Here is a 72,089-nt window from a genome sequence, read left to right as displayed (position 1 = left end):
AATTTTCAAATCTAATTCTTTCATATTCAAACGCTTGATTTTGTTTATTTCTCTTCATAAATAAAAATAATAAATATTCTTACATCTGTAAATTTAATAATCTTATCACTTACATTCTTACATTGTAATAAATCGTCTCTACAGATTTTCATACAAAAAGTCATTGAAGCACTAAATTCATCCATTGTACTTGATAAATAGTCGTTATCTGATATAAAAAAGTTAACAAAAAAATACATTTTCATGTACACATTTGCATGCAATTTTAAAAACGCATCCAAAAAAATAAGCGAGTCACCTTATATTTACATCGATTCTCTGATTTTGAATTTTTGTATATAATCAAATGCTTATCATCGCGTCGCATCCCCAACAAAGTATTTACAGTTGCAAATTAATACGCAAAGGAGCATGTCCCCGTTTTACAAAATATATCAAATACATCATTATGTCTTAGTCGTCGCTAAAAGCGACTTTCAAATCTCCGTTACAGGAGGAAAACAATTCATCATCATTTATCACCACGGAGGATAGGTTTGCGCCCGCGCGGCCATCGGCCGTTTCTCTCTCGCCCTTCCGCCGGAGCCTAACTTCCAATTACTCGATCCTACAATGAGCATAATTCCACGTAAAAGTATTGCCTCCCACTCTGGCGACAGCGACCAATGGCAGTACAGCGATTGCAATCGGACGCGGCAGTGCAAACGCGTGATGAAAGCGAGGCACAGATCTGCACGGGCTCGCAGATCCGAGTGCACGCGACAATTGCCGGTCGGCCGATGGAAAAGCAATGAAGTGAAATGCGAGTGATTGTAGGTCGACGGGCAGAAAAGTGCACGAAGGGAAGAAAGAACAGCTGAGCGGGGCGTACTGACATTGTCGCCCGTCAGTAACGTCGAGCGATATTTTCTTGATGGACGATCGCGCGCTCCGGTAAGTGGGAATCGATTAGAGGGGAGAGGCCAAGCGATGATCGAATGATTTTCCTTTTTCCAGATACCTACCAATCTGACATACAATGCTCTCTCCATCTCTCTCCATCTCCTTCGTTCTCTAATTTTCTAAAGTTATTAATTACGTAGGTCAGAATGAGTGCGCGAGACTGATTGCAGCTCGCTCGTAAAACACAAGGCTTCGCCAATTTTATTCTTGTCTTACAAGATATTGAAACTATGACGGATTCGTTGGATTTTTATAACTCCTCGAGAGAAGGTTAAGTCAAGGCTTTTCCTTATTGAGATACGTTAGAGAGGTTTGATAGACACTGTGTGCATGCTGCGCAATAGGCATCTGCTGAGAAAGATACAATGAAAATCTAAATAATAATCCTTATTTATTGTACATATAGTTGTATTTTAATGTTGTAATTATAGTCTCTAAGCGAGTCTATGATTATAATATGAAATAATATTTCAGACGCATTATAAATAATTCTAAAATGTGAATATAAAGTTTTAAAGCACACAACTCGATCAAATATCTCACAATTAAATTTAAGTAGCTCTACCGTAAATGAGATTACGGGTGGAACTACTGTTATATACGGTGTAAATGCACTTTCAATGTAATTACACAAATTCACCTCTAATGGTGAATTCGAACCACTCTTCCTGCGAACATTTATAACAAAGAATACAAAAAATATGCTCATGTTTCACTCCTGAAAATAAATCTATTAAAATGCATTATACGCCTCTAGATATTACAATACTATATTAAACAGTGAAAATTTTATTTATTTGTTTTATGATTTAAGTTTTATTCGTTCGTCTAATCATTCAGAGTTTAAAAAACAAAAACCAATGAAACAATGCACTTTGATTCTTAAATGAATGTCTCGTTATTATTAAATTGACTGGGTTATGAATTTTAGATATGCATAAGTTGTTCACTTCATCATTAAGCTATTTCGTTGAAATTTCATATTACAAAGCGATGCCAAAAATCACTGTTCGCCATTGTTAAATTGGATATTTTTAATGGTGTATGAAAAAAAGTTCCAAATAGAGAGGTAAAATTATAGTTCTAGATTTTCAAAATTCGTATATGAAAATAAAAAACATTTGCATGGGATCAACAATATGGTTCATTGTGTTTAAAATGTTTTTTATTTTTAAAATTCAAAAAGAAAATTTTTCGTAAATAAACAATGCGAACTAGAAAAATGACTTCATAAATGGATCGCTATTGTAGAAAGATTATTATTATTCTTGTTATTGTTTTTATTACCATCGTTGTTGTTGCTGTTGTAGTAGTTGTTGTTGCTATTACTATTATTTTAGTTCATAACAAATGAATGAAACATATTATTTGATTAGATATTAAAGAAATTATTAAATTTGATCAAATAATATTTGAAGAACATTCTATATAAATGTAAATGCTTGGTAGTAGCATTAATTTGTTCCTTTGAATTAATATCTTTCTTTGTTAATTACTAAAATATTGCTGTGAAATATTTAAAATAATACAAGATTTTTTATAAATTCTTACATATCAATATTTGCAATTCAATTAATATTGTTGAAAATTGAATAAAGATGCTCCTTTGAGGTATAAAATTATGCTGTATCCGCTTAGACATTAAAGGTTAGGTATTAAAATAACCAAATCTACTTTTATACACCAGCGAATATAAATTATGAATTGATATAAAATTAATTAAATCAATTTTGTCGATAAATATTATTATTTTTTTTTCCAATACCTATCATCATTCAATATATAAATATGCATAAATAAGTTTATATAAATTGAAATATAGTTTTAAAATGTAGTTTTAATACCTTTACGGACAATTCAGATGGGCAAATTTTTTTGTTTAATCTGTCAAAGATAAAATCTCAATATCCTAAGTACTAGGAAGAAGACGAAGGAAATAAATGCATTAAATTTCATTATCAAGAACAAAAATTTGCTCCCTTTAGATTCAAGTAATTTTCAATCTGGCTTATACAAAGATAACCTCCGTTCTTACTACAGAAGAACAAAATCCCGTGCTTCAGTTGGTAAAAGAAAAAGAGAAAGAGGCAGCCCGACCTTCGAGATATACAAGAATTATAAAAAGTAATTAGCGAGCGCAAGCGTGGATAAGATGTCTCGATAAGCTTCCTTAACCCGAGTCGAGCGCTCGAGCAAACCGCAAAATTCAAAGTAGCTTCATTCATTTCTAAGAGTGAGAGAGCTGCTCCTTCTCGCGCTCGGAACGAATAGCCTTTTAGTCTAATGCGTCGCATAAAATTGCAATTAAAAGAGCCCAGGAGCCGCCGTATAATGCGAGTCTCGGACGGAGAAACGAAGGAATATATACGGGCACGGGATCTCCGGCGATCTTCTCAGAACATCCCACAATGCAATTTAAAATCCATGTCGTCGTATAAACTCTTCAAGCGATGAGCGACCAAGAGGGGGAGAGGGAGAGAGAGAGAGAGGCTTTACTCCAGTCAAAAGATTTATTCGCTGTTGGGGAGTGGAATCTCCCTGCTCTGACGTCATCGACAGCGTAGATGTGGAATCACATACCAACGCTGTTCGATCTTTATCAACGCGATTTTTTGTTTATTTTCCACGTGTCTATAGTGCTTTTCACAGCTACCTGTCGCTCATCTATTTTTTTTTCTCTATTCAGCTCCCTTTAGTATCATTTTTTCCATATACACGAAAGTGGATGGCTTATAACTGATGACCCGTACTTTACCTAAATATTCTAATGTATTTTTTTTTATCGAAGATTTGAGTCTTTATTATATTTTATCAGAAATTTGCTGAATCTTGTTACTTTTTTTTTATTAGTTTATTATTTTTTTAGCAACTACTGAACTATTAGTTACCATTAGTCGAATAACTATTAGTCGAATCACTGTTTGGTAAAATGTCCTCATTATTAACTGCAATCTAAGCCAGTAACTTTTCATTTAAAAAGAATTTCATCCTAATTTCTTTTTAATTTTAATATCTGCAGCGACACTTATACCAATATGATTAATATTTTCTACATTACTGGGATATCGCACAATTATTCATTCATAGTAAAACTAATCGTCGTTTTGAAATGAAGAATCATTTGGAAATTATGCATTACGCTCACAAAAGTATTAGTGTGGAATGTATGTTGCATTTTACAATATTGTGATGAAATTTATGATAAAAATATCAATAATAATTACAATATATTCATAATGAAATTACCCTTAACAATTCATCTAAATGAAGATCTTATTGAACCAAAAAATATCCATTTAATTGATGATATGACTTTTTACTTCAAATTTATTTACTTTAATCTACGGATTTATAAGCTTCGGAAAATTTATGCAAAATTTTTTAAACTAATATAAATAATTAAAATACTAAATAAGTAGATTTTTAAAGATATATTTAAAATTTTTTAATACAATTTTCATACTCCACTCCTCGAAGTAGCATGTACTTTTAAAAGAAAATATTAAATAATATTGAAAACTAAAAATCTCTTTGCTAGCGAAGCTATAACCTCTAACTTAGCCACACTTATTTGTGTTTTTAGAGCTGTTTTTAACAATACACGAGCAAGCAGAATTAAACTAACTTTGACTATAAGCCAACGAATTTCCATACATTGTTATGAATTTAAAAATGACAATTGGTTCATTAAAATTAAAATTAGTAAATTGCTTACTGCCATTTATTTTTTCTTTTTTGTTCATAATTCATTTCATAAACTATCATAAGTCTACAAAATTATGCTATAAAATCTATTAAAAAAGTTAGTTTACTATCAAGTAAAAACAATGAAAATATTTTTAATTTAATTTTTACTATTAAATGATAAATAAATATAAAAAATATATGTATAAAAATGTATAAAAATAAATGTATATAATGAATGTCTAATATTTTCCTTTAATACTTAGTAATGGCACAATTTAAATAGCTAAGTATGATAATTATAATTTTTCTGTATTTTTATGAAATTTTATGCTACCCGTTTATTTATGTTAATACGTGTTAAATATATATATATACTACTCGAAATATTGAAAATAGTATTCATATTTTTGCTTATTAACTAATCCTTCCAAATTACAGAGCGCTATGTAAATCACACTATAATTATTTCTTGATAATTATTTTATTCATAAGTTAAAATGGCCTTTTAAAAATTCAATATTACAATTGTTTTAAGTAACGATACAAATATATTTTCTAGAAAATTATTTGAAAAGTATAATGAAAAATGTAATGCAAGAAAAAATCATATAACTATGCTTGTTAGCCCAAAATAAATAATTAAGTTTAAGAAACATAAATTTATTGAAATGTTCAAATAAAATCCTTGTACAAATAGAAGCCATTTATATTGTTGTGTTTTCTATACTTGTGTACCAATGCATGTAACAATTAAATATAGGCGATTTTTTTCATACATACATTTAAGCAAATTAAAATTTATTTTAAAAGTCCTATCGTGTATTTATGCAAATACTTATAAAAAATAATCATAATCATTATTAACGAAAGTGGGAGAATTTTGAAGTAACGTAATTATAGATGCACTTAAAAATTCTCATGCAATAAAAATAGGGTAATTTTGGGTAGATCTTGTCACTTCATAAACTTCTGATAAATCGACCAAAAACCAATTATGCGTGAAGAAGCTGATTTCAACTATACTTTTATCCCTTAAGACTCCCTCCACATAGTTTAATAACTTTTTTCGCATTTTCCTTTTATTTTTCCGCTCAGCAACTTCCCATTCTCCCATCTTCTCCTCTCAGTGTCATTCTCTCGGCATCTCTCTTCACCATCAAAGGCGTGTCGCGTCGTCCTTCTCAACACTACGTCAGCACGCAAATTTTTTGAATAAAGCCTTGATTTACTGGCCTTTACCCCAACGCTCGTAATTCGGCCGAGTAAACTTTGAAAATTACCGCGACCACGCTCTTGCATTTTCCCCCTTTCCATCGCCTCCAACCCTCTTGCTCTCTCATGCGCGCACGCATGCGCGCGTACTCGCACATAACCCACTCTCGCTCCATCGCTATTACTTTTCCCCTTCTCTTTTTCGTCCTCTTCCTGCTTCGAGTTCACGCGGACCGCGATAATTTCCTCTTCCCGTCGCGGGATTTAGGAAAGGATCTTGAAGATAGCCGAGACGAAAGAGATGACGATAGGAGGAAAAGACAATGTTCGTGTCATCGTCGCTACCTGCCTCTCGAAGACAGGCTTATTGATGGATCGTTTCTTTTATATGCGACTATAACGAGACCGTAACGACGAATGAGATACGCGCGGCTGTTCAACGACAGTGGCGGGGGCAGAAGCGGCATTGAAGACCCAGCAAAAGAGGGAAGCTTATGAGACTCGATAAAGGAACGGGAATGTCGTGAGACCGTCACAATTACTCTGTCAACGACGTCGAATAAAACGTAGAGGCAAGCGCGAGCTTTGGAAAAGAAAGAGGGAAAGATGCATGTGGAAAAACTGCCTGCGTTTGATGGCCATCCTACTACGGATTTTTGTAGTGTAGAAAATCTCTTGAATGCTCAATAAACGTTTACGCTTATAAAGTAAGGAATTGACAATCGAGCATGTTCGTGGATTTCCACTGCCTTCTGATTTCATTTGCAATAAGAATCAATAATTTTTTTTAAGACATATGTTTTTTAGTTATATGCATAAAATTATTATGTACGAATCTAAGCACATCAATAATAATATACATTAACTATTATATATTTAAGTATTCATACTATTTTTATATCATAAATATAATCAGACTGGTGCAAGATTTATTAACTAGACATAGTAAAATGAATTAAAAAATTTATTCAGAATGTAAAAGCATCCGATTTCTCAAACAATAAATAAGAGATTTAGATGAATGTATCCATTTAGAAATAAATAATTAATTAACATCACCATATGATTCAGAAGAAATAAAGAAGCTGAAATATATATTTGTAATAAAATTGATACTTTATACATGAGTACCACATTACAATAATATACTGTAAAAATTAAATAAAAGAGAAAACAATTCTACATTATAGATATGTCTATTTATATGACTTTCAAGTTATATCAATTTTATTCAAAATATAATTATTATAATTCAGAAGAACGAAAACCAGTATTCATACTAATGAAAAAACAAATAGAAAATAACAAAATCTAAAAAATAATCAATTTCAATTGAAAATAAATGTTTTCTTATCGATTGACTTTACGTATTAAATAGATCCATATTTAATATACAAATCATCGGGAAATATATAAGATGTCAGTCAAAAACTACGGCAAGTAGTCAAATTTTAGGTTTTTAACATGTCATAGCCTTGATGAAAACTTTAAGAATACGTGCTCACACCTTTCATTCTATCGGACAAATGAGACAGATTACTGCATGTGGACCTTCACTCACAAAAAGGGGTGAAATTCTATGAAATTGCTCGAAGCGAAAGTAGCACGAATAGTAATTTCCCAGACTAATTGTCATGTACGGGAAAACGTGCTTTCACATAGAGAAACCGAAAGAGAAGGAAAGCGGGTGACATTGAGAAAGAGAATGAAGCCTGGAAAATAAAAGGAAATGAAAGAAAGTGGGCTCAGAAACACGTGTCGGAACATAAAGAACATTATTACTCCTCTTACGATGGTTGGAATAATAAAGAGGTTCATACGCGATTTCGTGACGAACATCGTAAAATCATAATGCTCATTTTTATTACGAATATTAAAGACGCGAGATAATCTCCACCCTTTTTCTATTTCATTTCCATCATCTCTTTAGAGTTCTGCATTCCTTTACAGTTTTGCATTTCTGATAAAGACATGGAAATGCGAAACAGTAAGTGAGAGGGATTGAAGGATCGCATGAAAGAAGACCGCGAAAGAATTACAAACGCTAAATTCACTCGGGAGCAAGCAAATTTACTCTCTTACATTCCAACCGGGGAGTCTAGCGAGTTCGCCGTCATAATTATCTCGCAAACAGTAGTGAAACGCGGAAAAGGCTGGCGGAAGTTTCGAGGAGCTTGAAAAAAAAGAAATTGACACCGCATGAAAATGAAATCATATCGAGCGACAAAGGGTCTGGACGCACTTGGCAAAGACTTTGTAGTCGGCGATATCAAAGGAGTGGCACAACATGGACGCGAAAAAGAGCATCGGAAGAAAATTACGAATGTCAAGGAGAAAACAGGACTAACACCTGGATTGGATTCGCATAGTGATGAGCGGATCCATTACAGATAGTTTTACATTCACATACTAGGCTTTAAATAATATACTACTGATATAAGAATTTAAGAAAGCTCTTCGTTTGTTAATTTCAGACGACAATTGCATAATAATCACTATATTACATATAAATTTTTGTCACTCATATGTCACTATTGTTGTATAATAAAGGGAGTAATCAAAGCTCGAGTAGAAAGATAATGCCATTTACCATAATTAAGTGTACGCAATAAACAAGAACAATGGCAGAAATTTCGTGGTATGGCCACAACTGTAATTGAGTTATCATGTATGTAACTTTTATTAAACTATATGGACTGAAATTATTTATGAAACAATTAACACGAATAGCAAATTTTTTTTTCAATTGAGCACAGCATTTAAATGATAATAATGTTATTTCTCTTACTTCTGTTAATTATAATAATTTTATTATAATAATTATTAGCACAATTAAATTTAAATATATAAAAAAATTAAATAAACAATTATAATTATTTGAGTAATTAATTTTTCATTAAACGATTTATAATAATCACTTTGTTAAATATATTTAACGTAAATAATATAAATAATAGGGAGACTATTGTAAACTCTTGGGTAAACTCTAGGATATTAGCCCCTTTTTGTAGCTTCAGCACAATACTATCCCATACATATATATTATATATCCCATACATATATATATCACATAGATATATATATATATATATGTGAGTAAAATTGATAAAGGAAGTGACCTTCCTTTCTTTAGTTTTAATTAATTGCAAACATAGTATGCATCCAATAATACATATTCTACTCATAATTTGTCTCGACCGCTGTTCACAATAGCGGTCTCTCAATTATTTAGTAATAATTTAGTAATAATTTAGACTAATAATTTAGTCTAAAATAATCTATTAATTTAACTAAATTGTCCGCGCTCTCGACTAAAACACTTTTTAATATATATTATAATAAAGTATAAATAATAAAATAATAGTTGGTGTATTATTAAAAAATGAGAGATAAATTTTCTACCTTAAAAGGAACAAAAGGTAAAGAAGAAAGTCAAATATTAAATTAATAAGTTACGGTTCTGGCTCACCCGACGATCACATCTTTTTAATCAGTCGTTATATTTATTATGATAATAGGAAAATATTATCTGACATCGTTAAAATTGACTCATCGACTTTGCTGTGAGGAATAACAAATTATAAAAATCTACGTTTCAATAATGAAAATGTATGTTGGGTTATTGATTTAAAAAAGAAGAAAAAATTGTGCCATTAATTACCTTGGATGAGAGTGGCCCGCTGTATACTTTTATTCGAAAAACATTTCTACAATGCTAGACCAAGTTTTAAATCCTTAAATTAAATGTTAACTAATATAATTATAGCAGTGATTTAATTTAATATTAAAACAAAAGCACTAATAATTCATTCTTTCACAAATTTTTTATTTTATATAGAAAATAAATTTTGTTTTTCATGTAAGCTACGAAAATACAATATGTTTCTAAAACTATTAACGCAAAATTATGATAATTAAAAATTATTAAGAATTATAATTTTTAACAATAACAAAGTAATAAATTACAGTATTTTTTAAAAGTTTTAATTAACCACAACCAATATTAATATAAATATTAAATTCATCAATTCTATGCAAAAGAGTTGGTTGACATTGTATATTATTAAACATATTCTATTACAATAAGAATTAAAATAAGTTTTCAAATAGCTATTGACATTAAAATGAATGTAAAAATATGACTTATTTATACATTTTGTTAGAATTACTATAAAATTTTCTATAGAAACTTCAATAAAGTTAGATGCTAATGCATTTGTAATTTAAAAAATTTTATAACTTACTTTTTAAAAGCTAATGCATTATAAATGCACGTAAAATTATTATAATGAATATAATTTAAATTAATAGACAATGATGTTGTTAGTTAATATAATTATTATGCTTATCATAAGATATGTAAATATCTGCTTGGATTTATTAATCTATTCAGATTTTACAAGCTAACGATATTTCAAATACAAAGTCCAAGTGCTTTAAACATTTTTTCAAGAATGCCGTAAGCTTTTGATTAATAAATTAAAATTGTATTTAAATGCCCAAAGTCGCACGACTCAATACACATATTAGTTACTCGCATAAGTACTCCTTAATTTAAGGGTACAATGGCTCAGATAATGACATTACTGCAAAAAATACATATCAATTTGGCGATCAAATGACTTGTGTCAAACCTGCACCCGAAAATAAAATCAAATATAACTCCTCGCCAGGAAAAAATAGGATTGGGTAGTCTGCGATTGAAATCGCAAACAATTTGAAAGCCATAATTAATCCCGGCAATCTGCCAGCTCTCTTTCTGCTCCCGTGCAGTCATGAATTGCAATGCGCTAATAATCCACATCGTTGTAAGTTGGCGCGAACGTGCCGGAATTGTGAAAAGCGTGAGTAAATAAGAAAGGGAGAGAGAGAGAGAGAGAGAGAGAGAGAGAGAGAGAGAGAGGAGTCCTTGTTACAGGTGTTAGTTGAAAGCCACATTGCTGAAATCCGAACTCTCCGAATCGAACTAAAAAGCTGTTAAGGGACTACAATCTACTTCAATACTTAATTTTTTAAGTTTCTTTCTTAATTCAATTTACATCAACGTAATATTATTCTATTAATAGTCTATTAATTCAATAATAATCAAGAAAGAAACAATTTTTTATGAAAAGTATTTGATATTCTTTTGTTATTTCAAAATAAGTCGTATATTAAAAGTCTTTAATAAGTACTAAATTATAATAAAATTATGGTAAATTATAAACAATACGCGTTGATAGATCACATAATGTATACACTTTAAACCTTAAAATTTTTATTACGTAACATATAAAGTCTAAAAATTGCAACTGATATAATAACGTATATAATCAGTAAAAAATTTTATAAGGTAACTACTATATACTGATGTATGTAATTAAATTACATATTTTATACTTAATTAGCAGCATAGCTACTATTATGCTAGTATATTGTTATTATACAAATTTATTCTGATAAAAATTTATGCCCATTTACATTTTGTCCTAAGATTAATACTTTTTCATTGGACTAAGATTTAAAAAATTATTAATTATTTATTGCTTAAATTTATTGTATTTATAAATTGAACAATACACTTACAACGTGCTATTACTATCATTCTTATTTTCATTATTAAGTATGTACAAAATAATTCAAGCTAGATATTATTGAGATATTATTATCTAGATATTATTGATTTAAAAGTAATTAAATTGTTTTATTCGAAAGAATACATTGTGAAATTTATAATTTCTTATATTTTCTTTTATTCTATGTTATTTGAGAATCCGTTATTAATCCATTATGAAATAATGATCAAATGAAACGTGTTTAAGTATTTATTAATTATTTTTTTAGCATTTAAGTATTTTCCTTCTGTATCTCATGTTTAATATGAATCTACATAATTTATGGAGAATGGCTAATAATAGTAATTATCAATTTTATGGACTTTTTCAATCAAGATTTATGGAATTGAAAATGTTAATTAAAAAAATTAGTAAAAAAAAATTCGACAATCCTTAAAATAAAATGATATAGTACTATAATAAGACTAGCATAGTTAAGTTCTCGTATCACGGCTATATTAATACTCATTATTTATTTTTTATTTCATCTGATTTGAACATGCTTATTTTTTAAATCATAATTTCAAATATTTATTTAGTACTATTAAAATCTATTAAATTCATAATAAGCTATCGCTTCACAGAATATGATTTTTACAATTAAAAATTTTTTTTTTATCATTTTTACCATTGTTACCATTTTAAATGTTCAAATACATAATCAATATCAAATAAACGGCCTAATTTGTATTTGATGAGTCGTTGATAGAGTTCAATTGAAAATACCATACAGAATAATAAACAGTTTTTATTACTTTACTTCATTATTATTCAATGTAAAATTCGTCATTTTATACTATGCGACTTATTGTTAACTGTTAAAATTGAAAATTTAATTCTTTCATCCACAACAGAATATTTTTTAGTTACATTTTAGATAATTAGGCGCGTATGAAAATCTATTACCTCAATTTAATATATATGAGTAGTCCACGCAAATATTCAAATACGTATCAAATTTATTTAGATTATGTATTACCAGGTTATATGTTAATAACGATTAATTCATTCTATGAATAATGCATAATGAATGTTATTAAAACACTAAAATTTATAATTCATATAATACAGTTTACAATAACTACATTATCTATATATATATATCTTTTTTAAACAGTAAATTAAGTAGAAAATAAACATTACATGCTCATTTACATATGTGTATTTTCACTAATTATAAATAATCGGATGAAATGTTAATCATAGAAAACATATCATTGTAAGGAAAATTATCATTGAAATATTGATATTTATAAATTAAATATTATATATTTTGTTTATAATTCATTATTTTGAAATAAATATAAAAATAATAATATAATAGAAAAGCTAAATGTAGCAATATGAGAGTACATTTCCAATAAAAAATTAATTGTTACATATTAATTTATTATACCAATTACAGCTGAAAAGTGAAAGAGATATGAATGATTACTCTAGTTTCAACAATTAATAATAGTTCCTCGTCCATAATAGATCATACTATTCAAATGCAATAATAAGTTAGTCCAGCGATTGTCTTTGTCTTAAAGCCATAACCGTAACAATCGTGTTGCCATGATGCTAGGTTTAAATCACTGAGAGACAAAGGTACGTAAGTTTCCGAAGGAGGAAACGGAAAGATAAAAATGAAAAAGAAAATTGGGACGAGAAGGCAAGAGTTCAAGGATTAAGGTTGAAAGAAAATAAGATTCGGCGACGAGAATAATGTCGAATTTAATATGATGCCTCGGGACTCGTTTAATCATTTAATCGAGTCGTTTCGTCGATGCGTCTCACCTCTATGAAAGCTTTCCAGTGGAAAGGGTCACAGCAATTACTTAAAAAACCAGTTCTATGGACCATCTACTCGCTATCCTCTTTTTCCACTCCTCGTCCCCCCTTAATCTGCCTCTTTCGCTTCTTTTCTCTGCTCCAGTGCCAAGCGTTTACTCTACTTCACTTCTATTTTCCTCATACAATTCCTTTTTTTGTTTGCAAACTTATACCTTTAGCGTCGAAGTGGAGAAGATAGGCGGAGCATAAAAGCAGTTAAGTACCTTGAATCTGTGGTCCTGAAGGAATTGGATTGTAATTTGGAGTCTCAGTTTATTATTGTAATTTAAGAAAAAAGGATTCTTTATATTCCTTTTTTCAGCCATTCAAATAAATTCGAGTCTAAGTAATCTATGTATGTGTATAATTTTGTATGGTATGATTTTATTATTACGATTATATTTTTTAACGATTATTACGATTACGATTATATGGATAAAGAAACAACTTTTCTCGAAAAACAAAGCAGAAACAATTCTCAGTCCTCTTCACACTTTAAAATATCGAATAATATTAATTTTAAAATTGACTATGATAAAATTTCAATTCATTATACTGAACTATCGTTCTTATGCTTAATTAAATGCATACATTTAATCATAAGAAAGAAACGCGTCGTTCTTGTGTACACAACATATGAAATGCTGAAATTCATGAAAATTCTTTCTCAATGACAGTTCCCACATCTTCCTTCGCTCGCCCGTCGATCATTCTAATTTCCATATAACCTCGTTAAGAAATATTAATAAATCCGTATTATGCGCAGACAAAACTACGACGCTCATTCATTGTGGAAGCGATATGCGGAAAAGAGAGCTGCACATTATACAGTAATATTCAAATAGAAGACCGAGTCGTTGGATGATTTGAGAGCATCGCAAATACAGGCTTCGTAGCTTACGGATCAATGAGAGGGGAGGAGATGCTGCTATTTCTATTGCTACTACTACTGCCCTTTTCCCTCGATAATGAAAGAGCCTAAGTCTATAAACATTCATTTCAACATAGGCGCATTTTATCGTGACTGTTTGGTGAGAAGGACCGGGAATTCGCTTTGTCGGCTTTTCGGGAAACTTTTCCTTCTTCAAATCTTCTTCGTATTATCGTTATCCATTCTAATGTTTGTACTTTTATAATTAGAGCGCGTCAACAAATTGCTGATATTCATTTCAATGTCAGAGCCGTGTAATTAAATGAAAAATTAGTGATTTCAATGTCGTCACTAATGTATTTATGCCATGTTAATCGACATTTGACTTGTTTACTGTTATTGATATAAAAGATTAAAATATCTATTAAAAAGCCAATGAATATTATCGTATCGGTAAAATATGGTATATGTTCTTAGATTCGAAAGATATCTGTTTTTGGCAAATAACTTTTCTAAGTATGACATCAAACTTCTTAATAATGAATAAAATTCCTTTTTAAAAAATAGCTTATTCATAATTTAGAATCCTCTTTTTCTTGTATTTTTCAAAAATATTGTGCATTAACATATGATTTAAAAATACATTATACTTCATTTTATAAAAATATGAAATGTAATAGTATCAAAATATAATAAAAGAGTTTATTTGAAATGTATCCAGTACATTGTGCAGGTAAGAGTTACTTTATATCTTTTTATTTTATTATTACATTAATATAATGATACGGATATATTTATCTTTTGAATATTTAAATATCTTTTGTAAAGATAATAATCTGAGATAAAAATTTTTTTATATTTAAATTTTATTTAAATTAATTTATAGTTATATATATTTATATTATATCATCACTTTTAATGAACAATAATCTTTTTAAGCAATATCAATGTCTATCTACGCATGCATAAATATAAGAAATATATATAATTTAAATACTAGAAAGTAAATAATCTGGCAGATTTTTGCATAAAATTTGAAGAAGAAAAAATAAATAGTTTTTTTTATTAAATAATACAGCTACAAAGTATTATTAAACAAAACTTACACAAATTAAGTATTATTTATAGTTTCGAATATTTCATAAAAAATAAATTTTTAGTAAATATGAAAACTTTTAGATATACAATGATTTAAAACATCCATATATATATATACAGACAAAGTGTTCAACAAAGAAATATATGAGATATATTATTTATTTTACTTTTTCTTATTTTATATTATCATTTTATTTCATACCTAAATCATTTTTATTTAAAATATTTGTTTTGGTAATTATTGATTTTCTTTATTTAAAAGAAAAATATTGTAATGGTACAACATGTTGATAAAAAAATATTTTTCGAATCCGTAGGTAGAAAAAATTTTTCGTGATCCATTTTTATTGATCATGGGCAAGCATTCTCTTGTCAATATTAATTTATAGTCCATATCAAATTCAAAAAACTATATTTCAAAATATTATGGTTATATGTTGACTTTAAGATTAGTAATAAATAGATACAGACTTCATAGCTTATGTGTAATAGTTAAATTTATTACAGTAAAAAATCAAGGACATAAACATACTAAACCATTACACTTAAACTAAAAACTTAACATAAACATATATATATATATATATATATTTATTTATTTGGCTTTTTAACGATGAAAAGATTTTCATACTTAGAAATTGTTGTTCGTATAATCAAAATTCAATATTCGTAATATCGAAAACTCAAAATACTACATATTATTGTTTAACCAAATTTATATATAAATAATTATTAATATTTATAGTTTTCTTCAGCCAATCAATATAATAATTATATTTAAAATAAAATAACTACTGCCTTTGCTGAAATAAATATATGAAAACAAATTTAGACTTTGTTAGTTTCCTTTAATGAAATGCAACCTTTACTCTAATGATTAAAACAGTGATGGATTAATTTTAGTATCCTTCTTTTCATACTTCAAGTCGATAGCTCGCTCACACATAACTGGATGTTGAGGTATTTAGAGTAGGTAGCGAGAATCTCGGGATAATGATTCACGAGTTGAATAGTTTATGTAAGTTTTGTTTATTATTCGGCTACTCGCGTAGCCGTGATACGTAAAGTTAAAAGTTGCCGCTCGCGTCGAGGGTCGCAGACTCGACGTTACCTCCCCCAAACTTCCCCGTAACAGTCGATCCTCCCACCACATTCGATTACCAACTTTCATCCACTTCGTCATCCTTTCCCTCTCTCATCATCCTCCGATATTAGACTTATTTCAAATGCTCCCGCGCCTTTGCTATTTGACACGTTCTTAAAGTTTTTTCTGGGACAGTAGGAGGCTGAATTTTTTTTCTTTTTAAATAAATAATTTAAGATACATTTTCATTATTGAAACGTAGATTTTTATAATTTGTTATTCCTCACAGCAAAGTCGATGAGTCAATTTTAACGATGTCAGATAATATTTTCCTATTATCATAATAAATATAACGACTGATTAAAAAGATGTGATCGTCGGGTGAGCCAGAACCGTAACTTATTAATTTAATATTTGACTTTCTTCTTTACCTTTTGTTCCTTTTAAGGTAGAAAATTTATCTCTCATTTATTAATGATACGCCAACTACTACTTAACCTTTGTATATATAATATATGTGCATATATGCTGAATTTGATGTGTATACAGTAGCGAAGGAAAGTGGGTAATTTATGCAACCAAATGAAAAGAGTTCCTGAAACTAACCCAAGCAGGTGTCTACCACTTCGCTCAATGTATTATATTTTCTTTGAGTATTGGTAAGAAGGGTAAGAGTCAGCCTATATGAGTATATTCTCGGATTATCTCAGCAAAATATAAGGTAGGGTGGACTACGAGCGCTTTGTTGACAAGGCGAACAGGCCAATTTAGGACGTAATCGCTTCTATCCAATAACCTCTCTAATCTATCCTTTGCCACTCTGTTTATTTTCGCATATGTATATAAGTAAAGGAAAAAACTTATTGGTTAAATAACGAAAGTGATATTTTAGAAAAATTAGTAATTTATATTTAGAAGATTACTGTAATGGTAATTCACAAATATAGATATTTTTATTCAGAGAGAAAAATAATAAAATCAAAGTATATGGAAACAAATTACCGTTAAATGAAATTAGAATATGTATGTGAATGTAAATTTAAAAATTAAAAAATCTAAATAAATTGAAATAGCGTAGTGGTACTATAATAATAATAATTACAAAGTTCCCAGATACTTAGACACAATTTATTGTAAAAGAAATATAATATAACAAATAGTATTACCTATAGTGCTGTTAAGTTTATATAATAAATATAAAATATTGCTACATACGAGCATTGATTATTAAAAATTTCATGAAATATGGTGATATGGAATAAGTAATAAACATGAAGAAATAAGGCTACATTTGATCTGATTTTGTAAATTAATTAAACAATATAAATCAAGAATTATAAAATTGTATAATATTTAAACACACGCCCGCGCGGATACGCACGCACTCACACCTACACCAGTATAAACTTTGATTATATAAGTTTTTTTATGTCAATATTATACTAATTCTTAGCTTGTATTGTGTTATTTAAAAAACTAAAGAAAAAATGTATATATATTCAATGTTAAATAAAGAAGAGTGACATTCTGTTATTATTGTGATATTAAAATTTCAATTCTATATCAACAATTAAATAATATTCAATTGTTATTTGTTTGAGAATTTCTTATTTTCAAGACCATCATCCAAATAGTAATATTTTGTTAAATCCTTTCAGTAAATGTACCAAAAATTTCAATATTAAAATATGCGTTTAAATTGATTTTGAAATAATATTTATTTTCCACTGACAAAAGAATATTTGTCACAAAATGTTCCTATTCTAGCGCAAATTTTTAATTTTTTATAAAATTAATTACTACCTTGTTGTTATTTAAGCTAAATATTTAATAATCTAAACTTGTCTAAAAATATCTATATGTTTTACAAATTAAAAGATGAATTATTCATTAAATGCAAAATACAATATAAACAACATTTCAAATGAATTATTAATATTCAAATACAGTCTAAAATTGTTGATTTAAAAGATTTCACAAAATGTCATTGGCAATGGCATTTTTTTATTGATTTTGTGTATATGCCTTCAAGAATAAATAACATTTGTATTGCTCAATTTACTTTATGCAGTATGAAATATATATTAACTGATGATGAGACTCAAATCAAAATTTCAAATAAATCCATCGATTAATCTTTACGTCTCGATTATATTTATTTATTATCGTCGCTATAGTATATTTATATGTAAAAAGTATTGGAAAAGGGATTTTAGGATCCGATGCATAAAAATTATGGACGATATGATCTTGATCTTTAAAACGACAACTTGCGCAAACAAATAAAAAATACCTTTCGAATAATCAAATATGAGTTGAAAAAATAAATAATACTTTCTTTTATCAAACTACAGATTATTTGTTGAAAGTACACGAGAGTACATCGTTAATTTTAACTCGGCCGGCTTCGCACTAATTGAGATAAAAGATACGAATGAATCAGAACGAAAGGAGGAAAACTAGATGCTACAAAATTAACGGGCAATTAATTTAAATGTAATGTTACATTGGCATGCATTTGCGGGTAGAACAATGGCTGTAAGTTGCCTTAAACGACGACGGCGAAAGCCGAAAATGGCAATAATATTTTAATCTCGGAATGCAGGCCGCCCAGAACGAGCAACAGACAAAAGAAACAGGTAAGAGTCGCGGATTCGTGTCTCTGCAAATGGAAGAAAACGAAGAGAAGTAAATGTAAGACTAAATTAAAGCGAAGATTAAGCGAAACGATATAGAAAAAGAGAATAAAGAAAAAAGAAGGGAAAAAAGAGAGAAAATAGTGGGCCCGCGCGCATCTTTACTCTCTCAAGGCTCTCGCGTCCATGTCCAAAGAAAAAGAAATCAATTCCCCATGCACTCTCACTCCTTACACGCGCTGCATAAAACAGCCTCCCATCGCGCAAACCGTGTCCAATAGAGTGATCATGATCAAGCCTTGGATCGAGTGGCGGCGGCGGCCCATCATCCAAAGCCAAAGATGAAAAAACTGGTCGGCGAGGTAATGAGCGGTGGTGGCCTCGGGAGAGACGAGCGGTGGTGGCGTTTGGTTGCGTGAGCCGGTGAGGACCGAGAGGAGGAGGGCCGTGATTCCATGAATGCCGACGGGCGCGAACACCTGGCCGCTCGCGCCCGAGCAGCTGCAATCACGACTGCCATCTGCCCTCCGGAGCGCACTTTGCCGCCGGAGGGTCGGAGGCATTTGGAGGCGCGCGGAGGATTGGAAGATCAGTCGGCGGGAGTGTGGAGGGCTGTGAGGAGGAGGGAAGGGTGAAGGGTGGGGAAGAGCAAGAGGAACAGGGCCAATTAGCCAGTCCCGAAACACGTGCCGGCCGTCCTCTCGATTCCGATGATGCACACGCCGGCGATTTTTGCGCTTCTTGTACTTCTTCATCTTCTTCCTCTTCCTTCTCTTCCACCTCTTCTTTATTCTAGCTTGTAGCACGAGTGAGAAGGGGAGAGAAGGAGGCACTTATTTCTCTCCCGAGCGGCAGTTGGCCGTCACGGGCTATTGTTCCTGCAGACTTCATTTCGGCAATTATAATGCGTAAGCAAGTGCGTTATGTGGGTACTTAGCATCGCGAATTGCGGATAATTTAACATTTGCTGCTAGGAATGAAGAAGCCTTCTCCGATCTCAAGCTCAAGAAGTTACGTGAATTACGTGTTAGGCTTAAAGTCCAAGCTGTTAAAAAACCGTTAATTTTTATTGTTGCAGTTTGCAATTTACAAGAACCGCGATAAAACTTTTCATTGGTAAATTATTTTAGTTTATTGTATACCTATAGCTTTCATAGCAATTACGTTAATGTTATCGTATTTTATTGGGTTCCGTAAAATAATAACCATATAATGCCGCTCAAAATAAATTTATCACACTTTATAAATAAATCTGATGAGCTATAGCACCTGAAATATAACAACTATTAAGCATTTTAAGTTTAACAATTTCCAATTACAGTTTCAAATACATTAACATTCGACAAAAATATATCCTCTTGTTTCTCTCGCATTTTTTGTAAATCAATACTATATACTGTTATGTAAACTTTTTCTAAATATACTAATAATATTTTCTCGAATAAATCGTAATATCATGCAGAGCTACAATTTTCAATAATAAATAATAATTCAATTCAATAATAATTTCAATAATAATTGTAAAATAAGGTAATCGTTAAATGAAACTGTACTAGTAACAATAATCTGAACGAATAGAATATATTTTAACTCACATAAGGTAATATATATAAATTAATATAAGCTTAAGAAATTTTTTATATATAATTAAATTTATTACACCTGTCGATATTAATATATAAAATAAAATTCATTAAATAATATTATTAATTTAAATAAATAGAATTAGAATCGAATTCGTAATTAAAATATTATAAATTATAAGAATAATCTATCATTTTAATTTTCTATCAATTTTTTGCTTTCTCAAATCATCTAGATATAGTGATAACTAATAAATATTGTAATGTGTTACTATTTTTATATAAAAAATCAATTTATGTAAATATTCATAGTATTATCAAGCATTGTACCGTGTAGCGATTAATAATTGATTAATAGTAAATAAATAAATGCCAAATAAATATAAAAGAAATAAACATCTATTATAAAAGAATATAAAAATATCTTCTTGTATATTTCATGTTGTATAACTTACCTTTGTAACTGCTTAAATAATATCGTTCTTTCTTAAAAAATTGTTTAAAAATTTTAAACAGTTCTCGTTAATTCCATTACTGAGAATCAATCACCGTTGAACTTAACGTCTAAAATCGTTCGAAGCACATTCGAATTATAAAATCTTAGGATTAATAATTAAGATAACATTTCATCCGATACGCATAGAAAATGTTACGATAACTTGTAATTGTATTAACTTTCTTTATATTACATAAAATAATAAATAATACTATTAAAAAAAAAGATAATATTTAATAAATAATCACCATCCGTTCTTAAAACAAAGTGAAATAATAAAAAAAAAAAAAAAAAAAAACAATTAGTCGTTATTATTTTGAAATTCTAAACAATCTACATACCTCGTTAATCTGAATTATTGATTCACTCACTTGTATACTTAAATAAATATTTATAAAAAAAAAATAAGACTTCAATATAATAATAATAATAATACAAAATATTGACAATAGCGACATCTTTCGAATATACATGTTAATTATCCCGTTTATCTGTCGTCCTATATATTTGAGATATTTTACCTACAATAGCTAATCTACCATGATTGATGGTAATGTAGAATATAATATTAATTGATAATAAAAGAGAACTAATAAAATAACTTAAAAATTTAAATGCAAAAATTTCTTAAATTAACATTATAAATAATTTTAAAAAGCTCTGCATTCAGTGATGAATCAATTAATTATTCATACAACAATTGAAGTAAGCAAACACGCGCCTACTTATTATCATTTAACAAATTAAATATTCTAAAAGTACTTCTTTTTTTAGCTATAAAATAATAATTTATTTAGATCCCTATAAATTTAGTGAACTGTTTGACCAACTTATTTTGTAGCAACAAAGCAAAAAACGACGAATACGTTGTAAATAACAAATGAACATATTAAATTTCAAGAGTTCCCACAATTAGATATCATTCAATTATTTAAAACTAATGTTTAAAACCAATAAAATAAAATTCAAATTTAGTAAATCTGATCAATATAATCAATGCAAAATTAAACAATAATTAATTACTTTATTACTTAAAATAACAATCAACACATAAATTCTACAATACAACTGGAATACAGGATTATATTGATGAAAAAAAACAGCTCAGGATTATTGGAATATTTAGTTTTTATCAAAATTTATTCATCATATTCAACTTATTTGGTTGCTCAAATCGTAATACAATTAATTCATCTTTACATTGAAATAATTCTACCTAACATAGTTATAATTAACTAATACACAGTTATTTTTTTGTTTGATAGTATATAAATTATGCATTATTTCTTTGATTTTCTTTATCTATCATAATATCCAACTTAATGAACGTGAAACTTCAAAATAGTTTACTAAATGAATAAAATAATATTAAATAAGTTTTTCCCAAATCAATATCGTCCAGAACGATTATCTCTTCCCTTACGACGATCTTTCGATCTGGATCTACGCTCTCGTGAGCGCCATCTTCTTTTACGATCACGTCTAGGTGACTTAGAGCGTGACCTTGATCTTCCACCCTTACCACCACCTTTATTGCGACTATATAGATAGCGACGCAAATCTCGAGAAATTGGTTTTAAATGCATGAAATTACAGAATCCTGATCTCGTACATTCTCTAGCAACAAAAATATAAATTCTATATTTAACATTTATTATTTAATCGCGATTTGCAAACTACGGCAAAATTTGCAAAATACTATTAATATTTATTACATTGCTATTTTCATATTAAAATTTGTGTTTAGATTATTTGCTGTAGTACAATACGTTTTACCACACCGAATAAAATTTAATTAAACCAAGAAACGGTAATAGGACAATAAACGTGGTAAATAATTAAAGGAATTCAATAAAGTTAGTACATTGATATCTCATCTCGTAGAACTATAAATTTAAAAGAGTAAGTTTTTCTAAATATTACAATCTATTGTTTATTAATTTATTTAATGATTTGAAAATAACCTTATTACAGTATTTCAAAGTACCGTCTATCGTGCATATAATATATTTATTCGAATGTTACAAGTGAAAAAATCAGAGAATGCATTAACTGTTTATTCAGATTGAAATTTCAATTTAAACAAACATATTTCGATAGAAAAGAATATTCAAAAATTTTCTAGCATTTTTATTTTGCATAACCATAATTTTTGTTTGTAAATAGACTTAACATGATTAAAGAAAAAAAAGAAGAAAAAAAATTATAATAAATAATTTTCCTACCCCATTTCATACTGACGACAACAGGCTTCTCGAAAATCTGTTACCGGGGACAATTCAGCATATACAGGTCGTCCACCAAACCATCTATTGTTTAGGTCATTTACTGCTTTTTCGGCATCTTCTTCTCGCCTAAACTTAATATAAACATTACCAACTAGATGATCTCCTAAATTATCACACACATTCATTTCTTCAATTTCACCATATTTATCCTCACATTCAACAAATACATCTTCAAAGAAATTATCATAATGTTCCTGCATTTCTTCGTCTGAGACATTTGCTACCACTAAAAAAACATTAAACATCATATCACAAAATATTATTAATGACTATTTAAAATATCAATTATATTTTCTAAATTAATAAATTAATATTAATTTGTACTTACAATGAGATCCGTCTGCACTTTTCGCTGAATTCTGGGGATTAACATAAAGATTTTGGAGTAAACATGTCTGAAACATTTAACAATTAAAACTATTATTTTCAGGTACAAAATATATCGGTAATACAATTACACTAAAAATACCTGACTAAAAGTTGGTTTGTTATGAATTCTGGAGCATCGATCTCCATGCCTGCATGCACCAATTTTAAAGTAAAACGAACAATTTACCCTGTAATATTAAATAATTATAAAATGCATTCATTAAAAAACATAATTAAATTAATACTATCTAAAACATCAACGTTAAAATATGTTACGAATTTGAAAAGTATCCTCTCATAACCTTAAATTAAAAAGAATAATATTATTAATCATACTTTACTTACTTATCTTTCTCTGTACCAAAAATAGAAGCCAAATACTCAGCCATAATTAAAAAATGATACTTTATATTTTAATAATCTTACTCTTTGCACTTTTGTACAATAACTAAAAATATAAATTGTATACGATCCCAACTCGATTTAAGCGTCACTCTTACACCATTTTTCCTAGCATTTGCTTTACTTTCTTTATCATTCCAAATTCGAATTTCAATAATCTATCACTTTTGCAGTAATAGTATTTTACATCATGGGTTTATTAAACTTGCGTAAAAGAAATCTAGACTCATTGGTTAATATTTCAGCGCTCGATATAAACTACTTTTGTATATCTTAAATAATTACGAATATTTTAACAATATGAGCTATAATTTTATGTATGTGTGTGTGTGTGTGTGTGCGTGTGTGTGAGAGAGAGAGAGAGAGAGAATTATTGCTCTTAGAATAGAAGTATTATAAAAAAAGTACAATTTTTATAAAAAAGGATTCGAGTAATTGTAATGTGCAGAAATTTTACAGATTTATACTAATGAATTAAAAATCTCTCTCTCTCTCTCCCTTAACTATGATTTTTTAACATAAAATTTCTATTCGATATCATATTTTACAAAAACAATTCAATTTCATTGCGATCTGTTTATTGTTTTTATCTGGATTTTATAATATTGTAGCCCGAATATCCGACGGGTATATTAAGATTTTGCAATACTTTGAAAACCTACATCCTTAACAAATTAAATTATATCTTTCGTCTAAAATATTTTTATAAAAAATTTTGCAAAAAATATTTACATTTTTAATGTTGTGCGCTGTTTTTGCAATTAATTGAACACAAGTAATTTATTAATTAGATTTTCATAGAGATTGAAATCACCATAATATGAGCTAAATATCAATAACCTAATCATTTTACGTATGCGATGAATAAATTTTAGTATAAAATCCTCTTACTCAACAGACATATTTGTACGTAACTATCATATACTTTAAATCAAAATTTAGATCAAATAGGTATGAAATTTAATAAAAAACATCATTTCTTCCAATAAGTGGATATAAAAATTTCATTGAGCATACTTTGAATTTGCAAAAAAATCTATTTAAATTATCAATTTCAAATTTCAAATCAAATACAGTTGCTATTCGTTTGTAAGTATTATTATTTCATTTGTATTAGCGCAGATATTTCAAAATTTTTGATAAATCAAAAGTAAATATTTATTTATAACAAATGATCATATTAGATTTACACTTCTTATGATTTGAAAAGAAATTACTTGAAAAATATCTCAAATGGCAATTCCTAACATCAAATATATGCAATGAATATAATATAACGTGATAATATTAATAAAAATATAAACATATGTGGATCTGCATGGTAAATAAATTTTATTTAATCGCTTTAAGGCTAAGAAAGTTATAATTAAAAAATTATCGTCTGTTACTGATATTTTAATGAATTATTAAATAAAATTCCAAATATTAATCAAAACTATATGACCTTTTCTAAATGATTCCCGTCATTCATTCGCAAATGGAATAAACAAGTGGTGATATCCTACGCTATATTTATTTGAAATTTAAATTAGTTATTTTGTTAATATAATATCTTACATATTTATGTATTTAGATAAGATTTTTATTATAATTATTGTTAAAACTTCAAAAGTATGCTCATTTCTTACTTCTTTTCTCTATAGATAAGATAATATAAAGAATATAATTATATTACTAATAAATCAGCGAATTGTATGATATTTTCAATAGATAAATAATTCATTCATATTAGTTCATCAATATTAGTTTAAATAATAATTCTAATTGAAATATTAAAAAATATTATAAATAATAAATAGTTAATTTTAAGAAATTTTAATCGTGAAGATATATTTTTACAAAATATTTACTGTTGCAGGAAGGAATGAATTTAAAAATGATGTTTATTAGGACATTATTAAAACGTTTTATTAAATAATGTATTTACATACTTACCAGCAATTAGCATTGATTAGAATACTTTATAATATATTTATAAATACTTATTCATATCTTAAAGTGTATTTGTAAATTCATATTTATAAATAACAGATAGCAGTGTTATATAAAGAAGTCAAATTTCAAATTAATCCAAAAATATACTTACATTGCGATAAAGCATACATTTATATTTAGTGTGGATACATGAGACAAATTGCAAATATATTTAATATGTCATTATTTTTATATGGTTATATTAAAATTTTTTAAATCTTATTTTATTATAAAGATGAAATTATAGAAAGTGATTTTTCTTAGATTTTATAAGGTCGACTATGTCTTTAATATTAAATTAAAGAAATCAGAAATACTGAATTACTACATAGAGAATTATAATTATATCGCAATTATATTAAAGTTTAGCATAAATTTAAATTAATATTACGGACAATTATTTGAACGCTGTATATTACTTTAGTACAGTTTAATTAGCAAATTATCTGCATTATTAATATTCAAATTTAACTACGTTAAAATCTTATGATATATTCACGAAAGTACTTGTATTAAAAAAATTTAAATACGTTAAATCTTTTATGTATTAAAAATATATAGTGCTAATTAAGATGGTATTTTCAATAAAAACTTTAGACTAACTGTAGAAAATAACAATAAAATCAACGACGACAACAATAGCAATAATAATAATATATATATGTATATATGTATATATTAATAAAATACACGTACATTTGCACCTTAGAAAGAATTTTTAATGATAGGCAAATATTTTTCTTGAAAATAAATATAAATATAAATTTCATTATTTACATTTATCTTTTATTTAATCGTGTAAAATAAAAAATCTAAATTGTGAGAAAAGAAGCTCGTTATTCTTATTACTCCATAATATTAATACTCATAATAATAAATATAATAAACATAAGAAATATAATAAAAAAATACTCCACGCATTAAACGAAAACGTACATACGCGCTTACACGCAGTCACCTACGAAATATTCCTCAGGGTCAAATCGAAGTAAATTAAATTAAATGTATAATTATTTGCTTATATTCGTCAAACAAAAATTTTTAACAAATTTTCATTATCATAAAACAAATAATCATGAGCTAATCATTATTGTCCGTGATTTAATAGATTAAAAAAAGCGTGTGTGCGTAATTAAAGAAAATATCGATTAGATTATAACAATTGGATAAATATTATTAATAATTTAAATTGTGAGACTAATTGTAAAAATTGTAAATAAATTTAATTTCTCATTACGAACGACCAAAATTACGCATTAAAATGACAAAACAGCCAGAAATTATATAATAAGAATGCCTTTCAAGATAGCAATGTTATTATTTCTGATTATAATCAAGCCACCCAGTTGATATAGTAAGATCCATATCGTGTCGAATATTCGTTAAAACGATAAGGTGATAAATTATCTTGAAAGTAATATATTTTTATTTTCATCTTTTGCGCACAGCATTTTCAATACTTGTGCATAAGAGAAAAACGTGAATATTTTACGAATCAACAATCTTTCGGACACCCCGTAAACAAAACTGACGGCAGAGCCATCTTACGACGCACTTAAGCAGTATGAATTGACAGAATGATATGGTTATAATTATCATGTTATATATGAGGCGAGTAATATCAGGATCACGTGAACGCACTTGAACATCCGACGAGGACACAGTCGTCGACTACATTTAGTGTACTGATACACCATACGCATCATCGCTGCTCAGTTGAGTGAAAGTCAACTGCGATGACAGTGGATGTTAAGGTTCTCGATGGCGGCTTCTCGACGCAACTCGCTATGCACGTAAATGATACGATCGACGGTGATCCATTGTGGACGAGTAAATTTCTTTATTATAATCCTGAGGCTATTTATAAGACGCATCTTGACTTTTTGCGTGCCGGTTCCGATATTATCGAGACAAACACGTATCAAGCCTCGGTGTCGGGCTTCGTACGATATTTAAACAAGACCAAAGAAGAAAGTTTGGAGCTCATAAAGTTAGCCGTTGATCTCGCTAAGAGAGCTGTGATACGATATAAGGAGGAAGTCAAGGATCTTGATGTGTCCAATCGAGAACCACTCATTGCAGGCTCAATTGGCCCCTATGCAGCTTATTCGCACGACTGCTCGGAGTATACTGGCAAGTCGTGTAACAAATTTGATTCGATAGAATCGATTATTGATTGGCATAAACCAAGATTCGAGGCACTGGTCAATACTAGAGTTGACCTCTTGGCCATCGAAACAATTCCATGTGCTAACGAAGCCATAGCTTTAACGAATTTATTAAAACAATATCCAGGTAAACGATTGATTATATAATGCATTTCTAATGTATTTCTTTTCCTTTATCCCACTAATCATTTGTGCGCTTATTTTATGTTTGTTTAATTATTCTTGTGATTATTCAATATATTCTTTTATGATGCTTTTATGCTTTAAATGCTTTATAGATATAAAAGCTTGGATATCGTTCTCTTGTAAATCTGATGGAAAAAGTATAGTGGATGGGAGCAATTTTAAAGAAACGGTTTTACAATGCTACAGATCAGTATATCCTGGCCAATTAGTCGCATGCGGTGTTAACTGCCTTACTCCAAAAGCAATGACACCTCTGTTAAAAACCATTAGTGAAAAAGAAATTAATCAATTTATACCTATGGTTGCTTATCCAAATAGCGGAGAAAAATATTCATCTACAAGCTTCACTTGGATTAAAGAAAGTGATTTGCATCCTCCGGAAGAATTTATAAAGGAATGGCTTGATCTCGGGGTTCGCTATGTTGGGGGATGTTGTAGAACTAATACACAAGATATTGAACGAATTTCAGCAGAAGTAAAAAGTTGGATGAAAGCCCATCTTAATTCAACTTAATATCGAATGTAGTAATTTTTCTTTTTGTTTCATATAATTTGATATGTTATTTTTTTCAATTATTTAAACAAGAACGCCATATATAGCAAATATAGTTAGAAAATATATTCATCAATTCAAATAATTAGAATTGAATAAATTAATAAGACATAGGATGCACTTATATAAAACTTATGTTTTATTATTCACAATGTCAATACATACGGTACGTAGGCAGATGTTGAATTGAAAAAAATATTTTTAAATTGCTTGGTCAATGTAACATAATTGTAAAGTTTTGTTTTATAATCTTTGTATTGTTATTTGGAAATTGAAAATTTTTAAGTAATTGTAAATTAAGTAAGCAATGTAAAATAACTTAGCAATACAAATAATTTATTCTCGTTATTGCTACCTTTTTGTGCAATTATATTTTTTATACTTATATAAAGCCTATAAAATAAACTAAAAATCTTTATAAATTTCATCTAATGTACATTATTTTGCAATTGAAGTTAAATTGTAACGATGAGTTGCATTAATTCTTTATGAATATACCTATAAATTATATTTAAAAATGTATATTTGAAAAAAATTGGTAATTATAAGCTTATTTCAAATTTTACTTCTAAACATTTTAAAGATTTATGATTTAAAAATATTTAAAATATATTAAATTATAAATTCAACACAAGTATAACTTTTAATAATTAAACGTTTGTAATGAGATCAAAATTTTGCATTAATATTTTTATAATATATTGTATAGTATTTTTAATAATAAATTAAATATAAGTGTAGCAAATTTATGTTTGTTAAATAAAATAAATTCTCTATTGTTCTCAATAAATATTATCACTTATAATATTATTATTATTATATGAACATATCAACTAAATTTGTAAAATAAAATGATTTTCTATATATATATATATATATATATATATATATATATATATATATATTAAAAACAAGTTTATTTCAAGGTGTATTATTTATTCATATCGATAATGAAAAAATAGAATATTCTTTTGCTTATGCTTTCTTTAACATTTGCATGTCTTAAGTTAAAAATATGATATATTAAAATTATATATTTATATTATTTCACAATTTAAAAATAATTAATAACTTAACTTTATAATACTTATTACTTAGATTTTTCAATTCTATATAAAAATATAAACTAAAGAATTATATCTAAATTTTTTTATCAAACTTGAATTTCTCAATTTACACTTCAATTACCAAAAACAATTTTAATATGTATTTTACAGAAATTTTTGCTAAAATAAATATATTATTGTAACTAATTTAAGGTTATAATATGAAAGATTGCATAAATCGTACTGTATTAATTCACATAGAATTAGAAGATACATCTGGTATTTGATGACTTTTTGTATTCGTATTATTATGAATCTCTTGTTTTACATTAACGCTACTAATAATACTATTTGTACTAAGGGGCTGACTTGGATTAATCACCGTATTGGAAGTAGGATTTTGCATGTCTAGTTGGCTTTGTGCGATATCTTGCAATGCAGCTTGGATTCGTTGTAAAAGTGCCTCACCTTGTCTTACAACCTCCTCGAGTTGCTCAGCCGCCTCTTGATTTTCTTGTTCTAATCTGCTAAGACTTGCTACTTGTAGTTCTTGAGACGATTCTTCGCTAGGTAAACTATCGATCAACGTATCGATATCTTTAGCACATCTTGCAATCAATGTTGCAAAAAGAGCAGCATAATCTATCGTATAAATCGTATCAATAATATCTGATATTAAATAACTACTATTTCCATCATTTAGATATTAAGTAAAATTAATTAAGCGTAAAATTTATAAGATAATCTTCTAAATTTAATTAAGCACAAGTTACGCATCATCAAACATGATCTAAATTTTTAATTTATTATCAATTTACCTTCTTGTGGTTGATTCAGTTGTGGAGTATTGATTCGATCAAACCCTGGAAACTTACTAGGTGTCGAATACTGTTGTAAAATCCCAACGCTATTACAAAAATATTCGGCTTGCTAATATAACAAGCGAAAAATAATTAATTTAATCGTGATGATCAATTGTACAAATAGATAAATTAATTTTATTACCTGATTAATTGTATCCTGTAATTGGGTTAGGCGATCCGCCATTGTAACCTCAAAATTTATATTCTCTTGTGAAAATTAGAGTTTTAAAATAATATACTTATAAGATGCTTCTAATTTTATGCGTTTTATAAAAAAAAAAAAGAAAAAAAAACAATAAAAATATTAATAATCTTTTAAAAAAATTATTTATTAAATTCACTACGTAATATTAATTATTGAACATTCCAACATTATGGGTAAAATGTTTGAGCTCTTATTTACAAATGCCTAGTAATTATATTTCTCAACTCTCAACTTGGCGAACTCCAATAATTTCAATTATGCTAAATGCTTTAATTTTCAACTTAATCAACCGATCTTTGCATTTATTTTAAAAACTTTTTTAAAACGTTTGTTCCATTTCCATATTGTAACTGTAAACAATAAGTCGTTCTGATCTAGACATACGACAATGGACCATAAAGTATGGTTTCTTTGCGAATTGAAATATCTGTGGTTTATCTGGTTGAAGTTTGAACTAGAATACGGCGACTATATTATATCGCGCATAAAGTTTATTAAATATGAGCGAGAAGTTTTTATACTCATTTTGGGTTATTAACAAAATGTATAAAACGATGTCGTGTGTAAATTACAAATACTAAAAATAAAAGTAGAATGCACGAAAATTTATTAAATTTTTTAAATAATTCTAATAAATTATTGCAATATGCTAATACGTAATTGCTTGCTTCTAGATTTTCGGCAAAAATACAGGTAAGAAAGATAACTGCAATGAACTGTAACAACTGTCAATATTGTTAAGACAATCAACAAGTTCAAATAAATCGTAAAAATGTTTTTTCAATTATAATTTTAGTCCAATTAATAGTTTAAATAGCTGATTTGGAATGTTCGATTGCAATAAATTTAACGGTGATAATATTAAGATAAATGAGTAAATAGTAATATTAAATCGAATAAAAATTACACTAAATGATTTTCTAGAATTTTTTATTAAAGTAGTCATGGTTTAAAAATTATTTTGAGTATATTAAGATATTCGTGAGATATATCTGCAAATATATAGGAATTGTGCACTAATTAAGCTTAAATCTTAACTGTCACTCTTTATAAACAATTATTTAAATATTTTAACAACGTAAATTTTCAACTTGCCACTTATCATTTATTACTTTCTAACAATTATTGATATGCTCCAAATAAGAAATTTTGAAGCCTAACGGCCGGCGCTAATATCAAGTTTCGAAAAGGAATCGGTGTTTATGTTTCCACGTGTTTTTAAATTGAGTCGAGTATACTTAAATGGTAAAATGTATATTAGTTATAATTGCAAGTTGTGGTTAAATTATTGTTTATATATTTTTTAAAATGTATTATATATTACTTGTAGTTACGTAAAAATAAAAATAAAATTATTTAAGTAACCTCAATATTGTATGTTTACATACGGGAATCTTAGTTAAAAAGAATGTATATATGAATATAAATAGATATATAAATGAGTTTGAATAAATTTGTGCATTAAAATATTTATACATATATTTAGATGTATGTGTAAAATGAGTATTTTTACTCAAAATATAAACCCAATCACTGGTCTTACCAGTTGGGAGGAAAGAGATCCAGATTATGATTATTATCAAGAAATTGCTAGATCAGCTTTCGCTGACATGCTGCATGATCATGAACGAGTTTGTATTATTTTCAATTCTGATGTTCGCCAATCCATAACTATCATATTATATTTTTAACTGAGATAATTACTTTCAGAATTATAAGTATTATTTAGGGATAAAAGCTGCTATTGATAAAAAGCATAAAGCAAAGGAAGAGGCCAATGTTTTAGATATTGGAACTGGAACTGGTTTATTGTCGATGATGGCTGCCAAATGTGGTGCCGATAGTATTGTTGCATGCGAAGTTAATAAAAAATGTGTTTATTATATTTTCTGTTAATAACATAACTAATTAATGTATTATTATATTATCATTTAGACTTTTAAACCAATTGCTGAATGTGCCAAAAGAATAATAGATAAGAATGGCTTTAGCAATAAAATTAAATTGATTTATAAAAGGTCTACCAAGTTAACGGTTGGAAAAGATGGTGATTTATTGAAACGAGCCAATATATTAGTTACAGAAGTATTTGACACTGAACTTATTGGAGAAGGTGCACTTTCCACTTTTAAACATGCACAAGATTTTCTTTTAGAGGTATATATTTTATAAAATCTCAAAACTCGAATAACAATTTATACTTAACAAAGAAGTGTAATTACAGAAAGATAGTATTGTAGTACCTAGTAGTGGAACAATTTGGGTCCAAGTAGTGGAAAGTCATTTAGTCAAAGGCTGGAATAGAGTCAATCCTATAAAATATAAAAATAATGAAGAAAATTTAATCGAAGCTCCAGACATTACACAAGTTTGTTCCGGAGCATCTGCAGTTCATGATATACAACTTTCACAATTACCAGAAGGCTCCTTTAATACACTTATAGAACCACAACCTATTTTTAAGTAATTTATTTACTTTTACTCTTTGTTTGTGTTTGTGTTTGTTTGTGTGTGTGTGTGTGTGTGTGTGTGTGTTTGCGTGCGTACGTGGCGAGTGTGTGTACTTGAGATATAATTTATATTTTATTTCTTGATTTTTAAATTTATTATCATAGATTTGACTGGACTGGTAAAATTCCATTAAAATTCAATGATAATGTTATTTTACCCGTAAAACCTATTGCCAAAGGCATAGCTCATGCTGTTTTTATGTGGTGGGATTTAAATATGGATATGGATGGTCAGGTATTTAAAAGAAAAATTATATTTATCAATTTTTTTATCTGAAAATCTTTTATAAATTGATATATTTTACAGATCCAATTGAGCTGTGCACCAGTATGGGCACATCCAGATGCTCAATTTGATCTTAAAAATGGCGAACATTTTAAAAATGTAGTTGACAAGATTCCTTGGAGAGATCATTGGATGCAAGCTATTTATTATCTACCAAATGACTGTTACTTATCTCCAGAAAAAGAAACATTGCTAATAGGTTCGCACGATGAATACTCCTTCTGGTTCTCATTGAATAATGAGCAAAAGTAATTTGTTCTTTTTTTTTTCAATTATTATTTATTATATCATGTTTGAAAAACAGATTTTTGTTTTTTTTTAGAAATGCAATTGAAGATTTTAAGAGGCCAATATGTGAATGCTGTGTACATTTAGCATTTTCTAGAACGCGAATCGGTCAGTGGAATGATGAAAATAGGACTCATAAATATTTAGAAGCACTGCGCAAAAAAATAACTCCAGATTTGGTGTGCCTGTGTCTCACCGATACCTCACTTTTAGGGCTATCAATTGCAAAAATGGGGATTAAAAAATTATATTTACTTGAAACTAATTCTTTATCTCGAAAAACAGTTAAAATGTTTATAAGTAAAAACAATCTTGATGATATTGTAACAATTATTGATTCAATCGATAATTTACCATCAAGTGATAAGATAAATTTAGTATTTGCTGAACCTTATTATGTTACTTCAATTCTCCCTTGGGATAATTTACATTTTTGGTACCTGTCATCTAAATATTCTTCTCCACATATTACATTTATTCCAAAAAGAGCTGTAATTAAAGCAGTGCCTATGGAATTTAAGGATCTTCAAAAAATACGAGCTAATTTAGGGATCTGCGAAGGTCTTGATATGACCGTTTTTGATAATTTGGTACAGGTACCATTAAAAGAACATAATTTAAGCATGAAACATTATATTTTTATGTATTGAGTAATAATATATTTCCAGTCTTCGAGTGTCAAAACCGATAGCCCCGTAGAAGCTCAACCTCTTTGGGAATATCCAGGAAAATCTCTTAGTTTACCATTTACAATAGCAGAATTTAATTTTAATGATGACGTATACAAGCAAATACGAATCAACTCATTTCAAGAAATTCCTTTTATTATGTGAGTGTTTTTTTAAATTGAATACTAATTACGAAATTGTAATAAAATTACATGAAATTATATTGTTTTGCTAATGAAAGTGATGGAGTTTGCAATGGGATTGCAATTTGGGTCAATTGGGATCTTGATGATGATATAGTTGTAACATCTGGACCAATTGAAGAGATAATTCCTGGATCAAGAATATCATGGGATCCTTATACAAGACAAGGCGTACAATTATTTAGTGAAACTGTGCACGTTACAAATAAAAGTATTCTTATGTCATCATTTAATTTTAATCCTGAAGAAGGAAGAATTCAATTTAATTTTGAATTGAAGAATAAATAATAACAAAACATTTGTGAATATATAAATAGTTATTTAGGGTAAAGTTTAAAAATATCTAGTAAAAATTTAATCGTCAGTTTATTACCCATGTTAAATCCTGTCACATTGGTACTAGACAATATCATTGTTTTTTATTATTTTATTTAAAAAATATATTTCTTAATATTTAAGTCTTAAAATAAAATTTTTAAGTATTAAAAAGATCATATTTTCTTATAACACGTTCGCTAAAAAGAATTATCAGGCAGTGTCCTTAATTGTTTAGCAAGTCTTCTTCCAATTAATTTTGGGTAACTTTTTTGTTTTATTAAAAATTCTTTACTCTGATGGGTTACCGCACCATTTTCTAATTGATATCTAAAATTATCTTTTATTAACTTCAACCTTCTTAAATATTGAAATTAATAAATTCATAGAACTGGATTTCTTACTTGCATAAGTAATGTAGCGGCCCAAGCATTTCATCTTTTAGCCAAGGTTTATCTTCTAAAATCGAAAGCGCAAGTGCACCACTCTCAAGGGTCGAGAGGCAACCTTCCGTAGGTTGCGTTCTTATAACATATTCACTAATTGGGACATTAACAAGTTTGCAAGATCGAAGTTTACTTAAAACTGAACTCGAGGTATATATTGCCTGTAAGGTACAATAAAATTGCTCTGCTTATATTTATCTCTCTATTATGATGTACTTTTTAAAAACTAACCTTAGCTTGAGGCCAAGTTCCATCCAGCAGAACTAAATTATAAGGATTCTGACCATTTATTCCTACAATATTTAATTCATTTAACGGTATTGCTTTAGAGGATGGATATAATAAAATAGTATTTGGATCATTTAGAATTTCAGCTAGGCCATCATGTTTCGATGACGGAAACTTTTTACCACTACAAAATGTTATTACCTAATAAATTATTCATTTTATATACCTTTTGATATTTAAAAAATTATACTGCCCAATTTTCTTACCGAAATGTAAGGCATTTGCCAGAAGCCAGAGATAACGTTAACATTGGAGCAGTTCGCAAGCATCGTTTAACTTCTGCCGGATGTTGAAGAATAATAATTCTTGAAGATGGATGCAACGGTGTCTTTGGTAAACCAGGACACCAACAAACTCCTTTTGGTCTTCTATTAAATAAGTTAATAATACATTTTATTCATAATTTATTTTATTTCATAATCCTGATCCAATTTTACCGTCCATACTAACTTGCATTGAATACACTTATCTCGCATCTGAGGTGGGTCAGCAGAAATATTCGAAAGCTCGTCCCAAATATCACTCTCGCCTTCCATTTAAAAAATCAAATAAAATATTTATTTACAATACAAACAACATTAAACTAAACAGTTTACATTCTAAAGCCGCACAGCTGATTCAAACCACATTATATTTCTACGAGACCTGGCGTTGGAAGCGCTACTGCACGGAAAATTTTCCAATTGATTAATCTACTTTAGACTTACCGTCTGTAGATTCGTCATTATATGAACATAACCAATCGCTGTTATATTTATATTACTTATAAAGCTATATCAACATATTTTTTATTTAAACCATGTCATTGAAAAATTTAAGCTACTTCTTATTTAAATATTATTCGTTTGATTCTATGATGAATAATTTTCCTTGTTTATAAAAATATGTTCCTTTTTTTCTTAAAAAATAACCTTAAATGAGAATATACCCATACAAAATCAACAATTAATTATTTTTCATTCTTAAAAATCTGTGATTTTACAAAATTTTTATTCTCATAGATTAATAAAAGCGTAATCTCAAAGTCATGATATTACTCGAATACAAATAAAAAACAAACAAGACAAGATTTGTCGATTTGTTGAAAGAACTTTTTTTTTTTTGTATTTAAAGTAACTACGTAAAAGTTTAGCTAACTAGAGATAATAATTTCCGAGAATCACGATCACTGGTAAATAAGACAGGCTTTATTAGTTTCCTTCTTTACTAACTTAAAATTTTTTATTACCACATTTCTTACATCTTAATTTATTGGCACTATCAGTAAGTATAATAACAAACCTCAAAAATTTCGAAGGTTTTGAAAAATATTCCAGTAAAAGAATTTGTCAAAATATTTGAATTGTTGGTATAACGAATAAATCTACGATTAAAACTTTCTGCTGTTTTCGAATCAAAATTATTTTCTCTTTTTAAACCTTGATTATTGCATTTATTTCTTTGCATTTCATTTCCCATAATATGATATTTCTTTCAATTTTTGATGATTTATAATTATAAAAAAATTTAAATTCTTAGAATTAGAATGAAATAGTAAAAACATAGAATTTGATTTTCAATGACCAATTGAAATTTTCCATTGAATAGGCATTTTAGTAATACAAGATTTGTTACTATATATATGTATATAATTAAAATAATGAATGACTCGAAACTAGGGAAAACGAAATTTTATTCTCCCTAATTTACTTCTTTCTGCTGTCCCTTTGCATCGAGCACTTTGCGAAATGGCTGAACAGACTCTTACACAAAGAAATGTATTTTTGCCAATATTAATTAATGGGTTCATTTTTAATTTAATAAGAATATTTTAAAAACTTGGTACATTGAAATAAAAACTTTTTAAAACAAAACGATTTTTTTATAAGTTCGTATTTTCAATTGCATATCTTAATACTTAAGAATGGCTAATTTTGAAAAGAAAATCTTCTTTACATTAAGTTGACGAACAATAAATATTGATACATTCATTTTTCTCTCAAGAAAAAATAATTAATTGTACACACAGTGATAAATAGTATAAAAATATTTAAATTATATTTCGAATTAAAAAATATACCTCAGTAGTTTATGATATTGAGTTCTAATACATAAAATTTTAAACATTATAAAATGGGAACATACATGATTAAATCTTAACAAATGTTACTGTGGCTGTATTTTAAAGACAATTTATTATTGCAACATTTGAAATAAAGAGTCAAAAATTTTATAATTTCAACGAAATATTTACCGGAATTGTAATTATTTTATATTACTGCATAATAACATTTTTTCTTTAATATACAAATCACGGCATTTTATAAATTTATTTATATGTAATTTTTGTTAAATAAATTATTAAAGATAAGAGACATGTGAAAAAATTCTTAAAATTAATACCTAAATTCTAATATCTATGTAACCCAATTATATAGTAGTTACGTAAGTTTATGAAGTAATAAAATTTCTAGTTAAAGTTGTAAAAGATCTCTTAATAATTATAAACCATATACCGATAACATTTATAATCATTTTTTCCAAAAATATTATTCAAAAGGTATAATTAAGACTACAAATAAATTGTTGCAATGTCGCAAAATATCATTGTCTTTTTTTTTTATAAAACGTACAAATTAATGTCAATATAATAATAATTATTATAAATAATAACATTATTGTTAAAAATCTTATACCCTGTATTTATTAAGTATTAATTAAAATCAGAAAATGAATTAAATTTTTATTTATGTTGACTAATACAAATAATTATAGGGTATTGATTAGATATTCCTTTCATTGACTAAAAAAAAAAAAAAACAAAAAAAAAAACAATAATAAAAGCAATACCAAAATATACATTCTGCTACATCAATGAAACCTGTATTTTCGAGTAATTGAAATATCAAACGATGAAGGGAAAACATCTGTCAACAACAAAAATATATTCGACTTTTACCTCTCTTTTTCAATCATGACTATTTACTAAATATATAGCAACATTTTAATACTGTATATTGTTGTAACAATATATATTGTTTAACATTGTGTTCCGTACTATGTTAGAATAGTAATTAGCTATAATCGACCAAATCATATACCAAAATCAATGGAATAAACGGTTTATTAAATTTCGAATAAAAATACTTATTTGATATCACTTAGACGCAAAAAATAAAGTGAGAGTAGCAGATATCGAGCGAGATAGAGAGAGAGATAGAGAGAGAGAGAGAGAGAGAGAGATTCGTATTGCTCGCAACATCTTTTATCTTCTCGTTGCATACAACTCTGTTGTCTTGACGTCTAGCAATGGCTGTTAGATTTCATTTGACTCGATCTGTCACCGACCATTTAAAGTCTGCTTCCCTTATTGTTTCAGCTTTTGGTTTGATCGTTTATGAGACGATAAATTGCTGGTTGGCATAAAATCAATACTTTCCTCTTGTAAATGGAGTTTAGTCGGTTTCCGCTAGTTGATCAATTTATGATGGCAATCGCTATGGATAAATTTTCAAAATTTCGATGTCTGTATTATGTGCTGATCAGCACTTCTTATTAGTTGTCATTCAATATCAAATATTACTATATTAGAAAATTAATTTCCGGACTTCACTTTATGAGAGAAAAAGTTTCAGTAATTATTTACGTAATAATTACTTTCTCTATTACTAATATTATAATAATACTAATATAATAATACTAATTAATAATATATATTACTAATCATTAAATAATTATATATAATGTATAGTAGAGTATTTTATTAAAAACAATATTTAATTATTGCAATGTAGGGAATAAAAAACGGACAATATAGATGATTAATAATTGAAATAACTTTATTTCATATGTTACACGGTATTTCATATAAAACTATGTCCTCTGCATAAAATAAGACATTTATTCTCGACCTTATTTTATGTTACGAAAAAAATGCTAAATTAAACGGACAAATATTAATTGATCTTTGTCTTTTTTTATTAATTATCCATTGTTTCTTTAAATAGAAAGTTTTTGAAATACGCTCAAACGTTAATATCTCATTGTTTCCAATTTATTACAATTAAAATATAAATATGTATATATTTTTTATATTTAATATACTCATTCAAGCTAGACTTTTAACTATCAATTAAAATTAGTCTATTATATAATTGCAAAAAGTTTACTAATACATTTAGACATCTCGATACAATCCAACTAGTCAAATTTAATAAAATACGTTAACCATTTACTTTGCATTATTAGAAAGACATATATAGTTATTTAAAAAATTTAATCAATAAATTATAAATACATATAAAATTATTATATATTTTTATTACATATTTTATATGCGTTGTAAATCTAGAGTAATTGTTTCATAATACTTTCACATAAGAATGTTGAAAATATGTAATAAGTTAAAAACAATTTATTTCGAGTTTAGACTTCAGTAGTAGTATAGTTTATTCATTTATTAATTGATTAATACTGTATAGTAGTGTAGTATATATTACTACTTACAGTACTCCAAGTCTATTTTTATAATAATTTATAAGCTGCTTAATTACATAATTACCTATTACTGCTTTTAATATCAAATTTACGTTTTTTATTACATAATAAGAAAATTAGTTTAAATATTACTCCAAATATAAAATAAAACATAAAATTGAATTAAATCCAATCCTAGTTATAGCTTCAAATAATTTAATAACTAAATTATTATTAAATTAATAATTTTTTAATAATTAACTAGTCACTTTTAATAATAATAACTAAAAACTAACTAATAATTTTTAAAATGAATATTTATATTAGTTTTTATTTCCAGTCGTTTACACTACGATTTTAAAGTGACAGACTATTTTTTTGTACATATTCATAATTACTATTCATGATGTTAACTTATTCAATTAATATTACTTGTCTCTCTTGTAATATCTTAATAGAATATAAAAGTTACACTTAATAATTAAATCAATTAGTCATTCAATAATTATAAGTAAAGTTTAGTAAATTATGTATAATTATTAATAAATATTATATCGAAATTTTGTTTAATACGATTTATTAAATTTTATTTAATAAAGTTTAAATCAATCGATAAATTAATATAATAATTAATAATTAATTAGTATATAATAGATAATTTAGTAATATAGTTAGCTAGATAATATATATAGATAATATAGATAGATAATATAGTATATAATAGATAATTAATTAGTATAAATTAATCGATTATATTAATTAAATATCATTCTTATGAAAATAAATTATTTTCAATGTATATATTTTTCGTAATTTAAACAAATGAAAAAACATATAAAATTGAAGTGATCCAACAAAATGTATGAAAAGATATAAATATTAAATTTTTTTTTAACGAGCAAAGTAATTCTCTCGAATAAATTTTTTCTTAAATGAATAAAGTTTTGTGATTAGTATTTTAATATGCAGTACATAATTACTTACACGATAGAAATTATAATTTTACAAAATTATCATATCATAGTAAAATTATATTGAATTGAAAATGCTAGTCAAAGAATCTAACGCATTTATCAATATATGTAATTGTTAAACAATACAAGCGTATTATTAAAAATAAAAGATTCTTAACTTTTCATAGAATGCTAATTTATACAACAATTGAATGATTGAAATTTTAGCAATGAATGTAAAAACTAAATACTGACGATTGCTGATTAATACGATGTAAAATTATTGAATATCTTATACATGAATGCATACAATTTAAATAAAAAATAAATAATCAATAAAATAAAACAGTTAAAATTTATAAACAACTATTTTATTTGAACAAATCTTGATTTCAAATAGTTTTTGAAATGAAATAACTTTTTGCCTCTGATCTGATGTTGTTTGTATATATAATTTGAAATAATTATCAACGAATATAAAAAAAAAAATATTAATTTAACATAAATTCTATAAAAAATGATAATGATAATGATGAATAAAATAAAATTAATTAGCACTCAATTTGTTGAATATAAATATTCTTAATTCTCATGCTATCAAATTAAACGTGAAATAGCCTGAAGCTATATATGTTCGTTATAAATATTATTTAATAGATCAAATATATTATGAAATTTACTGAAAAATGGATGAAAAATATAAAGTAATTAAAATTTTTTCATCTTAATATATAATTATAAAATTATGACATAAATCACTCTTCACATTAATTCTTCAATTGAAATTCCGATTAAAATTTTGATTATATTTAAAACAACGTATTTTCGCTAAACGCCAAAATCTTATTTAACATTCATAAATAATAAATTTTCATTTAAAAAAATTTCTACCACAATTAAATAATTAATAAAGCTCATCAATTATAGAGCCTTTATTGACAAATTTTCAATTACATGAGTGTTTTAGAATTTATGGATTCCGAGATTATTAGAAGAATCTTCACGAGCATAACTGGATCATGAAAACTGAACGGGAGATTATATATAAATTTTTAATTCGATAATTATTATTCAGGTCTGTTTAATCCTACGAAAGCACGTAATAAGAATGTACATTAAACTTGACTAGGTGCAATAACATTCTGTAATATTTCAAACGATTCAGTTTACGGCACATACTAAAAACTGAAGTTAATAAGTAATTTGAGCTTTTAGTATAAAAAAATTAGCAGAGTACTTAAATTATTGCGAGGCTTAGGTTTTGATCGATAACGAAGCTCCTTTGTTTCTTTATTATTTAGCGACCTCGACTCGTACTCAACGTACCTAGGTATAAGTATTCGCACGTCGTTACTAATGTTTCATTTACGAGAAGCTCGTTACCAAATAAATTTTTAACTCTCGTTTCAATGGTTATCGCGATAACAGGGCAAGGGTCCCACGACGAGACTTAGGGTCAAAGGAAAAGGGCTAGGATACGTAGAGATAAAACAAGCATCTTGTGGGCCATGATTAGCTTACCCTTCTAAATAATAGAGGACGTTCGCAGATTTTACTTGGCAGTTGGTTGGTTGGAATGAGACTGTTAACCTTGACTTCGTGTGTTTGTTTATACGCTCGTTCATTCCCACCCTCACACTTTTTGCTATTTTTACCGTCTACGTTCCATGCTCCTTATCATAATCGATAATTCCGAAACTTATCCCGCTTCGGCGATATCACATAATTTTATCAGTTTCGTTATTTTATTAACATTTTAACGGCGAAGAGAAGAATAATGCAAATCGTTTCTTACAAAGTCTTATAAAATTAATTTCAATTGATTAATTTCTTCAAAAATATGTTAAATGCATTTCATTGAATCGTGGAAAATTATTATATTTATTAGAAAATTACTTTAACGGATGATTCTTTATTGAGCGCATTAAAAAAATTTTAATTTTTAACTTCAAGTATTTTAACTATATGCAGAATATTTTATATGGATCATAAAAGATAAATAGTGTAAAGTAGGGATGCGAATTCTTGGAGGTAATTGTATATCTAAAATAAATAAAATTTAACGAACCATATCGTCTTAACTTTTTATACCGCTAGAAATTTTTTTGTCCCTTTTTTTTCTTATTCTTTTTTCTATCAATTTCGAAGCTGTTTAGCAAGAATTATTTTTATTATAAACTTGATTATTATAAGCGCTGTAAATTATCTTTAAATAAATAAAGTTACTTTTAACAATCTTTAACGTACATTAAAAAGATAGTAATTGAATTTATATGTATTTTTTATATTTAACTGGTAGCTTTGCGTGGTGTTACCTGTTACTGCATTGCATAGAACACTATGCCATTCAAATTCGTGTAAAAAATGATATGAGAAAATAAATTGTTCAAATAAAAAAGTCTATCGATAGAAACGAGTAAATGAATTGTTAGAGCACATTTTGTAATGTAAGATCACGTTAGATTTTATCAATAACAAGTAATAAAACAGTTATTAACGGGTTATTATAATTTTTCATGATTATGGTCGTTCAAAAAATTAAAATTCGGATGCATTTAAGTAGTATTATGCCACTAGATATTCATTCAAATTTAAATGGCGCTTAAATCGTAAAAATACATTTGAATACATTGAAATGCGTAGACCAAGCACAGGTTTTGGCCATCGTTACTACTAATCTATTTGTATGTTGCACTAACTTTCCGACATCGCTTCATCGATGAGTCAAAGGACAGTGGAGAGTCACGAATGCAAAAAAGACGGCAGAGGATCCATGACTTCAGCATCAGCGACAGCGGCACGGCAAATCGCCTCGGCCTGAATAAATTGAAATGCTAAGAGCCAAGCATTTGGACAGAAATTGGGTATAGTACGGGACAAAAAGTAAGCGAATAGCGAATAGGGCAGTGATTACGCAGAGTGAAGATAGAAGACTGTTAGGGCTTCGTTCCGAAAGCTCCCTTCCCCACCCAACGTCATAATATAAGCATATACATACACACGCGCACATAATAAAGTTAAAAAGTATCGCGCAACCAAGAAATAAAGAGGAGTGTAGGCGTAAAAGCAGCAAAGTCAACGGCTGGCAAAAAAAAACGCGTTCAAAGATTGAGTCAAGGAGAGGGACATAGGTTGGTGGTGGGCGGATGGGTGGAGGATATGGAAGAGGGGGATATGGGGGGGGGGATGGTATAAAGTGAAGAAAAGGAGGAAGCTCGACGGAGCTCGGCCCCTTTTTGTACGGGCGAGAGAGGAAACGCATGGAATTTGCGAGGCTCGCCGCATGACGGTGGGTGGACTCGCCTCGGAGCTACGGCCCGGGAAAGAGAAACACTAGGGGAGCGGAGCCAACTATGGGGTTGAGCTGGCCTGCGTCTATCTATAGGTATAAATATATATATATATATATATATATATATGCATATGCAGTGGAGGGTAGAGCCGAAGAGTTGGAGAAAGAGAGCGCGCTTGAAAAACTCCCATCTTCCCGAAGGCGGCCGGGCGCCTCCGCCCCCGTGTGCAACCCCTCGATTCTACCGGGCGGATGGATGAAGCTGACAGAAGGATAGAAAGATAGACAGAGAGAAAAAAAGTTAGGGCTCTGCCTTAAAAAGCCGAGCCTCGAACGTAAAATACTCTTAATGAGCAAAGACTTTCAAGTATTGACTTAAAATGGCAGACGCCCTTTCAAGTCGGCTTGTTAAGCATTATGCCTTTCTCTCTCTCCCCCTCTCTCCGTACTTCTCTGGCTTTTTATTTCACCCTCCGAAGAAGAAAGAGAAGAAGGGAGCCCAATCTTTTTTCTCGTATTCGCTTTTCTTACAGTGCCCATTTTTTTTCTTTCTTTATTCCTCTTCTTTATCGTCTTACCACACCAGACGTACCATTCAACTCCTTATTGCTAAATTATATACATATTATACATCAAAAAATTTAACTAACACATTCGATATCTAATTAATACACTCGTTTAATTACTATTCTAATGTTTGTTCGATGCTTCATTCTCATTCCTATAGACAAGCTCATTCAGAGAACATTTAGTTAGTAAACTTGATGTAAAACAAATATTGCTTTGCAAATAAAACAACAAAATAGAACAGAGACAATGTAAGGAGATATATATATATATATATATATATATATATATAGAGAGAGAGAGAGAGAGAGAGAGAGAGAGAGAGAGAACTTCAAATATTCTAGAACTTTTTCAGTTTCATTTTGTTCTTTTCTCTCATATTCCATTCGCCTACTTGTCCTCTGCTTTCCAACTTCTTAATCCCCATTCGTCCAGATTAAGACAAATAAATGATCCATACAGTTTTTTTACAAAAATCGATACTATGGATCGTTACTGAAATGTATGTGAATTGAATTTATGTTGATATTCCGTAATCGATGCTAAAGCTAAATCGCATTAACTAGCAGAGCCATTTATTTTTTTGAGACGGCCGTGTCGGGTTCTCCGGATTGTCATTGTTATCTGGTGCTTCAAATTTCTTCCTTCATTAGTTTTCAAACCATGATAAAAGTAATGAAATTGCAGACAATAACTTTAAAGAAGACATTGAAATTAATTAAATAGAGATGAACTGTAATACTCTATTAATAATATTATTCATTTTAATTCCCTATATTGGATGAGTACAAATTCTTTATGTAATATTTGTCATATTTCGAAATGAACCATTATATTGTTATACAACCGATTAAATAATATATTTATTGTTATACGTTCTTTGAAAACTAAAATCTTATTAAAATAATATTTGTATTGTTATTTAATAAACAAAATCGAGACCATAATTAGGGTTAAATTAACGATATTGGTAGATAAACTATTTATAATTTTCAGCTTACAAATGTTGACATCGTATATATATAAATAAATAAATATCTATCTATCTATCTGTGTGTGTGTGTGTGTGTGTGTGTGTGTGTGTGTGATTTGTTTATTTTGTCATAATTTTATAAAATTTATATAAAATTTAAATAATTTATAAAATGTGTAGAGAAAGATAAGCAATTGATTTTATCCGACTATTTTATCAGGAAAATGAAAATGCGATTGAAATGAAGAAAAAACGCTTAAAATCGAAGAAAAGCAATGGACGTTATAGCAAAAGGAAAAAGCAATTCAAAGCAAGAGAGGAGAATTCTTTTTCCCTTCCTCTCCGTGTATAGACTGACGAATTTTATCGAAGTACCGCAACGTGCTGGGATAATTCTATGCGATTTACTACCCGTACGGATGTGCTAGCCTTTTTTCATTTTTGCAAGTCTACTTTTCTGCTTATCATTAAACACTGTATTAGCCGGTAATGAATTAATGATAAAATTTTCTAACTTTCGTCATATTATTTTACCGATTAATTTATAATTTATGAAATTTTCTTGTTTTTTTTCTTTTTTTTTTTTTTTTTTTTAACGAGTAAAGATCCAGGGTAAGTCCCTCTCATTTGGTTCTAATAAGAATTGGAAATTGCATTTGATACTTCGAAATTTTCGAAGGAAACGATGCGGCTTCCCCGGCTTAAGGCAAGGGCTACGATACTTTCTTTACGAGTACTTTTATGAACTATTCGATGTGGATGAAGCAGATATTTCAACTTAGCGCTATTTATTTTCTCATGCACAATTTGTTGACTTGATTTAATACGATATTGTAAGCATGGTAAATAATTATTTATTAATTTAGACGTTAAAGAAATTTTTAATTAAAATTTTAATATAAATATTATGGAAAATATACATAAAAACGAGCAAACTTTATAATTAAAGTAATATTACAGTACGTGTATTAATATTATATGTTTGAAATAACTTATTTATTTGACATGAAATCACTCTACTATTGGGTCAAATATTAATACTTTAATCAATACATTGATATAGAATATATTATTATAATCAGTAATTAATCTTAGTACATTTATCACAATAAAGATAATATTATTTATTCATCAAATGCCGTTTTTAATATTAAATAATGCATACGAAAGTCAATTAACAAATTGTCTATTTACATGGAAATTAAACTGTAAAAGTTAGTATTAAAAGTAATAATTGGAGTATAGATAAATGATAGAAAAATTGAAATTAATTTGCAGTCGCGTCGTTAAATTACATGTGAATATTATTGATATAACCGAACCGTCATAAATGACAACGAATTACCGTTATAAAATTAAGAGAATAAAATATAAAATATAGTGAAAGGGCTTTTACTATTTGTCCAAATAATTCTTTAACAATTGATAAATAATCGAAAAACTATTATAAATTTAATTGCATGAATAATTATTGTCAAATATCTTTAAGAAGTCACGTGATAATTTTGTAAAAAATAACAAATAGTTATTCAACAAAATAACTTAGTCTGAATATTTAGAATTAGGACCATTGATTTTCGATTAATTTTTAATGAAGCCGTAGTAAACTCTTTATATTTCCTATGTATTTTCGCATTTCTATTTTAATTTTACGTAACTTAACATTTTTCTCCATTGAAGTGATTTATTCGTAAAATATTTGACAACTATTATATAATATTTTACAATTGAAACCATTTAAAAATTTTCTGATTTTAATTACGATATTAATAAGATCCTTTTACGACTTGGGCTACAAGTCTTTACTAAAGAGATGGATATAATTAAGTTACTGATACTTAAGAACATTTCTACGTGGAAGGAAGACTCTTAAAGAAAAAATAAATAAACGAAGAAAAAAGAGTTGGTGTCTGTCTGCGTTTGCTTTTAAGGCGATTCGTCGAATGAGTCAGTTTTGCGTCGCGAGCCGTAAATCTCAATGGCTCTCGTGTTCTTCCAGCGTGAATATAATCAAGCAAAATGGCACAAAAAGAAGCTGACTCACTGTTTGATGTATATATCCCCGCAAGCAGTGCGAGCTTTGAGTGCGTCTCGTGGTACCTTATTTACATCACATTATCACGGTGATTTTCAGTGCATATATTCAGAAAAATGTAAGAAGTTTCTGTTTTTATATTTGATTCGTTGAATAAATAATAAAACAAAAATAAAAACAAAAATTGAGCCGGCAAATGACGTTTTTAAATTAAAAATTTTTATCTTACGAGTACAGTCTTTTAAATTACAATTAAAATTATGCAACACTACTACTCGTAATATTCATGAAACCTCTCGTCGTATAAAAAACAAAAACAAAAAAACAAAAAAAAAACAAAAATAAACCAATTTATGAAAACCGATACGAAAATGCTTAATTCTTTATAAATAAATTATTTTCATTTAATTTTTGCTTAATGCTTTCTTTAAATATACTAGAGAAATTTAATATTACCGACTGAAATGTAAAGGAGTTCGCTTAAAACTTGCATATTATTATGACTCGTAAATTCTCGAAATTTATTGGACTGTATATAAGTAGAATAATATAGATTCTAGTCAGACGCAAGTTTAACATTATATGAATTTCCATACATTAAACACTGTAGATCTTAAGAATAAAAAATCTAAATGATAAAGAAATGTGGAATTACAATTTTGTAGGTGAGAAAGTTTATGGTATTATGATAATAAGGGCGCCGTATTAAACGGTATTCCCATTTATCATCCTTCCTAACGTAAAATTAATCAACACAGAAATAAAAAATATATGCCCATGTTGAGTAATTATGTATTATTTTACGAGCTACTAATTACATATGGATAGACGCACGTATTTTATAGAATGAAAATGCATGTAAATGTAATTTAATTGAAGTAACAAAGCTAACTCAATGCGCTTGAGAAATGTGATTATATGACGACAAAACTCCATCGTCATCTATCTACAAGCCCGTGTTTATAATAATATGAATAATATGAATAATATGAAAAATATGAATAATAATAATAATAATAACAATAATAATAATAATAATAATAATAATAATAATAATAGTAATAATAATGATGATGATGATGATAATAATAATAATAATAATAGTGTTAGTGGTAGTAGTAACTCGAGCGATCGATGATTTACGCTATTATAAAGAAATGTAGGTCCGAGAGGGCCGGCGAATCATCGGTATTTAGATGTCGGGGCAACATTTGCCAGCCCCGGCAAATTTCACAGTGATAAATGGATCCCTCGGGTACATTATCCGAGCATAGAGCTCGCGTCGAGCTTCTCAATGTGTCACCAAGGGGCAGTTTCCACACGATGGCACTTCCAATATAACCGAATGTCCCTCCCTTAATTAAAGCGGGTGCACCGCTGCGGCCTCCGCCGCCGCTGCTCCATGTATAAGCGCATGCCTTTCCGAAGGACGAAGGAGGAAAAAAGCAGAGAGCGTAATTGTTAATAGGCACCGTTGAAAGTGCGCGCGACGAATTTTTTGCGCTGGTCCATTGTTTTTTTGCCGGCGTCGGGCGCTTTTTCGCGCGCGCGCGCAAGTCAAGGGAGTGGCGAATTTTTTTTTCGTTTTGGCACGAATGAAATCCTCGCGCCGAGGAGGTGGTCCGCGCCGGGGCCGGTACGATTCGTCGTGAACGCGGACTCGTTAAAAGGCCCGAAGACAATGACGCTCCCCGCGGGGTGACTGCAAAAATAAATCAAGCATACGCAGCCGAGCGACGAGTCGGATGTGCCTGTGTACGTGCGCGTCGTTTCGCAATTGTAACAACTTTAACCCCTGCCCATTGTCCCGTTTTTTTTTCGTGCCTCGCGTGCAACCGTTTGACCGGATTCGCCGGTTCAACCCTTTTCCCGCGCTACCACTGCGTGCTCTCTCTCTCTCTCTCTCTCTCTCTCTCTCTCTCTCTATATATATATATATATATATATATATATATATATACACATACATCTATCTATCTATCTATCTATCTCTTGTTACCTTTCTCCCTCTATTTCGCGCTCACTCGGTAACCCTCCACCTTTCCTTCCTCCTTTCTCGTCCTGCGTATCCTTTTTTACGTTTTTTAAGCGCATATTAGAGTATGGTATTAAAAAACTTTAACAGTGAATTACAACAGCAGCAATAAAGAGCGTACAAAGGACATTTTCTTGTCGTACTTGCACCGCGTTATGTCTGAGGTAAAAAAGCGCATAAGAACATTTATTATTCTTCCGTTCGTCCGAATTTCGTCTTTCATTTATCAATGAAACGCACATTCTGTATTACAAACTTAAGTGTCTGGTTAGTGAAAATTTTTTTTTTTATGAAATAATAGATAATTAATCTCTTTGCTTGTTGTGTATGAAAACTGGTTGCTAATACTCTTAATAATAACATTCAACTTTCAACGATAACAATCTTGATAAGCAGTCGGGTAATTTATTATAAAATAGATACTTATTTATAATGTAGTACTATGAAAACAATGTTATTTTTATTAATTTTTCATGCTTAATAATCTAATCAAAATATAATTGAAAATTGTTGTATATAAGGGCTAAGAATTAATGACAAGCTTTTAAAAATTACTTTTAAACTTAGTGGAAAACATTTATGCTTCTATATGAAATTCAAATTATAAATACTTATTATAATATCACATATTCTTATTGAATTTTATTCTTCATGTAGAATAATTATCGTATGATTTCAATAAACAGCATTAATTAAATAAAATAATAATGTAAAATTATGCAAATTATTAAGATAAACTAAATTCAGCCGATTAATACAAAAATTAATAAATTGGCTAACACACCTTATGAATTATATTAATAATGGAATAACAGTTTCAATTATTTTTTCTTAATATAGATATGCTGTCCTAATTACCTTATTAATTGAATAATTTATAACCCTGTTAAATATTAATTTTATAATAAATAGAAATTTATAAGTCAGTAATTCGGTCTCTATTTTAGTACTTACGAAATTCAATGTATAATAGTTAATTTACACTTAAATACTAATTTTAAGTATATATAAATTATTAATCGTTTAGCACACAAGTACGTATAGCGATAACGTATTTATGTATTAGGTATGCCATTTCATTTAAAATATGCTTATAATTATGGAACGGAATGTTTTGCCGGTAAGTGAAAATTATTTTACTTAACAATCAGAAGTGAGTCGCAATCTCTTGTTTCGCATACACTGATTGATAGTAAGTAAATTATTTTCATAAAAGTAACGCATGACCGAGTACAAATATTAAATGACAAAAAATTAAAAAAAAAAAAAAATAGTTATAAATAATGTATAATAGGCGTGAAATACGAGCCACGAATAAGTCTAATTTTTAAAACTTTCCCATGGAATAAAAGAATGATTTTTTTTAATTCAATTTTGCGCGTCTATATCGGTGCGCATAAAAAAAAAGTGGTCGCGCAACTTCCTTTCCGCAGGAGCACATGAGTTGGGATTCCTTCGTCGTAAAATAAAAACTCCCGCATGGCGCTTCCGAATTGTCGACTCCCGCGACTCCCAGAGACATAAATGTTTTATTCGTCGACTTTAATCGATATAACTTTCTCGATATAACAACGGTTCTATTATTATTGCGCGCAAGATCAGGGCAAGTGTCGCGGGACAATTTTAATAACCCGTTTCGCTCGGCAATGGCGCTGCGTTAATTCAATAATAATATTAAAACCAGAGCGAGATCAGCATCTCTCGGCATACATTAACACGTATTGTGAAGCACTCGCCGGGCGTCAAGGTGAGTTCATCGCATACCCTTTGCGACACATTTTTACGTCGGCTCACTCGCTCTCTCTCTCTCTCTCTCTCTCTCTCTCTCTCTCTCCCTCTTCTCGTTTTTTCTAGCCTCTTTCATTGTCCTCTTGTCCTGGCCCTCGCCAAGACTGGCCCACAACGCGCAACCGGATTGCATTCGTAATGAGCTCGCGCTCGCGGTGAGAAGCAAAAACTGGTCTCGCTGATGTAAAGACAATGGGCCCGACTCGCTGGCATCGTAAGAAAAGGCCCGGGGAGCTCGCGTCCCTTCCGCGAGAAAATGCGAGACTCGAGGAGTTTCGTCCGTGCGATCGGGGCACTTTACGCTATTACGGAGCTACGATGAGCCCCCGAGATTTCCACGCTTTGTAAACAGTTTTGGCGCGGTGAATAATAATAGTAATAATAAGGATGACGACGATGATGATCGTGCTCCGTGTGAATTGCAACCTGCCTGGATCTATGCTAGAGACGTGCCGACATGAAGGCCCTGACTATTAGCGTAAACTTGTGAAAAATTAGAGGCGCGTTTCGCGAAAGTTTTTTGCTAAATCGAGCATTTACATACGCGAATGTGGCGATGTGAAATGTAAAAGACAAAAAATGTGATCCCGTCGACTACTGTAATCCGTAATGAGTAGAATTTTTATGGTTATTTTGTACAATACGTGTTTGTAATTATAATTGTACTTTTTTACTGAGATATAGCGGAAAATTCTATTTTTCGTTGGCATAACAATCATCGGGTGACATATTATCCGAGTAAATTAATGGATATAGAATTAAAAAGTAGTAAAATTTTGTTTCTTCGTGTCAGCAACGTTTATGTCGACTAGAAAAATTCGGGTAGCTATAATCATTAATAATTTGAGGTAATCTTTCTATTTACAGCGCAGTTCGTCGATTGTCTTAATCTATAAAAATATATTACAATTCTTTTTTTCCTGCTCTTTATGAAAATTTACATTAGCATTAATCAATGCTTAAAACATATAAATTAAAACAATATTATCCCTATATTTTAATATGACAACGGATAATTTTTTAACAAGCACTTTATTAAATAGTTTATTAAATAATTACAAGGGTATCTATTAGATGATAAAGTGAAAATTTCCGCGCGTTCATTTTCATAAAAATATTCCAAGGAATATTCATGAATATTATATTGTGAGCGATTAAAATGAAGGGTCAATGTGCGCCTTGTTATTGTAATTCCGTTGTATAATGTCAAGAAAACAACGGGCGCTCAGCTCGACGAAGAAAAAGCCACAAACAATAATAAATTACTAATTTTATCATGGGCAGAAAGAATTTCTCGTCGACAATCGCGCATCCGAATAGTCGCACAATAAGGCCTCAGCTTTTTGCGCTTGTCACGGCCGTTTTGCCCCACCTGCTTTCTGACAGCTCGCGAGAACCCTCTTCTCTCCTCATCTCTTACCGGCGCTCACCACTGCGTAATACTCTTCTCTCGTGCATTTGACCCTTATCTGTCCCTTTATCTGGCCCTGCTCATTTCAACGTTTGTTTTTTTGTTCTTCTTTTTTTTTCTTCCTACGTCGCTATACACCATAGCGCGCGGTACATCGGTACAATAAAGAGCCAGTTCCCAAGACATTGTCACCGGCATCTCTATGGAAGAAGAGACAGATATATGCCCGCGCGTGCGTGCACGGCCGCGTGTGCGTGTGCGCGTGCATTGAGCCAGGCAGAAGGAGAGAGAAAACGATAGAAAGATCGCGTAATTCTGAGGAACGCGTACCGAGCACGATATTCCCATTCCACCAGCTTCGACAATATTCGCCCTCGATAATTCTCTCTCTCTCTCTCTCTCTCTCTCTCTCTCTCTCTCTCTCTCTCTCTCTCTCTATCGTTATACGTATATGTATTCTTCCCTTCTGATACTTTTTCCTCTTATTTCTTTTTACTCTTAACCGAGAGCTTTTCTTCTTTGTCCGTCCTTTTATCTCACATTGGTTTACCCTCCCTCCTTCCAATCACTCGCTCCCTCTGTTTGTCTCTCTCTCTCTCTCTCTCACTAAGTAATTTTGTCCCTTTTTCTTCTCCCACGACTTCTTGCTTCTCCCTAATTCTTATATCTTACCCTTACTACCATTATCTTCACAGCTCAAGTTTTGTTTAATTTTTATTCCAGGCAAAATATTTCTTTCGTTCTTTCTCATCACCTCATTCGTACATAATGTGCGAATTATTATGGACGCAATCATATGTACACGCCTACAGTGAGAATTAAATGCGCGGCTCATCTCTGTTTTATAATAGAATTACGAGATTGGACGGTTGCCTTCGGTTCGTTGAATTTTTCGTCCGAATTTACTTTTCCTATATAATACTTGCACTCTGGTGGAATGTCTGTGTGGAGGGGGGGGGGCAGAGAAAGAGAACAGACGAGACCGAGTGTCCTTTATGAATGCAGAAACTTGGTATAACGAAGGGGGTGAAACAACGTTTGTGAATTTAAAAGCAAAAAGGACTACATTGCTGGCGTGTACTTAGCTCGGAAGGGATCCAAATACGTCTCGTCTTAACAAAGTCTGACAGAAAATTAGACATGCTTTCTTATTCCACTCTCTTGTAAAAATAAAAAAAATATTAAAAAATATCAAGCTAATCATTATATTGATGGAATTTTTAAATGTAATTTATTATTATAAGTAGATACAGTACTGAATTTGAAGAAATTTAGTTAACGGCCATTCTCTCCTTATAAATTATATTATTTTAGAGCTCCAGTTAGACTTCTTACTTGCCGAAACATTAAACATAAAGATCAAGATCTCTTGTTTTTTAATTTGCAAGTCTCGTATATTCTTCAAAATTGGCAATTCTTACTTTATCGCAGTAGTTATAATGTAAAAAAAAAAAAAAAAAAATTGCTCAAGTTAAGCAATCGACATATAAAGATTATTAAATTAACAATATTCGTTATAAATATGAGTGTGCGCGATGATTAAGCATTCCCTACAATCATAATATTCACGGTGAGAATGTAATTTCCACTTAACAAAGCCGGTAGCCGAATTTCACGAAATTTCCACATATCAGAAGCAGGCTCGTCGCGTTTAACAATTCTCATTCGTTCGCGGTACTAAAAGTAAAAGTCGGATGTACGATTAATTTTTGTCCTACTGCCAAGCTACGCCTCCAATCCAGGCTCGCACACCTAGCTAAACTATGCCTTACAATAAAAAGTTGAATTAGCACTGGATATCTCTAGAATATCGTCCCGCTAGTACCACGATTAATCACGGCTGGGGAGGCAGAATACTCACGGCTCGGTACACTTCTCTTATGCGACTCGACGCAGCCACCAATGATGCCGGTCAGCCAAGGGACGCCGAGCAGTGCCGTGGTCAGGCCAGGTAGCCGAAACACCCGGAGTTGCAGCTGTGGCCTGGGCCGCAGGACCCCGAAGGCTCGCGCGGCCATCTCCAAGTCATTTCTTCAATTCCCCGGTTTTTTGCCTCCTCCTCGGGTCCAGGCAAAGCTCCCATCCTCCGCGGCATAATCCCCGCGAACCCTCGGAACCTTAAGCCCTTAACCCTTTCCGCGCGCCGAGCCTCTACCGACGCGGACGTGAAACAATAACGGCCGGACCGCACCCCGGATGCTCGCCCGCTTATTAAGCGCGGCCTGTCCCTCCCGGGCTTGCGCCACCCTTCGACCACTCCAGCTGCCCCGGGGCTGATCATTTTTTCGGCTTTTGTCTACTGGCCTGCTGCGGACCCCGATTATCTCCGGGGCCTTCGCGCCCGGTCCCCCCCCCCCGGTCCTCCCACTCCTCGCCTGGCCCTTGGCCGTGCCGATGGCATTTCGCACTGGGTGATGCTTCTCGGCTTACCTCGCCTCTGTCCCCTAACGTTCCTCGGCCTATCTCGGGCATTCGAATCTCGCGACCAAAGCCCCCGATGTTTTCAGCTCCGTTGCTCGCTTTGAAGTTGGCCGACGGAAGAGCTAGCTCTATCTTAGCCACCGGTTACGTATTTTCAACGTCAAGGGATTAAACAACGTGCCTTTTATAAAATGTTATGCCCTTATGACGTATGGTATCCTTGCTCGACCATTGCCGTGATATTAATTTCAGACAAAGTCTTAGCATTACGAGCGCTACGCCCGGGGATAATCGACCAACATTGATAATGAAAAAATTGTTGATATCGTTGAAAGTTTGCTTGCTTAAAAACGGTTTTTGGTGTATACAGTGAACAAAGTGACGCGCGATCATTTTGTCCTTGCAGCTCTAAATAAATCAATGGAATTCTTGAGATTTTAAATAAATATTTTGTGGCTAGCAAGACTATTTCGTAAGGAGCTTATATTAATAAGTCCAATCTTAAATTTCTATCCCATTTCACATGTAAACATGTGAACAAGCACACAATTACAACTTTTTAATTGTATCATTTTCAATGATATAAAATAATAAGTATTTTCATATTTTAAATATAGATTAAGCTTTACGTATTTGATATGAGGCGAATAAAAATATTCTACCCTCAAACAATTTTCAGTTTTTGAAAATTAATACAGTCTTTAATTAATTATAATTATTTCATTTTTTATCTATCTCTGTGTAAACATTCGTATATTATTACTGACATTTATCCTTAATTTATCTTTTTATTATATTCTCATAATTCTCATAAATTTTTTTATAGAACTACATCGAAATTAGTAAAAAATTATTTTTCTTATATTATTGCATTTATAAATGGGATGAGAAACAAGGTATTGAAAGAAAAAAATATATATATATATACATCTAAATATATACAGGTATGTATGTATCAACGCTTCTAATGACAATGAAAATAATATTTTCTTTGTATATGTCAGAGGAATAAATTTATTATGCTGATTTTCAAAATTAATTCAGTAACGAAACATTGTGAATTGAATGCATTTTACATGGCTTTTGAACTTCTTATATAATAATTGACTTCAGCAAATAATGACGATAATAATACAAACAACGATAAGAGCAAGTATAAAATTACAATCTACTATATATATATGCTTCATGATTAATATACAATAATTTTCGGTAATTAAATTCTATATTTTCTTTCAAAGGTATTTAACATTTTAGCATACCAGTTTATGTTAAGGATAAAAAAAAATGGACGGAGAGGGATATCCGCCATTACGTGGAAATGGCTGTATTGTCCACGATATGCGAATAATAGGTGGGAAAAAATTATATACGGAATTATGAAAATACGTGTATCTTTTAAAGGTAAACTGTAGTTGAAAGATTTATAAAATTATTATTATCACCATTTGTAGAAATTTTTTTTTTGATCCTATACATGTAGATATAAGTTTTTTTTTTTTATTTTTTTTCAACGTATGCAGATTTCATATTCATTATATTTGTATGAAAATTTGAAGTAAAAACGAATTTTAGTAAAATTTAATGATATTTTTTTTCCTTTTAATTTCAAATACAATTTGTTACATTTACATGTTAATAATAATATTTTATTTCGCTTCAAGGCTTTCGGCAATTGCAATTTATTATATAGATTATTATTCACTTATATTTAAATATACATATTGAATAATAAATAAATAAATTAATTAATGAAAATTAAAAATACTCTGTTTCATGCATAGAACGCTCATAATATTGTAAAATTTTATATTATATAAGCGATTTCCACATTGTATATGAATAATATAGTATTTTATTTGCAAATAAATATATGATTTCCTGATAATCGAACGATCCGAATAATAATATTCTGGTAGGCATATAATTAATTTCAAGTTCTTCTTTCTTTTTATATTCATTCACAGACAATGCTACAAGTTTCATAATTTAATGAATCGGTAGTGATATAAAATAAGTTGTAAGAAGTGGTGTTAGTATCATAATATTAAGAGAATTGTCTTTGTTTCAGACTCGCGATTCACTCAAGATATTAACTGTATTAGATATATATATTCAAAATTGAATAAATAAATGATTGAGATTAGGATTCAGAAATTGAGATAACTATAGTCTATTTAGTTATCCTCGAAGCGACTCAGTGTATATGTGCGTATGTGTTGCCAGTATTACGTCTTACGATTCTCCTTGCTTTTACCTAAAGAGGGCCAAAGTTCGTCGGAGCAGTCGCCGATTCTCGTTGAATTAAACTATAGATAATAATTCCGTGTTCAACGCTTTGTAATCAAAAGCCTGGATACCCTTAATACATCTCCCCGTGTCCTCTCGGCCACCGATTTCTCGTGTACGACACATATTACCTCGTTCTTCGCTCGTCCGATTCTATGCATTTACATTTCGGTACATTGTCGTCTTATCACTTATAGGCCATAGTATTAGCGACGTTCGTAGATGGATGATTTTAAGAATTCGCGTCCTGTCATGCGCAATGCATAATTAGAAAACCTAATCTATTTATCGTGTAGTGCAAGAGATGCCCATTTTATATTCTTAAACTCGTGTAGTACTTGATTTTTTAATTTTAAAATTACTTTTAACAGGCCATTAAAACACTTTGATCTAGCATTTCCTTTAAATCATAATATTTTCATCTTATAATGGTATTGCAACATTCTCAACTCGTGCGATAAACTCTTCGACACTATTCTCATTAATGTTACTCTATGCCCCATTGGTTCTACAATTTGTCCGAGCAATTCCATCATGAGAGCGTGGAAAAATCATTGGCCACTAGAAAATCAAAACGATTGCAACGATCGACGAACAATCTATAAGCAAAACTTCATGCAGAATAATAATTAATAGGTCGAGCTCGTGTAAAATTAAAATTGCCACCGAAAAGCCATGTTAACATAGATGATGAAAATTCACAAAAACGTAATCGTGACGTGGAATCTATTTATTCAGCTCTCCTCTTTTATAACCCCCGACAATAAAAAAGCGAGGTACAATTGAACTAATAACTTCCCGTTCCCTCGATACGAAGCCTTGAAAGCGAGCCTATTCATCTATTATGATACCCGCGTTTTTGCACAGCTTAGTATATCCTTATGCGGTATTTTTAATTACGATTGCTAAAGAGAGAAGGTCGCGATCGTCCAATGAGCGCGTTGTAAAAGGACGTGTGCGGATTGGGGGCAGGCGAAAGTCTTGTAGCCGGACGAGGTCCACGTTCCTCACTCGTCCCCTCCACGTGTGAACGACTACGAAAGGGTAACCCTTTCGCTCGTCATGCAAAATGCAAGGGGCCAGTTTTAAATCGACCGGCCATCCGAATATCCATGTTACTTACATTTAGCTGCTCGCAAACGCGCGACGGCCTTTCTCATTGTGCTGTATTTTTATAAACTTTGGTGTTTTTCATTCTTTCTGGATTTCATGGATATTAATTGTTGTCGTTGCTTCAAGTTGCTGCTGCGTAGCAATTGGCTGTAAGGTTGAAAGAGTTCGGTCTGGAAGTACGTAGGGGAGAATTATAATGTAAGACACGGGGGCTCCGTGACATAATGTCAATATTGACAACCATCTCTCGACTGACTATGTGAAGCTGCCTCCGAAAATTATGCTACACTGTTGGCTTATAAATTCTTTTAATTTTATCGTTTGTTTGGTTTGAATTGATAATAACGATATTACAATAATGGAGTAAACTCTACGAGCTAAACGTTGCAACAATAGAGAAGGTGTTTGTATAAAAATATATAATCAAAGCAAAATAAAGACATTTGTAAATATTTACGCCAATAAATATTCCCCGTTAATTTCCATTAAATTATAGTAAATATAAATTTTCTTTATATTTTCTCTTTATCTATCATTATCATTATGTTCGTTGTTGTTTTTGTATGCTGTTTTTGTATGTTGTTTTTCTATGTTGTTTTTGTATGTTGTTGTTGTGTCGTCGTTGTTGCAGTTGTCGTTGTTGTTATTGTTGTTGCTGTTGGTATCTTTTATGCTTTCACGAATAGTATTAGAGTGCGCAATATTTTATTTCAATGCACATGTAGTATGTATGTGAGTATACGTTAAAAATCACTGAAACATCGCAGAAGATAAGGAGATAAAGGCATAGAGAACGTTTTTACGGAGGTAAAGCTTTTATATTAATTTATCACGTCTTATCCATCATTTAATTAACCTCGATTATTCATTATTCTTTATTTTTATTCTCATTTTTATATTATTTCATTTTAACGAAGTTAAAGAAAGTTCTTTTTGAATTCGATACTTTGGTCGATATTTTCCTGCATGGCATTTACATTTAATTAACACGAAACCTTGAATATTAAGCCGTATTTAGTGAAAAGTTTTCGCTAAAAATTTACATATTCCAAATTAATTTGATCAAGGCACATTCGAACAATATGCATTTCAACAATACAAAAGTTAATGGGCGAATTCGTACGTTTTCCTAACTTTCTCATTACTGCGAATAACCACTCTATTGGTCAAATAACTTTCATTTTAAGACAATAATATGGGAATTCAATTATTATAATGCAATTTAAATATTATAGAATAAGATGTGTTCCAATAACCCCATCTGTAGCTTTCATTACGTTTTAATTACATCGTCGTCGAAAGCCTGATTATTAAAATCAAAATAAAATACATGTGTGGCATGTACTCAGCCAATTCAAGGACACGTGGCAATATTTCATACCTCTCGACTTGCGTAAACATCAATCTCTCGCTAACAAGAGAACAAGTAGAGCCGCGAATCCACTGGAGAAGGGTAAAAAATCATAAAATACTCAATCATAAAACGTCATAGCAGGTATATCGTGAATGGAAATATAATTTTTCTCGCTTCATTCGAGTCGCATTTCTATATTTCAGCTAATGTCCTTCTTCCGGTAAGGACTCGGGAGATTTCGTCCTCGTCGCGTCGCGCTATCGCTACGAGCCACGACCTGGAATAGAGAGAAAAGTCGCGCATCGAATAGCCAAGCGTCGGCCATTAATCTCATTGTCCATGTAGTCAATTAGACTCCTAATTAACTCGCCCAAAGTATCTCCGGGGCGTTTCTTGGCCGATCGTCTGTGAAATTATCCCGTCCGATTCTCCGTGATCCATAAAAGCGAGTTCGCGCTTCTTTCCTCCCCGGCATCCCGTTCCCCTCATCGCCGGCAATCGACTGCTCGCGCCACTGCGCAAGGCAAGTCATTCTCGTTAAATTGCTTGTATAACAAACGGCTCTAAACGGCTAATAATTGAAAATACCTCCTCGAGGGAAGAGGGTTTATATCATTATTAAGTAGACTGTGATTAATGAACCCATGGCGAGTCGTAGGATTATAAACTTTCCTTTTCTTCCGCTGTTTTTTTGCGTTTGGATGAAAAAAAAAAAAAAAAAAAATCACACAATTGACTCGCTACGAGACTATACTAATTGGCTCTCTAATTCACACTACTTTTTTTACGACTATTAAATTATAGTAATTGCCAAGCTTGTTAATAACTAAATATTCAATTGTTTTCACTGGGAAACTTTGGTTTAAAAATAGTTTAATATTGTAACGACAAATGACCGTTATGCCACTATTGTCGAAATAATTCTTTATAAATACTTATTTTTACCTATCGTTGCTCCAATACGATGTATACGCGTATATACGCGTATATGTATATACATACATATATATATATATATATATATATATATACGTATGATAATAAGTTTTCTTTAAAGCGTAATTAGAATAAAAGTACTCTGCTTGGAAGAAAATTTCTATATTAAAGATAGACTGTCGGTATTAATTTGTCCGTTTAATCTCCTATAATTTGCTTTCAATTTTATTACCTTTAAAAATCTTCGAGGATAGATGAAACAACGATTGGGTTCATTATTTCTTAAAAATCATGCTCGTTAACTTCTTACTTGCACATTTTGCCTATTCGGAAACCTTTCATTTTGGCTACTCATCAAGCGCATCTCCTATATACCATTGTACATGAGAAGTAACGATCGTAAAAGTAACATTTTATTACACGGTAATATTTATCATTTATCATTCATGCTATGCGTTAAAATTATATTTTATAATTCGATAAAAGTGCGCTACGCTACACAAAGTCTTAGAATATTTGTAATATTTGTGTTTGCAAAACTTAATACTTCTGATTTCATAGATTTTTCGTTGACAAAATTATTTCGATATTTTATTGCTATTGAATAATTTTATAAAAAATGAGTCAGTCATTATTTAAAAACATATTTACTTTAAAAAATGAAAAGTAGTAGAAAAATAAAATTATTATGATCTGAGTTACGTTACAATTCACAATTGATTAATTTCATTTCAAATATAATTTTGTAAAATATAATAGCATATTTACAATATAATTTTAATTCAAAGGCAAAATGGATAAGATATCAGTGATGAATGTATACAAATAAAAAATCAGAGTAAATGCGAAGAGTAGTCGAATAAATAGTAAAATAAATAATCTAGAGAAAATCACAAGAAGTAAAAGAAAAGCCATGAAGCAATTGCTGGATAAAATGTCGGCCTCTCCTGACATTTCTTTTTTTTCTCCAAACACACACACGCACACGCCCCCCCCCCCCCCCTATCTCACTTTCCATCTCCCTCTTTTTCTTTCTTTCAACCTCTTTTCGGGAGCCACCCCCTTTGTTCGGCCATTGGTTTTGAATATGTAATCCCGGGAATTTTATTATTCCCGCATCGAGTGGGTCTCTCCACCGTAACACACTGTAAGCTCCCAAAGAGCCGAGATAGAGAAATCGAGAGATAAAGAGAGGAAGAGAGAGATGAGTGGGAGAGTGGGCGGGGGCCGGACTCCGGAGCCTCGAACCCCCTTCGACTGTGCGGAGGAAAGCCGCTGCCGTCGGTGGTGCGCGTAGCATGTCAGAAAGAGAAAAAGAAAACGAGACTTAGCGGGAGCCGCCGCCATCCCTTGCGTTCGCTCGGTCCCGGCTCTCTTTTCCCCCTCCCGCATCCCCCTTGCTATCCGCCAACGCCGCCAACCCCCTCGAGTACTTGACACGTGATTGAATATTTTTTCGCCGTGCGCGATTGGTTCGCGTGCCCGGCTCCTCGCTCTTCGTACCAGACTCGCCACCTGTCAAGCAAAAGAATCGCCATGGTAACGCGCTGCTCCCGCGTTCCCTCTCGCTCTCTCTCTCTCACTCACTCTCTCTCTCTCTCTCTCTCTCTCTCTCTCTCTCTCACTCTCTCTTTCCCATTTTCGCAACCCCGGCGTCACCATCGGAGCGAAGGGTGGTTCCGCAGCAGTTGAGTACGGATAGAAAAAACGAAAAGAAGAGAGAGAGAGAGAGAGAGAGAGAGAGAGAGAGAGAAGGGCTAGATGGCGGCTGCTCCTGCCCCCGCCTTAACGAAATACCGCGTAAACCTTAATACGCTTTCTCCCTCTTCCTCCCTCTCCCTCCCTCTTCCTCTCCTTCTCTCTCTCTCTCTCTCTCGCTCTCTCTCCCTCTTTCACTCTCCCTCTCACTCACTCTTGCTCTCCTCTGTGCTTTACGAAATCCAGGAACGCAGTGAGCTCCTTTATCTCTACTTAGTACGGAGCAGCTCCACTTTCTTCACGTTACACAATTTTCTTTTACCCTCTCCCTCATACTCTCTCCCTCTCTCCAATCTTTTTCTCTCTATTTCTCTCTCTCTCTCTCTCTCTCTCTCTCTCTCTTATCATCCCTTCATTGTTTCTCAACGCGCATTTCATTTATACCCGTCTCATTCTCCATCTGCCTCGCATACGCCTCCCCATCCATCTTTTTATTTAAGTTTTTCCTCTCGCTCTCCAACTTTTTATCGCGGCATCTCTCTCCGTCCCTCGATCCTTCCTTTTAGACGCGTGCTGGTTATTTCACGCGCGCATTCATTCGCGGGGTTTTCCTCTTTTCGTGCGCTCGTTCCTGCTCTCACTCCCGTTGCTATGCGCTCTGCCTCAAGTCACAAACTTCACACGAGCGTCCATGAAAGATGGTGAAGGGATGCTGCGGGCTAATATTGAATTTTAAGAAAGTCTCGCTCCATCGCCATGGCGAAGGGAAGCGTCTCCTCCCCAATCAAGTCAGATAATAAAAATATAGACGTATAATTTGGCAAAGTTGAAGTGGGAAGCGAGGAGTTTATTAAACGAGCGCTCATAATGTTCACCACGACAGGCAAAAATTTCAGAATTACGTCGAAGCTTTTTTCTATTTAGTAATTCCGGCCTTAACGTATACACAAATATTTTGTAAGAATGTTCGAAAAAATTGCCATGCATATGATAAAAAGACATTACACGCATCTTACTTTGCTTAAACACAAAATAAAATTAAAAATCCCTTACAGTCATTATACACAATGGAAAGAAAAGATCACGATTTCATCAACACTAAAATTACTTGCACCTTCTTGGTAAATATGGAACTAAAATTTAGTAAAAAAGTCTAAATATATTACGACATTTTTTAATAAAATCATATATTAGTCAGAATTAGTCAGAAATAGTTTTTGGAAGTATTCATTTAAATTTATTTACTTAAGCTTTAATCTTATACTTTTAAAGCACTAAATATATTCGTATATACATCTATATATAAAAAAAAAAAAAAAAAAAAAAAATGCACCCGAATAAAAGATGTTAATTAAATTACAAACTGTAAATTTATAAAAAAATATCATACCGAATTTTTGTATATACACAAAACGAAATTTCTATTAGAAACTTGAACTCTATCAATTTAACCTTTCTTATGCTGTAATTCTCCGATGCAAATGATTCATTTGCGAAAAATGTATCTGGCTCCTCCATCATACAGCTCGACTCAATAGGATTTTCCTTTTTATTCAAACAGTGTATAAGTCTGCAGGCCTAGTCCTCATTTTAATAGCGCTTCATCTCGCGCAGAATATGAGTAATGGAAAATTCATAGTGGGCACAACCATAGTGTACAACGTGGAAAAGAGAAGAGAAGAGAGCGGGAGAGAGAGAGAGAAAGAGGCATAGACAGAGACAGACGGAGACATACAGACAGGCTGCGGAAGGTTGGGAAGAGTGAATGTTCAAACATGGGTTTTCTAAAATTAAGAAAATTTTAACCGTTAAGGGATGCAGATCCGAGTAATAACTTTCCTCGGTTTTCCATTCAAGTTTTGCGATGGAATTATGATAATCTTTAGTTATACATTTAATGTCGATATTATCGTCCATTTCTGAATTCTATACGTGTTGATGGCTATAAAATGGATTAATAAAATATTACATGAACTCTTCATTTTTAGATTAATTTATTTTAAAACTTTGAAACAACAAAGCCAACTACTTTATAAGTATTTATATTAATTTAAAGATTATGACATGTTAACGTTTTTACGTCCTGTCGAATTGTCGTAAAAACAATTTATTTAAAATGAAAATCAACATTTTTATTCAACTCATAATTTGTATAAATATAACATTTTTTTAATCGATAAAATAATAATTAATAATAGTACATTGCTGGGTTATTGAATTTTAGGCAAGAGATTATTGTATTATGTAGATTATTATAATATCTTTTGAAATTTTGTTTGAATAAATTTTCCACAAATTTCGGAATGATAAAATAATTACTTATTATAATTAATCTAAGTCTATAATTAATAAAAATTAGAAATTAATTGAATAAATTTTCTAATATGTTATTGAAAAATAAACTAATTAATATCATAATAATTTCTCGTGGTATTAACTCTGAAACATCTATTTTAATAATTTAATAGGTTACGTGCCTTTAAACCAAAAAACTTATGAAATGAAAATCGTATGCAATCAAATAATTTTATACTTGCTTAAAATAATCATAGTAATAATAAATTTTAATAAAATTAAATGAATTAAATAACCTAGTCCTTACGTTAATTGAGCAACTGTTGACGTAGACAACATTATAGAATCGTTCTTTCGAGATAAAATGAAAATGATTGCGTCATATGAAGAACTACTTGTAACTTAAACAACATACGCATCGTAATAATCATGAAATACTTTTATAGAGCGGAGATTCAATTATATAAATGCATTGCTTTTAATATTAAAATACCGAACTTCTAAATAATAAAGTAGATAAAAGTATAACTGCGAAGCTTGAGAAAAGGATCGTAATCTAGTCTGGGAAAAAGGCTCTTCTTAATGATTTAAATAAATAAAAAAAAAAAAAAATGAAGGATGAAAGAAAGGAAGAAGAGAGAGAGAGAGAGAGAGGGGGAGTATTTATAGCGACCTAAGCCCACTCGGATCGTTTGTCCGCGAATTCTCAAATTTTTTTTCTACTTTTGGTTCGCGAAACGAAATCTTCCCCTTCACCGTCTTTCTACCTTCATCTTCCCCCCCCCCCCCCCCCCCCCCCCCCCATCTTATTTTAGTTTGCGTTCGTATTATTTCCTGGCTAGTCTCGAATTTCCGCAATACGGACTAGCAACAATAGATTGCGTTGGAATAATTATTGCGGTAGGAGAGGCAGAGAGCAAAAGAAGAAAGATCGAAAGAAGGAAAGAAAGAAAGAAAGAAAGGAAGAAATAAAGAAAGAGGCATCGATATAGAGATGGAGAGGGATTGGGACAGAAACAAAGACCGAAAGGGCAAGAAGCACGTACTGGATAAAGAGAGGAAATATATATATATATAAATATATAAAAGGGACGGTCGCTGCTACCACTATTATTGCAATGAAAAGAGAGAGAGAGAGAGAGAGAGAGAGAGAGAGAAGAAATGGAGAACCGGATTACGCCTGTATATTTTGCCGAGGGGAGGCACAAGGCACTTCTTGTGTCTGGGATATCGTGTCGCCTAAAGTCGCATCTAGCCCTCGTCGTCGTAGCTCGTCGTAGTCTTGGTCGTCGCCAAGAGGGTAGTAGTACCTTATCCGAAGACACCGCGCAACTCCGGCATCGCCCGTAATGATCTTACGGCCCTGGCAACTTTTTTAATCAGCAGCCGCTTTAATTATACGGTCGATGAGGAGGATCCTTCTCCAGGCTGGTATCAGAACGCGAAGGAGGTAGAAGCTGAAAGTCTGAGAGAGGGAGAGGGAGAGGGAGAGAGAGAGAGAGAGAGAGAGAGAGAGAGAGAAAGAAAGTGGGAAATTCTCCGTCTCCCTTGCTTGAGAAGGAGCTCGACTTCTCTCCGGTTCGCTCGCGGGAAAAAGCCGAAAGCTCGCGCGAGCTAAGGTAGTGCCGCTCCCAAACAAGATTTGACTTATTGCGCTCGAGCGATTTTCCTGCTTCCTTCTTTCCCGTTCTGTTCTTGTTTCTCCTTTTGCTGAAATGCTACCCTCGTACAAGCGCGTATGTGTGCCTGCGCATGTACAAGGGCGAAAAAGTGATACGGAATACATTTTCACCCTAATTGAGATGATGAACCGCAATAGTCGAGGAATATTTTATACTTAAGCAGAATATTTTTCTAGCGCTCAAAAAGCAATATGATGAGAAACTTTGAAAATAAAGTCTCGGCTCGATGATTTCTTTTCATTGCTCATTTGTGTTGAATAGAAATTACTATCATTGTGGCTTAAAATGGAAAAACTGTCGAGTGCATCTATGTCGTATTAAGGGCATAAAACAACAAACCTGAAAAAATTTACAGATTAAATTATCATTAATAATTGAAATTAATTCAACACACTCGTCACATTTATGCACAGGTGCATACAAGCACACGCGTGTATATATATATATATATATATATGTGTGTGAAAAAATAATATGTATTAATTTTGTAATATATTATAGTCATATATTAAAAATTATATCATTCTTGATTTTCAATGTATATAATGATTTTAATTTTATAATACATGAACATTATGTAATGTACCTTATTGTTCCTTAAATGAATGACTTTCCATATAATATATTTATGTGCATTGCAGTAGTAAATCTACATGAAAATACAAAGCCTGTGGATACTATATTTCAAATGGAATGGTATTACTTTCAGAATTGTGAAAAAATATTTTCATCCCATTATTCCATTAATCTTCAATGACAAGATTAAATTACAATAGTTTTGAGTAACTTTTGAACCGCATCGATCAAATAAAATATTTAATTGCATCAGCTAAACATAAGATGTAATAAATTTAAACTTAATTTGAATAAACTTTATACGAGAGATACTATTTTTGCATTTTATGCAAACCTCATCCGGTATATTATACTTTCCGAACTAAAGAAATTCATTGCTACCTCGCTGAAACACATTTAGTTTTCCCTGCAGTTAAGAAATATAGATGCACATTGTGATCTCCATTAATTTTCGGACTGGATCACGTTGTTTGCTTATCCTACAATCAACATTTATATATATATATATATATATATATATATATATATATGTACTAGGTATTTTTATCAATTTACCTCGACATTCCATGTTACAATAAATTTGTGGTTGACTTTTATGGTAAAATTATGTTCTTTTATTATATTATGTACATGATTTATGATGCTTAAGTGTTATCTTTTACTTTATTGCACACCCGTACAGAGAGATAAATTTCATAAAATACAGCTACATATTCCAATGTTAAAATTAAATATATAAAAATTATTAATGATTTATTAGAAAAATTGTAAAAAGAATTATTATTACTATAAGAATATAATTTATATAATTTATAGTTATAGACATTTATATAATTTATAGATATATACATTTATATTTAACTTATGATATTACAAAATCACTAATTGTCATAGATACGCAATTACATTTATTAAATTACTATTTATTATTAAATTTATTAAATTATAGGAATTTGTCATTACATAAGGTATTATAAAATAATATTTACAATTAATTCTGTGTATATTTGATTATTTTCATAATGGGAGATGTACATAACAAATATAGAGCAATCTTTTTTCAATCCTTTTTAATCGCTTTATCATACTATTCAATTTAGAAATTAATTTTTTCCTGTTTTTTGTTTTTGTTTTTGTTAGTAGTAAAATACCTAATTTTCATTCATTGTTTACAGTATAATACTACAATGCGCTTTTAAAATCTATGATATTCAACTATAACAATTCGTTATAAAAATATGTCATTTTATTCCTTAAATAATAATTAATGTGATTTTAAAGAAATCAAAAAATTGATGTTTAATTTATTTACGCATTTTTACTTTATAATCGGTCTATTTTACAACTAAAATAATCAAGATTATAATATGAATGTAACTTGTATCGAAACTCTAATTCTTATTACAATTGAAATATTTCTAGTAAATATAGATGTACTTATGACAATTTAATGTCACTTTATAGAAAAATAGTTTTTACAAATATTTCTTTGTTAAACGAACTGGAATGGACTTCATAAATAATGATTATTCAGAAAGTCGATTTTTTTTACAATTTTTTAAATCAAATCCATATATTTATATATATATATATATATATATATTAAGAAATTTCATTGGTTCATAATTTCATTAGCAGTTATTATAATGAAAGAATTTATAAATGAGCACATGGTCGAGTATATTTAAATCATAATGCAATTGAAATGCAATTTGAATAGCAACAGAATTTAATAATCAACGACGTGTTAAACCTGATTAGTATTTATATGATTCTAAACCTGTTCTTATACAATAAGTTTAGAATTTTCCATTATATTAATTAGTTTATAGATAAATACGTTGTACTTGTATATTATTATTTAAATATATTAACTCTAATTTTAAAATCAATTTTGAATAATACATATTATTTATCTTCAATTTATTTTTCTCATAAGATTTTATTTTACAATAAACATAAAAGAAATAAGATCTCTTACTAAATAATTGATTTTTCTCAACACTACATACATGTCTATATATTATATAAATGTATGCAATTTGAAATTTGATAAAGAGTATTTAACGTAAATGGTTTTCAATGAAAATAAAAAAATTAGAGTATGGCATCCAACTTTAGCATTGACATTTCAGAAAATTTTGCCCCAGGAAACACTTTACTAAATTTAAAGAAAAAGATATATAAAAAAAGTAATATCTGAAATAATTTATCAAATCAAATTCACGCTTTTCCGGTAAAATTATTAAATGATAAGGAAATTAAAAAGAAACATTTTCTAAAATAATGAAATAAATGACATAAAAATGAAAATATACAAGGAAATTATTATGAAACGAAAGAAACTGGATTAAATTTTTAGAAAATAAAAAAGTTGATGTTATCAAAAATTACATAATCATACTTTTTATTATTGAAGAAAACATCCATACAAATTTTTTTAAGTTTTGTTACTTCTTAAAATAATTAATTGTTAAAAAATTACTTCTTAAGTATAGTTTTATTACTATCTAATAGTATCGAGGGATATAAAATGTATTAAAATAATTAAAAATAATCCTTGAAAGTGACATTTAATAATAAAATTTTTGTGTTATTTTTTATTAGTAGAAATTCTAATAAAATTAAATTGTCATATTAGGATCAAAATTTATAACTTGAACGCAACAAAATTGATTCGTAAAAAACTCACTGAATCGTTATCACCACTCATGTGGAAAATTTAATTAGCGCAAGGTAATGTGAAAGTATTTGTACTCGAAACTAGTAAAGTGCAATTGAATTAAAAATTTTTCCAATTAAAAATTAATAGGCCCTCGGAAATACGGGGGCGCTTACTTTTTTCCTCGAGACCAACCGTTATGCGTCTCAGTCGGGTTATATTCCAATAAAATTTAAGTAGGGGTGGCCTCGTCTGTTGGGTAGGGGGTGTAACCCTCCTGCAGATCTGCTTTTTTCTAACTTCCAGCAATGGCGTCCGTTTGTTCTACTCTCTTTCTCTTACTTTCTCACACATTCGCTCTCTCGCCCCCCCCCCTCTCACTCTCTCTCTCTCTCTCTCTCTGTCTCTCTCTCTCTCTCTCTCTCGTGACATTGCGATTATTGTTATGTAGAAAAATTAATAAAAAAATATTACTATAATGAAGTTGTGTTAATACATGCAATTATCAGTGGATTATGTGAAGAATTTTGCTCAAAATCTCCTGTTATGAAAAGTTTTTAATTTTATAGAAAATGTTTGTATAAGAATGTATTTTCCATAAAATAGTAAAATTTAAATAAAAAATTTTATTTTCACTTTATTTGCTTTATTACTTTTTCCTAGAAAGGCATTTTTAGATAGATCTCTCATTTATAATGTATTTGCAGAAATAAAATAAATTAGAATAAAATTTTCTCATAACTATAATGACACTATTAATACAAAGATTATCTTTCAATAAATACATTATTAATCGCTGAAAAATTGTAATAATTCTCATAAGGATATTGAGTTATATAAATTGTTTTACTAAAATTAGTAGACCAATGACTTTTGTAAATAACAGAAAGTATGCACTCACAATAGACTTCTTGATTCGTTTACCTGTTACCTATAGAAAGGTGATACCTGCTCGTGTGTCGACTACCTGCTGCGAATGACAGGTTGAACGTCAATTATTATTGAATATCGAACTGAGCTATTGGCAATCGAACCCCAATGTGAAGGGACACGGGGAAAACACGTACAGCTACAATTCAAAATCAATCACTAGGTGTATCTGTAGGTCAATATTTTTCCGACTACAAATGGATCAAATGGCCTGTGTACACATTTGCGGTAACTACACCAATATTTTTAAATCATCCATTGGATCTAGGAATTAAGCTATTAATTCGTTTTACCTGAATTTCCTTCATTTATTTATCTTTATATTGATATCAGTTACGCAGGATAATTATTGCATCATTGTATGTATAATAACTAAAGTTCAAAAATATATTTAGATAAATTTACACCTTAATTCTTAATTTTTCCTCATTTTAAACATAAAGTTAACATGATACTTAATACGTCTTTTAGGAACACGCATATTAATTAGTTTATAAATTTATTATTGTACTATATGAAAAGACTATGACAACTAATATCGCATAAAC

The 72,089-nt window shown here is 29.9% G+C and overlaps 5 protein-coding genes across 6 annotated transcripts; 2 read left to right on the top strand and 3 right to left on the bottom strand.

The window, feature by feature from the left end:
• Positions 1-22,263: 22,263 nt before the first annotated feature.
• On the bottom strand, positions 22,264-24,207 carry U2af38 (U2 small nuclear riboprotein auxiliary factor 38). Its single transcript, XM_011506122.1, has 5 exons — positions 24,021-24,207; positions 23,776-23,863; positions 23,635-23,701; positions 23,244-23,532; positions 22,264-22,635 (listed from the first exon to the last, which is right to left on the bottom strand). Exons 1-5 carry the CDS (start codon positions 24,062-24,064, stop codon positions 22,407-22,409), a joined length of 717 nt encoding a protein of 238 aa, XP_011504424.1. The 5' UTR covers positions 24,065-24,207; the 3' UTR covers positions 22,264-22,406.
• A 3,124-nt stretch (positions 24,208-27,331) lies between these two features.
• LOC105367420 (homocysteine S-methyltransferase 1-like) lies at positions 27,332-28,995 on the top strand. 2 transcript variants are annotated; one of them, XM_011506121.1, is made up of 2 exons: positions 27,332-28,346; positions 28,592-28,705. In XM_011506121.1, exons 1-2 carry the CDS (start codon positions 27,788-27,790, stop codon positions 28,612-28,614), a joined length of 582 nt encoding a protein of 193 aa, XP_011504423.1. In that variant the 5' UTR covers positions 27,332-27,787; the 3' UTR covers positions 28,615-28,705. The 2 variants fall into 2 exon arrangements, with proteins under 2 accessions (XP_011504423.1, XP_011504422.1); XM_011506120.1 differs by having other exon boundaries at positions 27,350-28,346; positions 28,498-28,995.
• Positions 28,996-30,206: 1,211 nt separating this feature from the next.
• MED21 (mediator complex subunit 21) lies at positions 30,207-31,123 on the bottom strand. Its single transcript, XM_011506119.1, has 3 exons — positions 31,010-31,123; positions 30,823-30,934; positions 30,207-30,646 (listed from the first exon to the last, which is right to left on the bottom strand). Exons 1-3 carry the CDS (start codon positions 31,049-31,051, stop codon positions 30,258-30,260), a joined length of 543 nt encoding a protein of 180 aa, XP_011504421.1. The 5' UTR covers positions 31,052-31,123; the 3' UTR covers positions 30,207-30,257.
• A 549-nt stretch (positions 31,124-31,672) lies between these two features.
• On the top strand, positions 31,673-35,315 carry Art7 (arginine methyltransferase 7). The gene is made up of 10 exons (XM_011506118.1): positions 31,673-31,765; positions 32,559-32,703; positions 32,783-32,932; positions 33,008-33,229; positions 33,297-33,535; positions 33,688-33,817; positions 33,890-34,116; positions 34,191-34,752; positions 34,825-34,985; positions 35,066-35,315. The coding sequence occupies exons 1-10, from the start codon at positions 31,719-31,721 to the stop codon at positions 35,313-35,315; spliced, it is 2,133 nt and encodes a 710-aa protein (XP_011504420.1). The 5' UTR covers positions 31,673-31,718.
• Positions 35,316-35,376: 61 nt separating this feature from the next.
• On the bottom strand, positions 35,377-36,833 carry Dtwd2 (DTW domain containing 2). Its single transcript, XM_011506117.1, has 5 exons — positions 36,527-36,833; positions 36,283-36,444; positions 36,020-36,200; positions 35,747-35,949; positions 35,377-35,672 (listed from the first exon to the last, which is right to left on the bottom strand). The coding sequence occupies exons 1-5, from the start codon at positions 36,610-36,612 to the stop codon at positions 35,543-35,545; spliced, it is 762 nt and encodes a 253-aa protein (XP_011504419.1). The 5' UTR covers positions 36,613-36,833; the 3' UTR covers positions 35,377-35,542.
• Between the last annotated feature and the right edge of the window lie 35,256 nt (positions 36,834-72,089).

Source organism: Ceratosolen solmsi, unplaced genomic scaffold (genome assembly GCF_000503995.2).
Source record: "Ceratosolen solmsi marchali unplaced genomic scaffold, CerSol_1.0 scaffold7, whole genome shotgun sequence".
NCBI lineage: Eukaryota > Metazoa > Arthropoda > Insecta > Hymenoptera > Agaonidae > Ceratosolen > Ceratosolen solmsi.
Note: the sequence above shows the minus strand (reverse complement) of the source record. Positions and strands in the feature narration are given on the sequence as shown.

Bases quoted from the DNA above. Each gene is read 5' to 3' on its own strand.
- U2af38 (XM_011506122.1), bottom strand. From the start codon at position 24,064: ATGGCTGAGTATTTGGCTTCTATTTTTGGTACAGAGAAAGATAA. The intron at 23,864-24,020 runs GTAAGTAAAGTA...TTAATATTACAG, and splicing joins TTTGGTACAGAGAAAGATAA to GGTAAATTGTTCGTTTTACT. The intron at 22,636-23,243 runs GTAGGAAAATTA...TTTTGTTGCTAG, and splicing joins TGTCGTCAGTATGAAATGGG to AGAATGTACGAGATCAGGAT.
- LOC105367420 (XM_011506120.1), top strand. From the start codon at position 27,788: ATGACAGTGGATGTTAAGGTTCTCGATGGCGGCTTCTCGACGCAACTC. The intron at 28,347-28,497 runs GTAAACGATTGA...AATGCTTTATAG, and splicing joins TTTATTAAAACAATATCCAG to ATATAAAAGCTTGGATATCG.
- MED21 (XM_011506119.1), bottom strand. From the start codon at position 31,051: ATGGCGGATCGCCTAACCCAATTACAGGATACAATTAATCAG. The intron at 30,935-31,009 runs GTAATAAAATTA...TTGTTATATTAG, and splicing joins TACAGGATACAATTAATCAG to CAAGCCGAATATTTTTGTAA. The intron at 30,647-30,822 runs GTAAATTGATAA...TTTATACGATAG, and splicing joins ACTGAATCAACCACAAGAAG to ATTATGCTGCTCTTTTTGCA.
- Art7 (XM_011506118.1), top strand. From the start codon at position 31,719: ATGCTAATACGTAATTGCTTGCTTCTAGATTTTCGGCAAAAATACAG. The intron at 31,766-32,558 runs GTAAGAAAGATA...ACATATATTTAG, and splicing joins GATTTTCGGCAAAAATACAG to ATGTATGTGTAAAATGAGTA. The intron at 32,704-32,782 runs GTTTGTATTATT...AATTACTTTCAG, and splicing joins TGCTGCATGATCATGAACGA to AATTATAAGTATTATTTAGG.
- Dtwd2 (XM_011506117.1), bottom strand. From the start codon at position 36,612: ATGGAAGGCGAGAGTGATATTTGGGACGAGCTTTCGAATATTTCTGCT. The intron at 36,201-36,282 runs GTAAGAAAATTG...AACATTTTGTAG, and splicing joins GGCAAATGCCTTACATTTCG to TGGTAAAAAGTTTCCGTCAT. The intron at 35,673-35,746 runs GTAAGAAATCCA...AGATAATTTTAG, and splicing joins CCGCTACATTACTTATGCAA to ATATCAATTAGAAAATGGTG.